The 72,089-nt window shown below is 38.9% G+C and overlaps 1 protein-coding gene across 4 annotated transcripts; it reads right to left on the bottom strand.

The window, feature by feature from the left end:
* Window positions 1–18,195: 18,195 nt before the first annotated feature.
* On the bottom strand, window positions 18,196–59,917 carry POPDC3 (popeye domain containing 3). Of its 4 annotated transcripts, none has more exons than XM_036767036.1 (5): window positions 59,719–59,917; window positions 29,199–29,293; window positions 26,917–27,627; window positions 20,937–21,045; window positions 18,196–19,178 (listed from the first exon to the last, which is right to left on the bottom strand). In XM_036767036.1, the coding sequence occupies exons 3-5, from the start codon at window positions 27,399–27,401 to the stop codon at window positions 18,903–18,905; spliced, it is 870 nt and encodes a 289-aa protein (XP_036622931.1). In that variant the 5' UTR covers window positions 27,402–27,627; window positions 29,199–29,293; window positions 59,719–59,917; the 3' UTR covers window positions 18,196–18,902. The 4 variants fall into 4 exon arrangements, with proteins under 4 accessions (XP_036622931.1, XP_036622933.1, XP_036622934.1 ...); XM_036767038.1 differs by having other exon boundaries at window positions 26,917–27,622; XM_036767039.1 differs by having other exon boundaries at window positions 26,917–27,622; window positions 29,206–29,293.
* Between the last annotated feature and the right edge of the window lie 12,172 nt (window positions 59,918–72,089).

Below are 72,089 nucleotides of genomic sequence, written 5' to 3'. Positions count from 1 at the left end.
ATACATGCAATGATCACAACTGAGGAAGTTAAGTACCTTAATTGGTTTTCTTTGAAAATTACATAGATCCAGTTAGAGGTTCTTCAGAAAGGTAGTTCATTTTATTAAAAAAAGTTAACTTCATTCATTTATTTATTTTTAGAGTGTAATTGATGCTATTTACTTTTTACATCATGGTAATTCCTTGATCTACTATGAACACCATCACCCTCCCTCTCCCACTTTGGCTCCACCTGGTACTTAAGAAAACAGGTAAGCAAAACAGGCAGACGTAACAACTGTGTCTGACAGGATATTCAACATTCTGTTCCCATACATAGTATCTCGTCTATGAAGAATGAGGAAGCATGTTTCATCGCCTGATCTCTGGGACTAAGGTTTTTCCTTGCAATTAGTCTGATTCCAGTTGGTATTTGTTGTTATTTTTCTGTACATTGTTTTAATAATTGTGTACACGTGGTGTTCTCCAGTTTCTGTGTACTTTACATTAGTTTGCAATAGTCTTCTCATGTTTTGTTTTTAATTCCTCACATTTATTTTGTTTTACTAGTGTAGTAGTATTGCATTATATTCATATACCAAAGGTATTAAGTAATTTCCTAAGTGATGGGCATCCATTTTCCCCCTATCTTTTTCTATCACAAAAAGTACTGCTTACGAATTTCTCTCTCTCTCTGTCTCTCTCCCTGTCTCTCTTCTCTCTCTCTCTCTCTCTCTCTCTCTCTCTCTCTCTGTCTCTGTCTCTGTCTCTCTCTGTCTCTCTGTCTCTGTCTCTCTCTGTCTCTCTCGTCTCTCTCTCTCTCTCTCTCTCTCTCTCGTCTCTCTCTCTCTCTCTCTCTCTCTCTCTCTCTCTCTCTCTCTCGATACACACACATACATACCTTTTTTCTGTCTTTGACTTTCTTGGGATAGGTATGTATCCAGTAATCTCCCTGGATAAAAGAGTACCACTAGTCACTTCTCTTTTTTATAATACTTTATTGATACTTTTAAAAAAGATCCTGACATTTCCCACTAATACCACCTCCCACAGGAGCCTCATATAACAAAAAAGTATAATCAAGCAAAACAGACACCTCGATTCCGTCCGATGGTATATGCTTCACTTTGTACCTATAATCAACCAACGCTGTGCTGAGAGTAGGGAGCTATGGTTCATCATATCAGCAGACCTCAAGATTTAAGAGCGATTAGTGCCTTGATCTGAGTTGTGATGTATTTTAGTGTTGTTTTTTTACATTACAGTGTTCACTACTTATAGTATTTTCTTGGTCCTGCTTACTTAATTCTACATTAGTGTTGTTGTTGTTGTGGTGTGATTTCAGTCATGTCCAACTTTCTGTGACCCCATTTGGGGTTTTCTTGGCAAAGACATTGGAATGGTTTGCCATTTCCTTTTCTAGCTTATTTTACAAATGAGAAACCGGGATAAATAGAGTTAAGTGACTTGCCCAGGGTCACCTAACTAGGAGATATCTGAGGCTGGATTTGAACTCAGGTCCTCCTGACCCCAGGGCCAGCACTCTATCCACTGCTCTATTTACATTACTATGTACAAGTTATCCCAAGTTTGACTGAGTATTGTATTTGTCCTTTAGGTATGACGTCAAAATGACCATAATATTCTTTACATTCTTGTATCATTATTTTGACCATCCTCAACTGATAAACAGTTACTTTATTTCTAATTTTTACCATACCATAGAAAGTGGTCTTAAAAATAGTTTGGCATCCATTGTACCTTTCCCTCTGTCTTTCACTTTCTTGGGATATATAAACATTAGTGTTCAAAAGGGCAACTAGATGGCACAATGGATAGAGTGCAGGAAGACTCATCTTCCTGAGTTCAAATGTGACCTTAGATACTTACTAGCTGTGTGACCTTGGGCAAGTTACTTAACCCCATTTGCCTCAGTTTCCTCATGTGTAAAATGAACTGGAGAAGGAAATAGCAAACCACTCCATTATCTTTGCCAAGAAAACCCCAAATGGGATCAAGAAGACTCAGACATGACTGAAATGACTAAACAACAACGAGGCAGCTTCTTATATCTGTATTCTATATCTATTATCTTAGCAGAATTCCATTTTTCCCCAGAGTGTTTGGCCAATTCACAACTCCACCAATAATATATTAGAGTAAAGCAGTTCATTTTTCTAAGAGTAACAACTTAGAGAGTCAAAACCAGAACCTTGGTCCCTGAGTGATTTATTCTTAGACCCACAAAATCATGAAGAACATCAACTCATACGGGGAACACTATCAGTAGAAGAGGTACCCAGACAAATAAAATAAAATATTTTTGAAGTGAAAAAACAGATAGCATGAATTTGCTAAGATTATGAAGACTGTTTAAATGGTGGAGTAGGAACAAACTAAATGAGAAACATAAGAGGTAATAGAACAGGGATGTGTTCAGTAGCCCTGAGAGTCATAATTATTCACTCAAGAAGCTTGGTTAGATTCTGAAATGCCCACATCACTGGTGAGCAGCTGCTTCAGAGTTTAAAATTTAAAGGCCACAATAAGTTACTTAAATACCTACTGTTTGGAAACTCAGTTCTCTGTCCCAAAATGCTAAAAAATGGCCAAAGCAATTCTGATTGTAAGTGGTTGGTATAACAGATGCCCAATGGTCTATTACTAATGTGAAACAAGCCCGTGGGAGAGACTTCAAAGGATTCACAGACTGATCAAAGATTCATAGACTGATACTTCTGGAAAGTTCCTTTAGATAGTACAGGTGTGCTAGAGTCAGCTCAAACCATTTTTCAGTTTGAGCATTTCACCTTGGAATTTAGCAACTGCTGTAAATCAAGGGTTTGGCTTATTGTTTTGTTGATTGTCTAGAGTAAGTAATGGAGAAAATTTCAACAATGGTGATTCAACTTAAAAGTGTGTCATATGCCATACCCGATCTAAAACTATATTATAAAGTGGCAATCATCAAAACTATTTGGTACTGGCTAAGAAACAGAGTGGTGGATCAGTGGAACAGATTAGGCATGCAAGACACAGTAGTAAATACTGTTTGATAAACCTAAGGACTCTTGCCTCTGGGATAAGAAGTCACTATTTGACAAAAACTGCTGGGAAAACTGGAAAACGGTATGGCAGAAACTAGTCATAGATGAAAATCCCACACTATACACCAAGATAAGGTCAAAATGTGTATATGATTTAGACATAAAGAGTGCTACCAAAAGCAAATTAGGAGAGCAAGGGATAGTTTACTTGTCAGATCTAGGAGAAGGGAAAAATTTTTGATCAACAAGAGATAGAGAACATTATACAATGCAAAATGGATAATTTTAATCACAAATTAAAAAGATTTTGCACAAGCAAAACTAATGCAACCAAGATTAGAAGGAAAGCAGAAAACTGGGAAACAATTTTTCCTGCCATTATCTCTGATAAAAACCTCATCTCTCAAATATATAGAGAACTGAGTCAAATTTATAAGAATACAAGGCATTGCCATTGATAAATGGTCAAAGGACATGAACGGGCAGTTTTCAGAAGAAATTAGAGCTATCTATAGTCACATAAAAAACTTCTAAATTACTATTGATTAGAGAAATGAAAACTAAAACAATTCTGAGGTACCACCTTACACCTATCAAATTGGTTAATATGACAGAAAAAGAAAACGATAAATATTGGAGAAGATGTAGGAAAATTGGGACGCTGATACATTGTTAGTGGAGTTGTGAACTGATCCAGCCATTCTTGGAACTATGCCCAAAGGGCAATCAATCTGTGCATACCCTTTGACCTAACAATACCACTATTAGGTCTGTATACCAAAGAAATCATAAAAAAGGGGAAAAGACCTACATGTGCAAAAGTCTTTATAGCAGCTCTTTTTGTGATGTCCAAGATTAGAAATTGAAGGAATGCCTATCAATTGGGGAATGGCTGAACAGGTAGTGGTATATGAATGTAATGGAATACTATTGTTCTATAAGAAATGATGAGCAGGTAGATTTCAGAAAAACCTGGAAACTCTTACACAAACTGATGCTGAGTGAAGTGAGCAGAACCAGGAGAATATTGTACCCAGCAAAATCAACATTGTGTGATCAGCTATGATAGACTTAGACCTTCTCAGCAATACAAAGATCCAAGACAATTCCAAAAGACTCATAATGGAAAATGTTATCTACATCCAGAGAAAGAACTATGGAGTCTGAATGCAGATTGAAACATACTATTTCACTTTTTTGGTTTTTTTTCTGTATTTTTTCACTTCTGTTTCTTCTTTCACAATATGACTAATGTGGAAATATGTTTAAAATTATTCCACATGTGTAACCTATATCAAATTGCTTGCCATCTTGGGGAAGGGAGAGGGCAGGAAGGGAGGGAGAAAAATTTGGAATTCAAAATCTTATTAAAAAATGAATGTTGAAAACTATGTATGCAACTGAAAAAAAATAAAATACTATTTACAAAAAAACCAAAAGAAGTTCAATCTTAAAAAGATGTGTCATGTATACTTCCCCCCACCCTCCAAAACCCAGTTGTTAAATATTTATCATCAAGAGGCAGAGCCAAGATGGCAGAGTAAAGGCAGGGACTCACCTGAGCTGTCTCCTAAATCCATCCAAATACCTTTAAAAATTACTCTAAATAAATTCTAGAGCATCAGAACCCACAAAAAAGATGGAATGAAACAAGTTTCCAGCCTGAGGCAACTTGAAAGGTTGGCAGGAAAGGTCTGTTGTGCCAGGGTGAGAGAGGAGCACAGCCCAGGATAGGCTGTGCCAGCATAGCACTGGTCATAGCAAACTAGGAGCAGGCCTTGGGAGTGATTGAATCAGCAGTGTCAGCAACTGCTTCTGGAGTTTTCAGCCCACAGACAGTAAGGGTGTCAAACAACTGTTCAGAAGGAGATTGCAGGGGTCTTTTTGCTAGCACTGAGGCAGGACTCTGTTGTTTTGTCCATGCTTGGATATGGGTTGTAGTACTTAGTAGCAGTCCCAGGGCAAAGAGGAGCATTACCACAGCAGACCTTGCAGCCACAGTGGAGGGGGAACCATCCTCACAGTTCTAGGGCAGAAAAGATTGCTTGCAGTTTCTCACAGACCAGAGCACAGGCCAGGAGAGTAGTAAACACCTCTCCTTAGATCATACCACCTTGGAAGACCTTACAGGTTCCTAGAAGTATCTCTGAAAACAAGTGCACAAAACCCCTGAAGCTTGGGACAATGTGCTTTCTACCTTGGAAGCAGAGCCCTACTTTTAAAAAGAGCTAAAAGTCAAGTAATAAACTGGCAAAATGAGCAAACAATGGAAAAAACCTGACTATTGAAAGTTATTATGGTGACAAAGGTGATCAAAACACACACTCAGAAGAAAACAACACAGTCAAAACTCCTACATCCAAAGCCTCCAAGAAAAATATGAATTGGTTTCAGGCCATGGAAGAGCTCAAAAAGGATTTTGAAAATCAAGTAAAGAGAAGTAGAGAAAAAATTGGGAAGAGAAATGAGAGTGATACAAGAAAATCATGAAAAACTAATCAACAGCTTGCTAAAGGAGATGCAAAAATCACTGAAAAGAATGACAAATTAAAAAATAGATTAGACCAAATGGCAAAAGAGGTCCAAAAAGCCAATGAGGAGAAGAATGCCTTAAAAAGCAGAATTGGCCAAATAGAAAAGGAGGTCCAAAAGCTCACTGAAGAAAATAATTCCTTAAAAATTAGAATGGAGCAAATAGAGGCTAATGACTTTATGAGAAATCAAGAAACAATACAACAAAACCAAAAGAATAAAAAAAGAAGACAATGTGAAATACCTCATTGGAAAAACAACTGATCTGGAAAATAGATCCAGGAGAGATTATTTTAAAATTATTGGACTTCCTGAAAGCCATGATCCAAAAAAGAACATGGACATCATCTTTCAAGAAATTATCAAGGAGAACTACCTTGATATTCTAGAACCAGAGGGTAAAACAGAAATTGAAAGAATCCACTGATCACCTCCTGAAAGGGATCCCAAAATGAAAACTGCCAGGAATAAAGCCAAATTCCAGAGTTCCCAGGTCAGGGAGAAAATATTACAAGCAGCCAGAAAGAAACAATTCAAATATGGTGGAACCACAGTCAGAATAAGACAAGATTTAGCAGCTTCTACATTAAAGGACTGGAGAACTTGGAATATAATATTCCAGAGGGCAAAACAGCTAGGATTACAACCAAGAATCACCTACCCAGCAAACCTGAGTATAGTCCTTCAGGGGAAAAATGGATATTCAGTGAGATACAAGCATTCTTGATAAAAAGACCAGAGCTGAATAGAAAATTTGACTTTCAAATACAAGCCTCAATAGAAGCACAAAAAAGAAAACAGGAAAAGGAAATCACAATGGATTTAATTAGGCCAAACTGTTTACATTCCTACATTGGGAGATGAGATTTGTAACTCATAAGACCTTTTTCATTATTAGGGTAGTTAGAAGGAGTATATATAGACAGAGGTCCCAGGTGTGAGTTGAATATGAAGGGATGATATCTAAAAAATAAAATTAAGGGTTGAGAGAGGAATGTACTGGGAGAAAGAGAAAGGGAGAGGTAGAATGGGGTAAATTATCTTACATAAAAGAGGCAAGAAAAAGCTTTAACAAGTGAAGGGGAAGAGGGGGGAGGTGAGGGGGAGTGAGTGAACCTTACTTACTGGTTCCAACAGAGAATAACATACACACTCAATTGGGTATAGAAATCTTTCTTACCCTACAGGAAAGTAGGAGGGGAATAAGAGAAAAGGAGGGATGATAGAAGGGAGGGGAGAATGGGGGAGGCAGTAGTCAGAAGCAAAACACTTTTGAGGAGGGACAGGATGAAAGGAGAGAGAATAGAATAAATGGGGAGGGAATAGAATGGAGGGAAATATAGTTAACAATAGTACCTATGAAAAAAATTTGAAGCAAGTTTCTCTGATAAAGGCCTTATTTCTCAAACATTTAGACAATTGAGTCAAATTTATGAAAATAAGAGCCATTCTCCAATTGATAAATGATCAAAAGAAAAAGGTGTAGTCAGGTTTTCAGATGAAGTAATCAAAGCTATCTATAGCCATATGAAAAAAATATTCTAACTCACTCTTGATTGAAGAAATGCAAATTAAAACAGTTCTCATACCTATTAGATTAGCTAGTAGGACAGAAGAGGTAAATAACAAATATTGGAGGGGATGTGGGAAAAATCAGACATTAATGCGTTAATGTGGAATTGTGAACTGACTCAATCATTCTGTAGAGCAATTTGGAACTATGCCCAAAGGTCTCTAAAACCATGCATGCCCTTTGACATAGCAACAGCAGTACTAAGTCAGTATCTCAAAAGAGATAAAAAACAAAAAGGAAAAGGACCTATATGTACAAAAATACTTATAGCATCTCTTTTCTGGGGGCACAGAATTAGAAATTGAGGGGATGCCCAAGAACTGGGGAATGACTGAACAAGTTGTGGCATGTGATTATGATGGAATACTATTGTACTATAAGAAATGATGATCAGGATGCTCTCAGAAAAACCTGGAAAGACTTTCATGGGCTGATGCAAATGTACCATGTACAAAGTAGCAATAATATTGTAAGATGATAGATTGTGAATGACTTAGCTATTCTCAGCAATAGAACGATCCAAGACAAATCTGAAGGACTTATGATGAAAAATGCTATCCATTCCCAGAGAAAGAACTCATGGTGTCTGAATACAGACTGAGGCATACTTTTTTCAAACTTTTTTTTTCTTGAGGTTTTTTTGTCTATGTTTTCTTTCACAACATGACTATTATGGATATGTTTTGCATGACTACACATGTATAACCTATTTGTAATTGCTTGCCTTCTCAGTGAGGGGGTGAGTGGAGAGGGAGGAAGGGAGAGAATTTGGAACTCAAAGTTTTAAAAACAAATGTTGAAAATTGTTTTACATGTAACTGGGGAAAAATAAAATACTAAATAAATAAAATTAAATTAATTTTAAAAATATTTATCATCACACCACCACCTTTAGAGATTCTCTAAGTCCAAACTCCTCATGTCATAGATGAGTCCCAGAAGGGCACAGTCCATCAATTAGTCATTTATCAATCAACAATTATTTGATTAAGTGCTTATTATTCATTAAGTACTTACTCATGCACCAGGCACCATCTTAGATGCTAAGGATGTAAAGAAAAAATGAAACAGTCTCTTCCCTCAAGGTTCTTACTTTCTATTGGGGAAAATGTTACATATAGAAGTAAACAGATGTAGTCCTCTTTGAGAGCTCTGCCAAAAAGGCTTGAGATGGAACAATGGAAGATGCATGTGGCTGTCTGCAGGCAGGTCCCCTTCCCAACGCTATGATGGAAGGAGATTTCAGACTCCCTGAGGGCGCGATACCCATAAGTCTCCTTTAAGCTCAAAGTTCCCTCTGTCATAGAAGCACCATCTACCCCATGCAGGTCTGGCTAGTTTTCCTTAAAAGATTTAAAAATCATTCTCAAGACTTACTTGCTTTGGGGGCTAAGGCTTAAACCAATGACATAGCTTCCTGTAAACTTAGATTCAAAAGTCATCCCTCCAAGAAACCTGGGATTCCTCCTTTGGGCTTGACAGGTGCTCCAATATGGCCACCAGAGAGCCTGGGAATCTGTGCTCAACTGAATCTCTTCTGTATCCTTACTGAACAAATATCCTTTCTATAACATGGTTAAATAAACCTCCTTTTGTTAACTACTAGATGACCTACAATTTTATTTCATCTGGAATCTGATCCATCAAATCAGCTTGAGTTAGGCCTAGCCTGCAGCCCCCTCCAAAAGGCAGCATCACAGGCCCTCAGGTAATTATAAAGTCTCCTTGGATCTTAGAGAACATGAGCAGAAGAGGATGCTGGCGCCCTCAGTAGAAAATGGGAAATTAGGAAGAGGGACGGGTTTGGCGGAAAGATAGTGAGTCCTGTTTTGAACATGTAGAGGATGAAATGTTTATGAGATATCCAATTGGAAATGTCTAATTGGTAATTGGTGATGCATTATTAGAGCTCAGAGTATACATATATAAAACATTTATACATATGTATATACATATATGCATATACTATGCATATATAGGAATACATACACATATGGGCAGCTAGATGGTGCAGTGAATAGAGCACCAGGCCTGGAAGACATCTTTGTGAATTCAAATCTGGCCTCAAGACCCTTAGCAGCCATGTGATCCTGGGCAAATCACTTAACTCCATTTGTCTCAGTTTCCTCATATATAAAATGAGCTAGAGAAAGAAATGGCAAATCACTGCAGTATCTTTGCCAAAAAAAAACCCCAATGGAGTCACAAAGAGTTGGACACAACTGAAAAAACTGAACAACAACACGTACATATGTAAACACACACACATACGTGTATACATACAGGTATCAGCATAGAGAGGATAATAGAATCCATGGAACCAATGAGCTTATAGAGAGAGGGCTTAGACAAAGAGGGCTAGGACAGAGCAAAGTCACATACACAAAGGCCTTCTATGTGTACATGAGACAGTGAATGACATGATGAGAACTGGAATCCAGAGCTTCTGACTCCTAGTCCAATGGTCTTTCCAGCATACCTTGCTAATACTACTTATTTCACTATGATGACCTGAACATGCCTATTTTCTTTTCTCATTTCCTTTCATTATTATCCCCAACTCCTTACTCTTCCCCGCCACCCCTCATAATTTTTGCAGGATGCTTTCTTCTTAACTTTAAAAGGTTCATCGTGTGGCACTGATGTAAGCCTTTAGGAAGAAGGATGTAGTAGAAACCAATAAAGAAAATGAATACAAGAACATGGCTTTTGCATAGAACAGCAAAAAACAAAAAAAGATTTCTAAAAAGCCTGAGAAGTCCTTTAAGGTAAGATGAGAGGCATTTCAGAAAATATATGTAACTTGATATAAGTAACTCAGGGAAAGCAAACACATGAAAAAATGTACCAGTGCACATTTTCAGAGAAAAAAGGAAAAAAATGACAAGAATTATTTACAGAGGGCACAAAGATTCATTCAGTGTTTCCATTTAACCTTCAGTAGCTCTTCCAAGCCCAAGAAAATAATTTAGATCATTGAAGCTAATAACTTTCCATTCTTAACATGAACTGATGAAACTCACTTCAACACCTCCATTAGGAAAAAAAAATGTTTCTGAAAAACCTCTTTTAGTAATATTTTAGTAACATTAAATATCAGTATAGTTGAGACTGTACCAAGCTTAGGATTTTATTTCTTAAAAAAGATATCTTTTCTTTTGGTGTGTTGCATGCCTAAGATCAATATGGAGGCAGAAATAAGAAAACCATGCTGATTCAGATAAAGAGAGAGGAAAAGGGGGAAGGGGAAAGTTTTCTAGACATTTACCTTATAAAGAAAGAAAAAGGAGGAACTGGATTTCTCGGAAAAATAAGTGCTTATCCATGGACTAAACCGTCATCTTTAGATGAACCTATTTATATCCAACAATAATACCCTGTTTCCAAAGCCTGCCCTAAAGGCACACAAACTAATTTAGCAGAAATGTAGTTTTTCAACTAACAAAGGACCCAAAGGACAAGAGGTACAAACTAAATTGCATCCGGGTCTCTCCGAGATCTCCGTTTACAAAGTTTCATTGTATACACAGTACCCTCCTTCCCTCCTCACCCCCAAATTTTGAGGATAAACAGCACCTTAAGGGGCAGTGAACTAATTCTCCCACAGTGCAGGGCCCTCTCAGAGGATATTAAACTTGATGGATTCAGATGAAGACTTCTCTTTGGAAACTCCCAGAGAGGTCACAAATAAACCTTGTAAGTGCCTGAAAGTGGACTTGGAAAGACCCAAACCTTGAAGGGTTTATGTAAACTGACTGCATCAAAGGAGCTCACCCTTGGCCTCATCTTTTAACATTTTACGGCAATTTTGATAAAGTATTGACTGAATTCCTTGTGAAATGTAAACTAGTTTTCAGTTCAAGCTGGTTTTTGGGTCTTCACTGATTATAAAGACTCATGTTTGAATCTTGTTCCTGGAACTGTTATTAATGGATCTGAGTAGAAATGCCTCCAGTATTTCGTGCTTGAATTCTCCTTCTATTTAACTTGGACAAATTCCCTTTTCAGGTTTATGATACGTTACTCTCCTTTACTCACTCTGTGGTTCAGACAAACTGGCCTTTTTGTTGTTCATCACATGTAATGACATAATTGCTCTGGGTCATCTCCAGTCGTCCTGATCTATAGCTTGCCACTGGACCCAGATGACTCCAGAGAGGAAGTGAGGCTGGTGACTTTGCACAGCCCTCCCTCCCTTACATTCAATTCACTTGCAAGTCACAGCATCACCTTCCTGATGCCATGGGCCTCTTACCAAAGTTCAGGTTGTTGTTGTTGTGTTCATCCTTCGTTTTCGAAGAGGACCATGATGTCAGGGAAATGATGACATGACTTGCAGTTGACTTTGATTTGAGAGAGGGAAGGCTGTGCAGGGTCACCAGCCTCATGTTCTCCTTCAGAGTCATCTAGGTCCAGCGGCCTGATATTTATCAGGATGACTGGAGATGGCCCAGGATGCAATGGGAGACCCTGGCCCTTTCAGAGGTAGCTAGGTAGTAAAGTGGTATAATGCTAGGTTTGAAGTCAGGAAAACTTGAATTCAAAACCTCCTTCAGACACTTAGTTGTGTGGCTCTGGGCAAATTACTTAACCTCTCCCAGCCTCAGTTTACTCATCTGTATAGGGAGAAAGGATAGATTCAGTGGCCTCTAAGATTTTTTTTAGCTCTAAGTTTATGACATTGGCTGTTTCTCTGTGGTTTGGCAGAGGCTCCCCCTACCTTCCCCACCTCACCCCCACCCCCATGCCTGATATGTACTCCTTCCTCACTTCCACTTTAGACTTCCTAGCTTCCTTTAAAGCTCAGATCAAACACCTTGAGACCTTTCCTGATCCTGCCATATGATCTTCCCAGCTACTAACACCTCCCTCAGTTATCTTGCATTACTTTGTAAATACTTATATATTTATGTCTCCCCCAATAGAAAGTACACTGCTTAAAAGCAGTTTAAGTATTTAATTTTTGTCTTTGTACCCCCTGTACTTAGCACAGTTGCCTGGCACCTGGTTGGCACCAAATAAATACTTGTCAATTGATAGAATTCAAGTATCCTTTGGGATATTATATTTCAGATACTCCCAACATAAACTGGGAGATATTTTGCATTGCCTTTGCCCTTAATAACACTTGAAGAACTTGGTCCTTTGATCTCCCCTGTTTCTTCATCTATATGACTGGAATCATGTGCCAGTTTGGTGCACCACGTTTTAGGAAGAACAGGGACAAATTAGGGCATGTCCAAAGGAAAAGGCAATGAGGATAATGAGAGGCCTCCAAACTACAAAATACAAATATAGTTAAAAGGGCCTAGGGATGCTTAGCCTGCTTTTGGGACAATACAATCCTTGCCCTTAAATACTGAAAGGGTTATCATTTGATAGCTGGGTTACACTTATTTTGCTTGGCCCCAAAGGACCACTAGGTGGAAGTTGCAAAGAAGTTGGTTGACATCTCATGTTGAGATTTCAGCTCATTTTTACCTGATAATTAGAATTGTCCCAAAATGGAATGGGCAGCTTGGGGGAATAGTGAAATCCTTGTTATTGGGGATTTTATAGAGAAGCTGGGTGATCCTTTGGCTCAAATGCTATAGAAGAGATCTGTGTTTCTGATTATAAGATTCTAAGATTGAGGAGATGGGACAAGATTGTCTCTGAGATTGTCTTTGGGATTCAACGATTTTTAAGTGTGCTCAGGAAAGATGACTCAAAACATCAAATTTTTTATGAACCAGGGATGAATTCATACTGCAAAGTGATTCGATAAAACAGTTTTTGGATACCATTAGTATAACTATCAGCATAATTTGTTAAAAATCACCAAATTTTAGGTTGTAATAAGAAAGTAGAGAGATAAGTTATACAACTTTTTTTCACACACAATTAGAGTCAAAAGGAGATTACAACATTCATTTTCTTTCGACAAACCTTCATTAAGCACCTACTGTGTGTCAGGCCTTGGAGATGTCAAGACAAAAACAAAACAGACCTTACCATTGATGAACTTATGTCTTATTGAACATATATTCCAATTCATACCCAAAAAGGAATCCCCCCATATCATACCTGACAAGTAGCCACCTCTCTCCAAGAAAGGGGTACCTATCAGCTCCAAAAGCTTCCCTTTCCACTTATGGACAGCTTGAATCATTAGGAAGTTTTCCCTAACATCAAGCCTAAATGTGCTTTTTTCCCCCAAAATCACTACCAATGAAAGTGTCTTATAATTCTGACTGCCTTTAATTGCCAGCAGATTGTAAATATATTTAGATTTAGCATAATGATGAAATTCAAAATTATATTCCAGTGCCATGCTATTTTATACAAATGTAAAATTCATTGATTCTTGACTGGTTTGCTATGGTAGATTTGCAATAGGACAGGGACAAGAAGCCATGGAGAGGTCACAGTCTGCACTGATGGAGGCAGGAACCACATCAATGAGATCACAGATCTGGTATAATGGAAAAAAACACAGGCCTTGGGACCAGAGAACTTGGGTCCAGATTGGAGGAATGTACCTTATATCCTGTGTGACCTTGGTCAATTCAGCCTTTCCAGACTTTGTAAGTGCCTCATCTCTTAGATGAGGCAGTTGGATTGGATGACATCTAAGGTCTTGTCCAGCAAAAAATCTATGACCCATCCAAGTAGAATTCAATAATACCTGTGGCCAGGTGGGTAAGATCTGACATTTTCTTCCTTGGCTTCTTTTCACTACTGGAGTAAGTTTTATCTGCTTTAGAAATAGAACTGCCAGGTTCGTTCTGCATTTAGTCATGGGGTGAATGGGGTGTTTAGGGAGGGCTAGCATTTCTGATGTGAGGGCTGCTTATCCACTTTGGTGTCTACCTGGCACTCAATTCTCACCTGTGGCTCCAAGAAATTGTACCATGTGTAGCAGCCACACTCCAGTAAAATTGTGTTGGCAGATGGGAAACCAGTTGGTGAGTTAGGGCGGTGTCTACACCAAACACATGAAGACTTCCCCTGGGAGAATGGGCAGATGAGAACAATTTGTACCAACGGCCATGAAGGAGGCTGAAACAGGTGCTGTGGAGCTTTTAGAGTTTGGTCAGACATCAAAGACGCCAACGTCATCCACTACATATTGAGCCATTGCTAGTCATCCTGACTTTTGTCTTGCCACTAGACTTTGATTACTCTGGAAGAAAGGGGCTGATGACTGTGCAACTCTGCCTCACTTAAACCGAGTCAAGGTATCACCCTCATAACAATATTGGTCCTCTTAGAAAACAAAGGATGAAAGACAATAACTGCATTTAATCATAAAATATACGAGTGATTCCAGCATCCCATGCTACTTTTATTTCTTTCCTATTAACTTTGTTTATCAGAATTAAATAGAATAAAGAAAGCATGATGGAATTCATCAGCCTAGTTTGTTTTCTTATAATAAAGACATAAAAATAAACTTTTTACTGAGAAATATTTTCTTATCTGAAGTATTTTTGACCTTTTACAATTATATCTTTTACAGTTGTATGAGTCTCCCAATTATAGCTATATGGGGCAGCATGGGGTGGTACTTTGAGTGCCAGACTTGGAGTCTAGAAGCCTTGGGTTTGAGGCTCACCTCTGGTATAAGCTATGTGATCCTGGCCATATCACTTGGGTCTTATTTTCCACATTTGTAAAAAAAAATGAGTTGTACTAAATTGCTTTGAACATCGCTTCTAGCTTTAAATCTTTGTTTCTGTGATCCTACTTAACTGGACTCTGAGATAATAGACTAATTCTTCCCTTTCTCTGTTCTTTAGGATATTATGATATAAACACATAGAGAGCTTATTAAGGGGGAGGGAACTTTGGGGGAAGAATATAGAATATACAGGGAAGCTGGCTCTTCAATGACTATTGTGAAAAGAGGTGCTATCACCCTGCATATTTTTCTTATGGTTACAGAATCACAGAATCTTAGTTCCACTACCCTCAGAGGGAGTCATAGCTTAGATTTTAGACCTCTATGAGTTTGTAATTGCAATCTGAAATTCTCTTCCTTGATCATAATATCTAATTCTTTTAATTTTTTCTGCTTTCCTCCTCCTAAGTCTATTAGTAAAATTAAAAGGTTTATTGATTTTTTTATGTCACAATCCTTTCTAGATATTCCTATCTACCCCTACTTCCACCCTGCCCACATGGAATTAAAGTCTTCCTTTTAAAAGAGAAAATTTTTAACTCATATATGAAGAACCCTCTCTATGTTTATTTATGATGAGCCTCAAGTAAGACATATGGTACCTGAGAAAAGTCTCATTGTGCCCACCCACCCCCATCATCACCACTTCCCAAAGCTTTTGCGCAGGTGAATTTCAAGAGAAGTACTAAAAGGAAAAGGAAATCACAAAATATGGAGCCTAAGGGAAATGTACGAAGGGAGCGGGAGTAATGCAATTCAGATTGCCTTGGTGACCCGGGTTGTAGAGCATGTATAGGCTTATTATATAGAACCTCAAGGATCCAGAAACACCATGAGCCCCAGACACCAGGAGCTGTGTGCATGCTTCATGTGTGGAGTAGCTTCTGGGTTTAGCTCATCCCTCTGCTATCTTAGGATGAGACTACAGAGATGGAACCAACTATGAGCTCAGTCACAGTCTGGCAATGTGATGACTAGATATTTACTGACCCAGATTTCAGGCCAGAAATCTCTGCCCACCACTCCTTGGGGTTTGGAAGTAGCTGATGACACTGTCTCCACAATGACACCATGTTCAATTATCAAAGGACTCTAGAATGTGGGACCCTGATCAACTGGTTTTACCCCAATCCAATATCTGGAAAAAGCCCATCTCCTGTTCCTTTATCCCTGTGATTTAGGGTTGCCATCTTTGAGGGCAGAAATCCCTCGCCCTTTTTCCTTTTATTGCCATCCTTATTCAGCTCAGTCCTTCTCCTCCATAGTCTTTGATCTTCCTTGGCTCCCTATTCCATTTTATCTATTTTATTTCAATATGAGTTGGGGGGAAGAGGGAAAGATGTGTTCTCTTTTGTAACTACATCTTCCAAAAGCCTGAAGCATAGCAGGTTATGACTACTACATGGACTCTAGTTGGAGGAAATGCTTTCAATGTGCCTAACGGGAAGCCGAGTGCGAACTGTTCTGAGAAAGATGAGACATGGGAAGATTTGAATGAAGTACCGGAAAAGAGAAAACTCGAAAATGGATGTGGAGTCAGGAAGCTGCTCTGCATCTGCCTGCAGGTAGGTGGCACAGAAGATAGAACACTAGATCCTGAGCCAGGAAGATGTGAGTTCAAATCCAGCCACCATAAAACCCTGCATGTGTCTCACTTAATCTGCCTCATTTCTCCAACCGTAAAATGGAGATAAAAAGTACACCTACCTTCCAGAATTTTGAGGATTAAATGAGATAATATTTGTAAAGTGCTTAGCACAACATCTGGTAAGCTTCTACCCTCCTAGTTTCCCATGTCTCTGCCAAAAGAAGGGAGGCAGAAGAAATGTCCAAGGAAATGATGTTGAATTTGACTCAGAGAATGATGGAAAAGTGCATGGAAGACACAAACAATTTGTAATATGTTACATATGATGAATTATTCAAGAGAAATACCATAAAGAATAATACCAATGACATGTATGACCAGAAAATATGAAGTCACGTGGCAAGACTGAGGGACAATCCATAGAAAGCTCATGTACTTCACTGGTATCCATGCTACAAGAAGAGACCATGAGGAAGACCTCCAGAATGTTGGGCAGTCATGGATGATTAATGACTGTGGGATGGACAGGAATGAATCTGCCTGCAGTGGCCTGAATCCTATTGGCAGGAGTATCAACATGAATGAGATCGTCAATCCACTAATGTATTGGAAGCAAACAAATAATAATAATAATGATAATGATAATAGTAACATTTAATAAAATACTTGAAGGTTTGAAAGGCAATATACATTTATTATCTCATTTGATTCTCATAAGAACCCTATGAAGAATGTGTTTTTGAGGCTGATAGAGAATAAGGGACTTGTAAAGAGCCACACAGTTTTGTGATAAACTAGAAGACGACCCCACAGTTGACTCCAAATAGGCATTCCAAGATGGAGCTTGACTGCCATCTATAGCAGCTGCCAAGACATAGAGTCAGAGGACATGGGGCTGAATACTGGCTCTTTTGCTTCTCATCTATGTAACCCTGGGTGGGTCACCTTATCTCTCTGGGCTTCAGTTTCCATGGTCATAATACAAAAGCATTAGATTCAATGGCCACTAAGGTCCCTTTCTAGGGACATGCTTTGAGGCTTGTGAGAGCTAGATTATTACATTTTCACTGTGAGCACTTACACCTCGGAAATGAGCGAACTCTTCAAATTGGGCCTTCCTTTATTGTTTTGTTGATTTTCTAGATTTTGAGAAAGTAATGGAGAAAATGTTAGTAATACAGATTGAACTTAAAAGTGTATTGTGGTCCTGGAGTCAGAAGGACCTGAGTTCAAATCTGGCATCAGACAGTTACTAGCTGTGTGACCCTGGACAAGTCACTTAGCCTTGATTGCTTAAAAAAAGTGTGTTGTGGGTACGTTGTTTTTGTTTGTTGTTGTTTTTTCCCTGGTGAGGCAGTTGTTAAATACTTATCAGCAGGACCCAGAACATTTTAAAATTAGCTCTCTGATGCTAAGAAATAGCAAGACAGTACTTCTGTGACTTGTCTGCCCCAGTGCAACAAAACCCAGCTTATGGGCAATCTTTTGAAAAAAGGAATAAAAAGTATTGAGAGCTGTTCAGTGCCTAGGGGCTTTTGCCTTTTGTCTCTTCCTGACAAAGCTGATGGAAAGAATTGTTTTAAAACAGACTTCCATGTTTGTGTTGTTGCTTTATAATGGTTATTGTACAGCTGGTGCCATTGCTTTTTCAATAAAACATTAACAATAGAAGGAAGTAGTATGTAACTTCTTTCTAATTAGATGACTCTTAGCAATGACATCGATGACATCATTTTTATAATATGACCCATTTGCATGTAATGTCTTTTTCTTTGCATTATTTATAGTTAAAAATAGTCTTTTAAGAAGGCATTTTACATTATCTAGAATTTATTTTATTTGCAAAGTAACAACAACTAGTATTATGTTGAAAATAAACAACCTCTACTCACTGCAAAGCAAGAAGTTGTTTCTATCAAAGCAGCTTTTTCAAATACCAACTGTGAAAGCCACAGCTGATGTAGCATTTGCTTTGAACTAAATTGGTGGTAGAAGCGGTGGGGGTGGGGGGAGGGGGGAGAGAGAGAGAGAGAGAGAGAGAGAGAGAGAGAGAGAGAGAGAGAGAGAGAGAGAGAGAGAGAGAGAGAGAAGCTGACCAGTATAGCTCCTCTAAAGAAATCACTGGGCATAGGCTTGAATAAACTGGATAAAGGATTTGAGCATATAAAATTTTGCTTTTCCAGTTCTGATGCAAGGGGCACCAAATAGATACCATGATTATTGATCTCCCCCTGCCACAAGAATAACAATCAGACACACCAGAGAAATCAATACCAACTGCTTAACTGTGCCAAAGCATTTGAGATGCATAAGAGTGGTCCAGTTGCAAAAAATACATTGAGATGGTGCATGAAAATAGTCGTTCTTAACCAGAGGCATTGGCCTTGTGACTTCCCAGTATAATTTATAAAAATATTGGTGAACTCAAGTTTTGCCATTTCATTTTTCTATTTAATTCTGGGAATGATAAAGAGAGAATTTTTTATACTTAAAAAAGTTGCCATTTGGAAATGGTTAGCTTAGTATCTTCTGGTGTTTATTCGAAAATGTTCTGTAAGGGGTGATCTGGCTATTTCTGGGGTGGCAGCTTGATAGAAGTTAGGTAACCGGATGTCATAGCGATGGCCTTTCCCCATATGTACCCTGTCATTCAAGGCATAGAGTTTGTCAGCGATATCACTGCCAATTAAAACAGAAAACAGGCGGGAGATGAAACGATGCTGAGCAAAGAGCAAATACAGTTTCTTTCTCCTCCAAGCCACATACCGACAGTCAGTCTCTGCTGTGAGGGTTACCTGCAAAATACAAGACCATGAACAAACAGATTAAAGGAACCAAATATAAACACAGGCAGCCTCTCTCCTTGTGGATAGCATTTGAATTGGTTTTGTTGACATCAGAAAAGAAAACCATGCTGCCATTTTATTTCCTCTATTCTTCATTTAATTCCCTTTTAAATTAAAGGATAGAATTTGGTAATCTACAACATATTCCAAAAATGTGTGTGTGTGTGTGTGTGTGTGTGTGTGTGTGTGTGTGCATGTGCACGTGCGCACAGGGGGAAAGTGCTGTTATGAATTGTTAAGTATCCAAAATGACCACAGCTACTGAGAATTTAATAAGATGTTCTGTGTTTTAGAGGCTTCCGGCCCTGCTGTGATTTAAAACCATGGATCCCAACTCCTGGGCTACAGAATTATCGAACCTATGAATCCATATGAGAATCCATAAATAAGCAAACACACCTTCCCTACACTGAGTACAAGATGTCTTGTACATTTTTCAAATATATTTAGATGCTATTATGACTAATAAAACATAAGTTCATTTAAAGATGTAACTGATTCCGTCTCATATCTCTGTCATTATATACACACACACGTGTGTGTATACATATATATATATTTCTAATAAGCAGATGTTAATAGTAAAATTATCATATTGAGGGGGAGGAAGCAGTTTGTGAAGTTTAGAATTAAAGGATCCTTGTCAAATAAATTGTATTATGTTACTAAAATACACACTATAATGTAATTAAGACTGAAAATAGTGAGAAATGTAAATATAGAAAGACTTTTATGAAATAAGATGAAGTAAAAAATGGAAACAGAATACACTAACTATAATCATGTGAGAGGAGTGAATAGAAATAAATGGATAAACAGAGTTCTGATGGAGAGTTAAAAGAAGTGACTAATAAGATCTGATACTATTTTATGCATTAAAATTAATTTTTAAAAACACATAAATTATTACAAAGCAAGTTTAAAATAAAATAAAACCATCTCAGGGCAGCTAGGTGGATCAGTGGATGGTGTGCTGAACCTGTAGTCAGGAGGACCTGAGTTCAAATCTAGTCTCAGATACTTACTAGCTGTGTGACCCTGGGAAAGTCACTTAACCCCGATTGCCTCCCAAAACAACCAACCAACCAAAACAAAAGCAATAAAATAAAACTATCTCAAGACCTATACTTTTGGATGCCCACATTCTATATATAAATAGGTTATACAAAAGGGTATGTTTCAGATATGAATGGGGCCTACTTTGCCCTTAACTTTCAAAATAACTAGATGCAACAGAGCCAAACAGATGTTATAACTTCTCATGATACCCAAGAGAATGGCATTGCCTAGAAAATACAAAATGACCTCCTGTCTAGCAATAAAAATATCTTTGAATTTTAGTTTATTTCTAAATTGTCCCATGGATGAATTTCAAAGTCTGATAGTTGTCCTCCAATGGTTTTAAAAATACAGTCTGAATTAAACACAGTTTGATTATCTAAAACAATTTTTCCAAATTTGTCATTAGTTTCTTCCTATCATATAAAATTGTGTTCCATAGCTATAGTCAGTTTTATACGTGTTCGTATAATATATTATAAGCTTGAACTGAGCATATTAGGAAAGCAAATCTCATTTTTTAAAAAAGCTTACACAGTATAACACTAATTAAAACAAGTGATTTTTGTACTATTTTTCTCTTTTACATTTTCTTATTTGTGCATAATCAGGTTAATTTGTCCGTAATGCAGTTCATTCATGCTTTACCTGAAAAATGCCCTCTTCTGTGGGTCTAAGGGAATCCCATTCAGGAGAATCCAGGAATTGAAGGGGGAAAATGTAATGCAGAAATTCTCCATCCACCGTCACTCTGATCCTACACCAAGTACAATGGGCATGAATTGTACAATTATAAGAAAGAGGCATTCTAATACTAGGGGCACTTTGGATCATCTCCCCATTTTCTTACCAACCCAAAACTCTCTCCATTCACACAAAAGGTGGAGTGCATACATTAATGGTCAGCAATTGACAAGCATTTATTAAGTGCCTACTACATGCCAGGCATTATTCATCCAAAGACAAAGAATAAAACATTCCCTTCTCTCAAAGAATCAACATGAATAACTATACATTCAAGCAGACTTCAAATTAATGGTCACATTCCAAAGTTCATGTATAAATTGGTTGTGTGGAACAAGCAACACATTTTTTTCCTGTAGCAATCCAGTGATAAATTATAATTAAGTCCTCAGGTCAACACACAAGGACTTAAATGTGCCTTAAGTTCAGGAACATACCAATAGTATGGTAGGGGGTAAGCATTATGTGGGAAAATGTTTCTATAGGGGGAAAATATTCACAGAGTCATCTTGGGAGGCCAGGAACACAGGCTACAACTGGCATGGGACAGGCAGGACTCTGCCTCAGATGCTGTCATCCTAAGTGATACAATTGCTCCCCTCTGGAGTGGAGCATGGTTTCCTCCTCTGCTGGTGCTGTGGCAATTAGGACTTTAGATAGTTAAGTGCTGACTATTCACACCTGGAAGATTAGAAGGGGGCAGCTAGGTGGTGCAGTGGATAGAGTACTAGGCCTGCAGGCAGGAAGACTCATCTTCCTGAGTTCAAATCCAGGCTCAGACATTTACTAGCTGTGTGACCTCGGGAAAGTCACTTAACCCTGTTTGCCTCAGTTTCCTCATCTATAAAATGAGCTGGATTAGAAAATGGCAAACCACTCTAGTATCTTTGCCAGCAAAACTTCAAAGGGGTTTACAGTGAGTCAGGCATAACTGAATAAAAAAGGATGAAGAGGGGAAAGTACAGAAGAAGTGGGGAAGCTTAAGGTCCTCAAAAAAGGAATGAGAGACAATTTTTAAGTCATCTGGGGCAAGCAATTTTTTTTGTTGTTATAAGCCAGGAAAATCACAAATAATGATTTCTAACTTATACAGATAAAGATTTGCGAAGCATTTTGTGTTATCTTATTTGATCCCTACAACAACCTTGTGTGGTAAAGGACTATAGGTTTTGTTAACCTGCTTTCTAGATGAGGAAATTGAGACTGAGAAAAGTTAAGAGGCTTGACTATGGTCACATAGCAAGTAAGTGCGAGGGGCTGGATTTGAACTCTCTTGACTCTAAAGTTCAGCACAATTTCCATTATACCACATTGCTTTCTCAAGTAAGAGAGAATTTCAGTTTTTGGAAGTATTAAGGACAAAGAAATTATTGTTGTGACCTGCAGAGACCATCTGTGTCAAGTTTGTGTTTCTTTCACACACCATCAAATTCTTCACTAGTTTCAGTTGTGTCTGATTCTTCATGACCCAATTTGGGGTTTTCTTGGCAAAGATACTGGAGTTGTATGCCATTTCCTTCTTCAGCTCATTTTACAGATGAACAAACTGAGGAAAATAGGGTTAAGTGACTTGCCTAGAGTCATAGAGATAGTAAGTGTCTGAGGCCAGATTTGAACTCATGAAGATGACTCTTCCTGACTCTTGGCCTAGGATTCTACCCACTGTGTCACCATGCTGCCATCAATAAATATATGGACATTAAGTACAAACTAGTCTTGGTGATAGGGTAAAAGGGCTGAAGGAATACCCCTCGGCTCCCTAGCATTCCAGGAAAAGTAGAGTGAGCCCCTAATGGGGGCATCTGTTATTGGCTCCAGAGAAAAAGAGTTGTGCCAGGTAATTCTCTGAAAAGGGGTATACAAGTATTTTTATGATGACCTGCTATGGCCCATTAGGACTTATGCTATCTTTCTGGTCATGCATTCTGAACGTTATGGAGATCCTCTTGAGATTGGCCAAATCTGAAGGTTGGGAACAGATGATACTGTCAGAAAGAACCCAGGCAGGAAACAGAAGAAGTCAGAGGCACATGCACTACTTCCATCAGTTCTTCCAACCAAAGGAAAGGTTTTTAGAAGATAAAGTAGGATAGAGGAAATGAGTAGTTGATTTTAAAGATAGCATTAGAGAACGGGATGTGATTTTCTGGACCATAGCATAAAAAGGATACTGAAATAATCTGTAGATGTGATTGCTCAATGACTGTCAGCCATCTTTAAGGAATTATGGTGAATTGGAGAGACAAAAGATGGGCAACCATCTCATTTGCCTCACCTTTCCTTATCTTGCCTTGCTAAGATTGAGTATCCCTACCCCTCTTGGCCTGGAAGTACATGCTTACTGGAATGGTCCTACTCTGATCAGTATAAGAGCTGTAACCTGTTATTTCTGACATGGGCCGGCTCACCCCCTCCTTAGGCAACCCTGTAGATTTCTGTTCCTGAGACTCACCATATTCATGCTAAACTTAATGTGGACACCTAATGAGCTTATCCCACTGCAGCTCAGAACTCCCAAGTCACTGGATTACAGGTGTGAACCACCACTCCTGGCTACATCTCAATTTTCTAAAAGGGGATGGAGGTGAGTATTTCAGACTCAAGAACTTGATACTGATTCCTAGTAAAATCAAAAATGTAAAAAGGTACTGTTGTGAGCTTTAAGAAGAGACCATACAAAAGGAATTAAATCCCTGTAGGCCAGCAGGGTTCATCTAAAAACAAATTGTTGGACCAAATTAATTCCTTTTAAGATAGGATTCCTAGGCTTAGTAATTCAGGACAACATAATAGATACCATCTATGCACTGCAGAAAGGCATCCGATAGAATCTTTCATGGTATCTTTGTGCACAAGATGAAGAAAGGTAGACCATTTGATACCATTGACCATCATCCGGATACCTTTTCTTCTTTGGGTTTTCCTGACCTCATCATCCCTTGGTTCTTCCCCTACCTGTGTTGTTGTTGCTTTCTCACTCTCCTTTTCTGGATCATTAGCAGTATTCTGTCCTCTAACTGACACTCCTAGTGCCTGAACTTCACTCTCTCCTCACCTCAATTTCTAGGGCCTGAGGGCACTGGCATTCCAAGAATTGGTGCTAGAGATAGAAGCCAGAAGCTGAAGTTGAAAGTTAGGGGACATGGACTCTGGGATTAAGAGAGGAGCTAGAGCTATAGAGACCTCTGTAGAAGGTCTATCAGAGATAAAAAGGCATAATCAGCCTAGCATATAGAAGTCAGGGGACTACCTCTATAATACTTTCTAAACTTCATGTTATTATATGCTACAGGTTTATGCCTGAAAATCTGAGTGTAAAATCAAGTCCCAATTTTAACTGGACTACTATGCTATGAATTGTTTTAAAGAGTAAACATACAACTAAGCAATCATATATTTCTCCCTTACCCCATCTTTCCTTCTAATGTGACGATTTCTTCCAAGAGAACTAAATGAGAGCTAGCATTTATATAGTACTTTAAGGTTTGCAAAGAACTTTACAATTTTTATTTCATTTGATCCTCACATCAACCCTGGAAGGGAGATACTATTACTATCCCTATTTTACAGACAAGGAAACTGAGGCAGACAAGGATTTAGTGACTTGCCCAGGGTCACACAGATGGTAAATGTCTGAAGCTGAATTAAAAGCGCATACTACTACTCCAAACCATATCTTAATTTTCTAAAAGGGGAAGGAGGTGAATATTTCAGACCCAAGAACTTGATATTGATTCATAGAAAGATTATAGAATGTGTTGTGAGCTTTATTAAGGGAAGAGACTGTCCAAATGGAAACTAAATCCCTACAGGCCAGCAGGAATTCATCTAAATACAAAACTTGCCCAACCAAACTCAATCCTTTTTCTGAGGGCATCCTAGGCTTAGTAAATCAAAAGAATGTTTCTGACTCCAGATCTATCCCCTGCCCCATCTAACTACCATTCTGACAGTCACCATAGTGTACAGCCTAGGAGTCACTCTTGACCCTTACCCTAACCTTATCTCTCATATCCAATCAGTTCCTAATTCTTGACAATTCTACCATGATAATATTTTTCATCTTCATCCCCCTCTTTCCACTCCAACTACAATCCCTCTAGTTCAGGTCCCCATTATCTCTGGCCTGTACTATTGAAACAGCTTCCTAATTGGTCTGTGTGCATTCAGTCTCTTCCTTCTTCCAATTTATCTTCCACAGAGCTGCCAAATTGATATTCCCAAACCATAGATCTGACCCTGGTGCTCCTTTGCTTTGCTCCGATAGCCCTATGGCTCTCTCTTATCTCTAGTATAAAATATTAACTCCTAGTCACAGTCTTACTCCAAAATGTCTTTGCTGGCTGACAACACATCAGTTAGTCCCCCTTACACACAAGATTCCAGCACAATCAGCTTCCTTGCTATTTCTTGTGTACTACATTTCAGATTCTGCCCCTTCGCTGACAGGCTGGTCCTGGGGTACTTCCCTCTTCAACTGCCCATCTTGGAGCTCTCTTTAAGGTTCTCTGACACTTACTTGAAGAGGACTTTTCCTGATTCTTCTCTATTATCAATGCCCTGATAACATAAAGTGACTCCTGTTTCTCTTGCATACATGTCATATCCCCTGAGCAGAACGTAAGCTTTTTTGAGGGAAGAAATTGTCTTAGCTTATCTCTTTGTAACCTCAGCACCTAACGCAATGTCTGGAACAGAGTAGGTACGTCATAAGTCCTTGTTGAATGGTTGAGGAGACACAATGCGGCGTAGTAGATAGAGGGTCAATTTTGGAGTTAAGAAGACCTCGATTCATGTATTGATTCTGTCATTTAATGACCGTGTGACCATGGGCAAATCAGTGCCCCAGGCATGCCTGTAAAATTATGTTATATGTTGGCTGCTGATTTGAACCACTGGAAGGAAGGAAGGAGGAAGGAAGGTAAGAAGGAAGAAAGGAAAAAAAGAAGGAGGGAAGAAAAGAAGGAAGAAAGGAAAAAAAGAAGGAGGGAAGAAAAGAAGGAGGGAAGAAAAGAAGGAAGGAAGCAAGAAAAGAAGGAAGGAAGGAAAACCTGCTTTTTCTCCATCGCCACCACCAATTTCTGTTCTCTAAGTTTGGATTTTTTAAACTAAATTTTCGAGGAAGGCATCTGGCATGTTGAATGGATCCCCCAAGGGAGGATATGGGCAAAAGTTACACAAGATAGGTAGGCATGGGTAGGTTTCAACTTTTATCATTGGAGGAAATTGCTTAATTCACAAGATCTAATATTTATTTGAGTATTTTAGGATTTTCTACAATAAAGCATACTGTGCATTATTTCATAATTGCTAACAATTGTTGTAATTGGGAGTGAATAATAAAATTCATGTTTTCCCTAATTAGAAGGATAATATACATATATGCATATAAATTATCAATAAGGTAACTTAAGAGATTTCAGATTTCTTGATCTCTCTTTGGCTAGGAATGCCTTAGATTGGTAATAAGCAAAGCATGATAGTAAATAGACACACACTTTTATCTGAATTGCCACTTCTATGGTATTGTGAGAAGAAATGTTTGACCTGTTTGTTTACCTGAAATGTTTACGTGCTTCAGCTACATAATTCTTTGTCTTGCCTCTCCTTACTGATAGCTCTCATAGCCAAGATGCCTCTATCTGGAATTCCCTATTACATTAAAACTGATGTGAAGGAATGCCTCTGTAGCCACAGGTATGGGATGATTCAGTTGACCATTAAGGCAAAAACAGGGAAGGTCTGGTGGTAGCAGTTAAAGAGTAAATTTTTTCTTGCTAAACTCTATTTTGGGCCACTGCATACTAAGATGGGAAACAGATTAACAGAGAGGGAATACATACTAACATACACACAGAGAAAACGTGAAGAGGTGGGTACAGACCTTCCAGACACAAGTAAAGCAAGTTTATCTATTGGTGTTTTGCCCTGCATGGCATAACAATGCTCCTTTTCCAACGAGACCACTTGGCAGCACAAAACAATCTTCCTGAAGACAGGCAACGTAATCCCCAGGGGCTGGAACAGATTGCTGTAGAGCTCGTGGAATTCTTTGTCATAGGTGACACTGCGAACCTGGTAGGCCACATGAACAAACTGCATGAAGCAGATGACGAACAGGATAAAGTTCCAGGAGAATATATCAGCAGCACAGACGTCTACCCATGCCCAGACTGAAGAACAGAGGAAGCCCAATCCCAGCAAACTGAATACGTAGAGGAGCCCGAAGAATCCACTCCCTCCCATGAAGCCAATTATGAATAAGATACTAGCAAGGTGATAAATGGACCCTTCTGCTTCTTGCTTCCAGGCTGTGCAGAGAGGATGTTCACCTAGCAAGTTCCACCATATGCTTGCATTTTCTCCCATGGCTGGCTGGGACTGGCTCTGAGTCTTAAGCAGATAAATGAGTCTTTCACTGCGCCATCTTCAGATCTTAGGTTAACTGGTCACTAGGCCAGGAACATCTCACACTTTAGGCTCACATGGATGACTTCAGTCTTTATGGCAGCGAAAGAATTCAGGAAACCATCCTAATTTCTGTAGGTTCAGTTGACCTCCGATTTGGATCCAGTCTTTACTGGTATGATCTGCTCTGTCCAAGGGAAAAAAATGTCCATTTAACCAAGGTAAAAAAAAATCAAGAGATATGCTGAAAGAATCATTAGAATAACTTAGACAAGTAAACACTTAGTTGCAAATATTTGCTTGGTTCAAGTAGGACACTTAAACACAAATGTCTGGGGAGTACTCAGATAACAAGTCTGTTAAAGTGATTTCTATAGTCAGAGTAACATGGTTCAAAAATGGACTTTGCCACTTCCTTTGTGTGTGACCTCAGTAAAGTAATATCATTCCTCTGGGTCTCAATCTCCTCCTAAGGGAATTAGACTAGGTCAGTCAATCAACAAGCATTTCTTAGGTACCTGTTATATCCCAGTCACTATTCTGGGCAGAGGTGGTTAAGGAAAAAAAAAAACCTTATCTCCTACTGGTGGAGACAATGTGTACACTTAAATATGTGGATAGCAGAAAATAAAAACAAAGCTAACTTGGGGGGGCAAAGCACTAGCAGCTGGCTGGTTGGTTGTTGTCCTTCATTCTTGAAGAAGACCAAAATGACATTCCTATGTTGGGGTCCAGGTACAGTGTGTCTGACTGGCTGACTGGACCAATGCAAACTTGGAAGGCTCTACCACAGTTCGGGCGCAAATAGTTCATAGGAACTAGTCATAAGAACTAGCTGCTAGGAAGATCAGGAAAAGCTTCATGTAGGAGGTGGGGTTTGAACCAAGCTTTGAAAGAAGCTGAGGATTCTAAGGGGAAGAGGTTATGAATTGGTTCATTCCACCCTGTGCAAAAGGAGGGATGATGGAAGATGGAATGTCTCATGTGAAAATTAACAAGAATAATTTGGCTGGAACATGGAGTGCATGAAGGGGACTAATATGCGATAAACCTCTCAAGGCAGACTGAAGCCTGGATATGAAGGGCTTTAAATTCAAAGGAAATTCGTGCATGATCTCAGAGATAATAGGGACCCACTAGAGTTTGTTGAGCAAGGAAGGTCAAACCTTTGCTTTAAGAACAACACTGCTCCAAAAGACTTATGATGGAAAAAGCTATCTACATCCAGAGAAGGAATTACAGAGTCTGAATGCAGATTGAAGCAAACTATTTGCTCTCTCTCTCTCTCTCTCTCTCTCTCTCTCTCTCTCTCTCTCTTTTTGTTTTGTTTCTTCTTTCTCATGATTCATTCCATTGGTTATAATTCTTCTTTACAACTTGACTATTGTGAAAACACGTTTAATGTGAAGGTATATGTAGAACCTATATGAGATTACATGCCATTTTAGGAGGTGGGGGAGGAGAGGGAAGGGGAGAAAATTTGGAACTCAAAAACTTGTGGAACTGAATGTTGTAAACTAAAAATAAATAAATTTAAAAGGAAAAAACGAACGAACAAGACAAAACTAAACAAAAGAACAACACGGGCAGCTGTGTAGAGTCTGGATTATAGAAGGGAGAAACCATTTAGTAGGGAGACCAATTGGTTCACAGGAGAGATGATGAGGTCCTGAGCCTGAACTAAGGTAGAGGCTATGTTAGTAGAGAGAAGGGGACAGATGGGAGCACTGTTGTGGAAGCTGAATGGACAAGACTTACTTAGCACCTGATTGGATGCGCAGAGAAACGCAGATTGAGGAATCCAGGAAAACTCCAAAGTTGTGGACCTGGGTCACTGGAAGGATGATCATACCCTTGACAGAAATAAAGAAGTTCAGAATAAGGGTAGGTTTAGATGGAAATAATGACCTCCAATATTCATTCCAGCTCTAAATCTCTGATCGTTCCAATCTAAGATATTCAAGAGAAATTTAAATAATTTTTTGATTTACTAATAACATACTATGATATAAATATTTGGCTTTTGAAAATATTTGTATATTTACACATTTCTCAAAAAACAAAAGAAAAATGAAAAGTACAGGATACACTGAAATAATAGATAAAAAATTATAATTTTGGAAACAGTGACAATATAACTCTATTAAGATATAGGGTAATGAGATAATTTTTCAATTATGTATTTTAAGGTTTCTTAATAAATCACTGAAACCCACTGTGGACTACCCTCACTAGTGACTAGATGGTGAGCCATAGAGTCAGGAAGACCTGGCTTCAGGTTCTGCCTCTGACACATACTAGTTGTGTGACCCCAAGCAAGTAATTTAACCTCTTTGTGCTCCTGGGTCGCTCTATTAATCACAAACTGGCTGCCGGACTGCATAATTAGACTCTCTCACTGTCCTCCAACCCCACTCCCATTAATAAATGAATGAACAGAAAAATAATTTGAACATGGGCCAAATTTCAAGAAATTTTGGAAAAACAATCCCATCTTAGCTTAATGTATCAGAGGTTATTTCAGGTTAAAAGCTGAGTTCATATAGCTAAACAAATGCTATGAATACTCCTGGCTACATGCACTGTATACTGATTTACCAGATGGTCAAAAATGTTACTACCAACACTGCTCTGTTACACATACATTCTCTTTCCTTTAGGCCATATGGTAAAAGAACTCTTATTCTATGTGAGTCACACAGAATGAATTCCCAATGCTGTGTGAGCAGGAGGATCCACAGTGGTTATTGGGGGCACTCAAATGCTCTGGACAACGATAGTGTCCACTAGAAAGATGAGCTTGTTTTTCTTCCTATGATAACAAACTAAAGAAGTGAACTTTTGAGCTATTTTTAGTAATTTTATTTTTAAAGCAGTCTATTAGCAGAGCTCCTGTTGATGAGATATCGGATATCATGGCCTTGTTCCATGTAAAAACTACATAGAGAAGTAAAATGACCTGGGCAGAGGGAAAGGGGTACCAGAGGCACCACTGCCACATATGGAGTTCGAAACCCCTGCCCCTAACTCCTCTGCTACTGACTCTTTCCTGGAGAAAAGGGATCATTTCTGAAATAGGTCCCTACAGACTCCATGGTCATTTGGGACAGAGGTATGACATTCAAGATATGGAGACAACGAATATGTAAGAGTAATCCCCAAAGGAAAAGTGGTCCCTTGGATTTGTCCATATGAACAAACTCTTCTCCAGTGAAGAATTGTTTTTTTTAATTCTATTTTTAAAATTTAATTTATTTAATATTTTTAGTTTTCAGCATTGGTTTTCACAAGAGTTTGAATTACAAATTTTCTCCCCATTTCTACACTCCCCCCAACTCCAAGATGGCATATATTCTGGTTGCCCCAGTCAGCCCTCCCTTCTATCACCCCATTCCCCCCCCCCATCTCCTTTTCCCTTACTTTCTTGTAGCGCAAGATAAATTTCTATGCCCCATTACCTGTATATCTTATTTCCTAGCTGCATGCAAAAAACTTTTTTTTGAACATCTGCTTTTAAAACTTTGAGTTCCAAATTCTCTCTCCCCTTCCCTCCCCACCCACTCTCCCTAAAAAGGCAAACAATTCAACATAAGCCACATGTGTATCATTATGTAAAACCCTTCCACAATACTCATGTTGTGAAAGACTCACTATATTTTACTCCTTCCTACCCTATTCCCCTTTATTCAGTTTTCTCCCTTGACCCTGTCCCTTTTCAAAAGTGTTTGTTTTTGATTACCTCCTCCCCCTATCTGCCCTCCCTTCCATCATCCCCCCTTTTTTATCTCCTTCCTCCTTCTTTCCTGTGGGGTAAGATACCCAATTGAGTGTGCATGGTATTCCCTCCTCAGGGAATTCCCTCAAATCTGATGAGAGCAAGATTCACTCATTCCCACTCACCTGCCCGCTCTTCCCTTCCCACAGAACTGCATTTTCTTGCCACTTTTATGCGAGATAATTTACCCCATTCTATCTCTCCCTTTCTCCCTCTCTCAATATATTCCTCTCTTATCCCTTAATTTGATTTTATTTTTTTAGGTATCATCCCTTCATATTCAACTCACCCATGCCCTCTGTCTACATATATATATATATATATATATATATATATATATATATATATATATATATATATATATATATATATATATATATATATATATATATATATATATGTATATATATGTGTGTGTGTGTGATATATATATATATTTATGTGTGAATGTGTGCATGTGTGTGTGCACGTGTATATGTATATGTATATTCCCTTCAGCTCCGCTAATACTGAGGTCTCATGAATTATACACATCATCTTTCCATGTAGGAATGTAAATAAAACAGTTCCACTTTAGTAAATCCCTTATAATTTCTCTTTCTTGTTTACCTTTCCATGCTTCTCTCGATTCTTGTATTTGAAAGTCAAATTTTCTATTCAGCTCTGGTCTTTTCACTGAGAAAGCTTGAGAGTCCCCTATTTTATTGAAAGTCCTCTATTTTACTGAAAATCTATATTTTGCCTTGGAGCATGACCCTCAGTTTTGCTGGGTAGGTGATTCTTGGTTTTAATTCTCCTGAATAGCTCCATTGACCTCCAGAATATAATATTCCAAGGCCTTCGATCCCTTAATGTAGAAGCTGCTAGATCTTGTGTTATCCTGATTGTGTTTCCACAATACTCAAATTGTTTCATTCTGGCTGCTTGCAGTATTTTCTCCTTGATCTGGAGCTCTGGAATTTGGCTAAAATATTCCTAGGAGTTTTCTTTTTGGGATCTTTTTCAGGAGGTGATCGGTGCATTCTTTCAACTTGTATTTTACCCTCTGGCTCTAGAATATCAGAGCAGTTCTCCTTGATAATTTCCTGAAAGATGGTATCTAGGCTCTTTTTTTGATCATGGCTTTCAGGGAGTCCAATAATTTTTAAATTATCTCTCCTGGATCTATTTTCCAAGTCAGCTGTTTTTCCAATGAGAAATTTCAAATTGTCTTCCATTTTTTCATTCCTTTGGTTCTGTTTTTATAATATCTTGATTTCTCATAAAGTCACTATCTTGCTCCAATCTAATTTTTAAGGTAGTATTTTGTACAGTGGTCTTTTGGACCTTCTTTTCCATTTGGCTAATTCTGCCTTTCAAGACATTCTTCTCCTCATTGGCTTTTTGGAGCTCTTTTGCCATTTGAGTTAGTCTATTTTTTAAGGTGGTATTTTCTTCAGTATTTTTTAGGTCTCCTTTAGCAAGTCATTGACTTGTTTTTCATGGTTTTCTCGCATCACTCTCATTTCTCTTCCCAATTTTTCCTCTACTTCTCTAACTTGCTTTTCCAAGTCTTTTTTGAGCTCTTCCATGACCTGGGACCAGTTCATGTTTTTCTTGGAGGCTTTTGATGTAGGCTCTTTGACTTTGTTGACTTCTTCAGGCTGTATGTTTTGGTCTTCTTTGCCACCAAAGAAAGATTCCAAAGTCTGAGTCTGAATCTGAGTGCATTTTCGCACCTGGCCATGTTCCCAGTCAACTTACTTGACCCTTGAGTTTTTTGTTGGGGTATGACTGCTTTTGGAGTATAGAGTACTTTGTCCCAAGCTTGAGGGTCTGTGCTGTTGTTTTCAGAGCTATTTCTACACAGCAAGCTCTGCCACACCAGCGCTACTCCTCCCCCAAGAACCGCCAACCTGGACTGGACTCAGATCTAAGCCAGCTCTGCACTCCTGCTCAGATCCTCCACTTAATTCCTCCCACCAGGTGGGCCTGAGGTCTGAAGCAACTGCAGCTGTTGCTCTGTAAGCAGCCTCAGAGCTGCATCACCTCCACCACCCCCAGGGTGGTGGCCGAATGGCGAACTCCTTTTACTCTGTCCCCCGCAGTTTTTCCCACTAACCTCTGTTATCTTTGGTGATTGTGGGTTGAGAAGTCTGGTAACTGCCACAGCTCACTGATTCAGGGCACTAGGGCCTGTTCCGCCCAGCTCCCAGTCTGGTTGGTCCAGGCGCAGCCCACACTGGGCTCTGCTCCTTTCCACCTCCAGCTCCGTGAGTGATAGACCTTACCCAGCGACCATCCAGGCTGTCCTGGGCTGGAGCCCTGCTTCCCTCTGCTATTTCGTGGGTTCTGCAGTTCTAGAATTTGTTCAGAGCCATTTTTATAGGTGTTTGGAGGGACCTGGGGGGGAACTCATGCAAGTCCCTGCTTTCAAGCTGCCATCTTGGCTTCTCCCCTCCAGTGAAGAATTGTAAACTCCTCACAACCATTTGAAAGATTGCTCCAAACTCAATGATGATAATGAAAATTAAAGTAAATCCAGAGGCTTACCCTATGCCCAGTAAATTGGCGAAGATGACAAAAGATAGAAATAATTCATGTTGGGGAGACTATGGGAAGATAAGTATGCTGCTGCTTCTGTTAGGCACTACTCTTGTGATCTTAGACAACTCACTTAACTTCTTATCATCTCAAATCCTCATCCATAAAATGAGGTGACTGGACAAAGCCAGAGGTTCTTTTTTCTTTTGAGGGGGGAGGCGAAGCAATCAGGGTTAAGTGACTTGCCCAAGGTCACACAGCCAGTAAGTGTCAAGTATCTGAGGCCTGATTTGAATTCAGGTTCTCCTGTGTCCAAGGCCATTGCTCTATTCACTATGTATGCCCCCTCACTGCCCCTGGCCCAGAGGTTCTTAACATTTTATGTGTGACGTAGACCCCTTTGTCGGAATAGTGAAGGCTGTGGACCTCTCAATTGAACGATGTTTTCAAATAATTGAAGACAATGCTAAATTTCAGTTAGAAATTAGTGAAAATAAAAATGTAACTTTTTTCCTATGCAAATTTATGGACTTCCTGAAAACCATATACAGAACCCTTGTAGGTCCATGAGAGCCAGGTGAAAAACTCCTAGAGATGAACTCTAAGGGCACTTAAAATACCATGATCTTATGATACAGAGCTGGTGGAGCTGTGAGTCGGTCCACCAATGCTGGAAGACAATTTGGAACTATATAGGAGAAAAAGTGACTAAAATATCTTTATTCTTTGTCCCAGAGATTCCGTTACTGAGTACATATCTCAGAGATCAGAGATAGAAAGCCAAGGTCCCACATACATCAAAATAATCATAGCAACACTTTGTGTGAAGCAAAGAACTAGAAATAAGGTAGAGGCCTAATGAATTGTGGTACATGAATATAACGGAATATTATTGCACCATAAAAAATAATAAACATGAAGAATTTAGAGAAATGTGGGAAAACATACGAACTAACAATAAAAAGAAATAGCACAACATTATACACAATGAAAACATTTAAAAATTTGAATGTTATATAATTATGATAACCAAGCTTGACCATGAGGAAGAGATGAGAAAGTACATGTCCCTCGTTTGTTGAAGAAGGGGAAGACTATGGATGAGAAATACAATATATATGGTCAGATATGTTTGAAATGTTTGCTTTTCAGGATGGGTATTTTTGTTTTGTTTTGAATATTTTTTACCAGGGAAGTCTTGGATGATTAGAGAAAGGTTTATGGAGGATTTTGGAGTAAAAGCCATGAGGACCTCAGTGATCAGTTCTCTGTCTTGCGGCTGCTATGTATGTGATTGTGAGATGTGGAATATGTAGTACTTTCCTATTAGGAAGCTGGACTAATTTTAAACTTAGAGTGATACACTGTTAGATCTGGAAGGGCCTGTTAGAGATCAAGTCCAAACTGACCATCTCTTCCATATGTCCCCTTCCCTTTGCTCATATAACCCTACTCCAGGTCCTTATCATCTAATACATAGAGAACAATTCTCAAAGAGCAGTTTGGGGACCACCACGAGACCCCTTCAGGTAGTCCCAGAGACCCTTTTAGGTGGTTCATGAGGTCAAAACTATTTTCATAATAATAAGATGCTTTAATATCTAATACAATAAATATCTATAAATATAACTTAGATAAACAAAAGTTTTGGGGGGAGATCCTCAATAATTTTTTAAGAGTATAAAGAGGCCCTAGGATAAAAAAGTTTAAGAACCACTGGCCTAGACTATTGCAATAATTTTTTGCTTAGTCTCCCTCCTTCAAGGGCCTCTCCACTCGAATCTATTCTCTCACACAGCTGCAAATGTGATTTCAGGTCTGACCTGCATATTATGCAGGTATGTCATATACCACCCACACATTCCCCCTTTACTCATTAAGCTTAGTGGCTCCTTACTATCTCTAGAGTCAAATATAAACTCCTCTGTTTGGCATTTAAAGCTCTTTACATCTAGCTTTATTACATATTACACATGCATCCATGAACACTATGGTCCAGCCAAACTATTTTGTTGTTTGTTTGTTGTTCAGTCATGTTAGTCGTATAACTCTTCACGTCCCCATTTGGGGTTTTCTTGGTAAATATACTGGAGTGGTTTGCCATTTCCTTCTCCAGCTCATTTTACAAATGAGAAATTGAGGCAAACTGGGTTTGTGCCCAGGGTTACATAGCTATTAAGTGTCTGAGCTGGGATTTGAACTCAGGAAGATTAGACTTCTTGATTCCATGTCCAGGGTTTGCCACCTAACTGCCAAACTATGTTTCCTCTGTGCCATTTCTGTGTCTTTACACTAGCCTATACCCAGAACATTCTCCTTCCTTCCCTCTGCTTCTTAGAATTTCTGGTTTCCTTTAAGACTCTGCATAAGAGCTACCTTTTGCCTTAGGCTCTTCCTGGTCCCCCAGCTGCTAGTGCCTTCCATGTAACCAAGATTATTTTGTATCTGCTTTGTATATGCCTTTTATGTACATATACATGCATATATGTGTATAGACAATATGCATGTTGTCTCCTTGATTAGACTATAAACCCCTTGATGTCAGGGACCATATTTGTCTTTGTATTTCCAGGCACAGTGCGTGGCTCATCATAGGCATTTAATAATATCTGTGGATTGATTAATTTTATAGAAGAGACTGAAACCCAGAAAGCCGAAATAACATATTCAAGGTCACAGATGATATATAAGCAGGTGAGTTGGGATTTGAACTGTGAATCCAGTGTTCTTTCCCCTACATTAACTTCTTGCCTGGTCAGGTAATGAGCATCATAAAGAGGGATAGAGGGATAATGATTCTCATTATTGCAGTGCTCCAGAGAGATAACAGTATTAAAAGAGGGTCCAACTAGACACCAAGTGCTGTGGGCTTTACTCCTGTGAGGTCCCTTAAAATCATGCCACCTTTCCCACTGCTACTGCCATCACCCAAGTTTAAGTCCTTAGTGCTGGACTAGGACAACAGTCCCACTTCCCCAGCATCCAGCCTCTTCTGCATCCAGTCCATCATATTTGTGAATCACTCTTCCTAATGCTCGGGTCTAATCACATTATTCTACTTCTCAAAAATGAACAAATGGTCCCTAGTGTTTCCTGAATAACATCCAGCTTCCTCTGTCTGCCATTTAAAAATCTTTACAATTAAGCTCCAATTTACCTTTCACGTACCCTGTGCTCCAGCATACTTGCTGTCCCTAAACTGCCCCTTTCACATTCTGGCATCTGGGTCCTTGCCGACTTCATTTGCTCTGCTTGAATACCCTTCCCTACTCTCCTCCATTTCCTCCAGTTGAAATTTTACCCCAATTTCTATGCCCACCTATCCAGGATAGCTTCCTACGGCATTTGTTCTAGACTCCCTGCTGTGAATATTTTTGGAATTTTAATTGTATTGTTTTCAGTTGTACCTGATTCTGTGTGACCCCATTTGGGGTTTTCTTGGCAAAGACACTGGAGTGTTTGCCACCAAGAAAATGGTTTGCAGCTCATTTTACAAATGAGGAAACTAAGGCAAACAGAGTTAACTGATTTGCCTGGGGTAACACAACCAGTAAGTGTCTGAGGCCAGATGTGAATTCGTGAAGATAAATCTTCTTGACTCCAGGCCTGGCGATCTATCCACCACACCATTTTAATTGTATTTCATGCATATTCATATTCTTCATCATATTATAGTTATTGGTTATATAGATCAAATTTTCCACTCCAACTCCCAACAAAATTGCAAGCTCCTTGAATACAGGGACCATCTTAATTTTGAAAAATCTTTTTGTCCCATACACAGAGGCCTAGAACATGATAAGAATGTGATAACAGGGGCAGCTAGGTGGTGCAGTGAGTAGAGCACTGGCCCTGGAGTCACGAAGACCCGAGTTCAAATGTGACCTCAGACACCTGACACACTTACTAGCTGTGTGAACTTGGGCAAGTCACTTAACCCCAATTACCCTGCCTTCACCCTGCAAAAAAAAAAGAAAAAAAAGAATGTGATAAGGAACATTTGGTGAATTGAACAGAATCATTCAACTCCCTGGGAAAGTCATGAACTTTCTGCCTCAGTTTCTTTATTTATAAAATGATGATAATAACACACATTTCACAAGCATGTTTATGAGGCAAGGATCCAATGAAAAATATATGTAAAATGCTTTGCATCCCTCAGAGTGCTACAAAAATGTTAGCAATGATTATTATTACTCGATAAATTGGATAAGCATTTATTTAGCACCACTTGTACTATGCTGAGCATCAGGGGGAGATACAAATCTAGGAGTAGTCTTTGTCCTCGTGGCATTCACAAACTGGTCTTCACAGTTTTTTCAAGTTGAATAGCATGAGATGAGGACATTAGAATTCTGAGAAGACTTTTCTGCAGTCAGCTCCTTAGTTAAAAGTATGTTATTTGTTCTTCAACAAATATTTATTAAAATCCCTACTATGTACAAGGCACTATATTAGGATATGGTGATATACAAAGTAAAAATGGCAGACAGTCAAGGAGCTTGTACTCTAGTTTCAGGAAGCTAGGACATGCTAAATGTCCCAAATCAGTATAAAGATTTCCTGAACCGAGCTTAAGAGAGTGTGGCCTCTGCCTTCCATCACAAGAGTTGGCACCAATGATCGATTTATATAGTACACTAATTTGGCATATCGTAATCTGGCTATTTGAAGCATATCAGCTGAAAGAAATATGGCCCTAGAGATGTAAGTTGAAAAGAAACAAGTGAGACATAAGCATAGTACTGGTCTTCGGTCAGCAAGTTAACAAACACACTCAAATAATACCATGTGTAAGGGCATTGTGTTACTTGCTAGAAATTGTTTTTTCCCTTCATTTTCCCCTTAACAATAATAATAAAGAGGATGATAATTTGCAATTTCACAGCGCTTTCAGGGTCTAAAAATCTCTTGATTTGAAACAGCCCTCCAAGATAGGTAATACTAATACTAGGAGTCTGATTTTCCAGATAGGAAAATTGAGACTTAGAGAAAGTCGGGAGCTTTTCCCAAACATTCCTGGAAGGTGACTTCTGCATGGGGACAACTATAAGAACTGTCAGTCGAAAAAGATTATGACTTCTCTCCCTCTTAGGGAGAACCTAGGTAACAAGGATGTCTTTATTTAATTAATTTGTACCCTTGGGGGGGGGGTGGAGCCAAGATGGCAGCTGGAAAGCAGGGACTAGCATAAGCTCCCTGCCAAGTCCCTCCAAAAACCTATAAAAAATGGCTCTGAACCAATTCTAGAACTGCAGAACCCACAAAATAGCAGAGAGAAGCAGGGCTCCAGCCCAGGACAGCCTGGATGGTCTCTGGGTGAGGTCTATCCCGCACGGAGGTGGGAGCAGAGCCGAGCGAAACAGAGCCCAGTGTGGGCGGCACGGACCAACCAGACCAGGAGCCCGGTGGAGCATGCCCTAGCGCCCTGAATCAGTGAGCTGCAGCAGTTACCAGACTTCTCAACCCACAAACACCAAAGATAACAGAGAAGGTTAGTGGGAAAAGCTGCAGGAGTGGAAGGAGTTCGTGATTCGGCTACTGCCCCGGGGGCAGCAGAGGTGGGGCAGCTACAGAACTACAGCTGCAGTTGCTTCTGGCCCCAGGCCCACCTGGTGGGAGGAATTAAGTGGCTGATTTGAGCAGGGGTGCAGAACCTGCTGAAGATCTAAGTCCAGTCCAGGTTGGGGGTTCTTGGGGAAGGAGGAGTGCTGGTGTGGCAAAGCTGGCGCATCCCCCCAAGCTTGGAACATAGTTCTCTTAACTCTACAAGCAGTCATACTCAGATGAAAAATTCAAGAGTCAAGTTAGTTGGCTGGGAACATGGCCAGGCATTGAAAACACACCCAGATTCAGACTCAGACTTTGGAATCTTTCTTTGGTGACAAAGAAGACCAAAACATACAGCCAGAAGAAGTCAACAAAGTCAAAGAGCCTACACCAAAAGCCTCCAAGAAAAACATGAACTGGTCCCAGGTCATGGAAGAGCTCAAAATGGATTTGGAAGAGCAAGTTAGAGAAGTAGAGGAAAAATTGGGAAGAGAAATGAGAGTGATGCAAGAAAACCATGAAAAACAAGTCAATGACTTGCTAAAGGAGACCCAAAAAAATACTGAAAAATATACTGAAGAAAACAACACCTTAAAAAATAGACTAACTCAAATGGCAAAAGAGCTCCAAAAAGCCAATGAGGAGAAGAATGCCTTGAAAGGCAGAATTACCCAAATGGAAAAGGAGGTCCAAAAGACCACTGAAGAAAATCCTACCTTAAAAATTATATTGGAGCAAGTGGAAGCTAGTGACTTTATGAGAAATCAAGATGTTATAAAACAGAACCAAAGGAATGAAAAAATGGAAGACAATTTGAAATATTTCATTGGAAAAACAGCTGACTTGGAAAATAGATCCAGGAGAGATAATTTAAAAATTATTGGACTCCCTGAAAGCCATGATCAAAAAAAGAGCCTAGATATCATCTTTCAAGAAATTATCAAGGAGAACTGCCCTGATATTCTAGAGCCACAGGGCAAAATAGAAATTGAAAGAATCCATCGATTGCCTCCTCAAACAGATCCCCAAAAGAAATCTCCTAGGAATATTGTCACCAAATTCCAGAGCTCCCAGATCAAGGAGAAAATCCTGCAAGCAGCCAGAAAGAAACAATTTGAGTATTGTGGAAACACAATCAGAATAACCCAAGATCTAGCAGCTTCTACATTAAGAGATCGAAGGGCTTGGAATACGATATTCCAGAGGTCAATGGAGCTAGGATTACCAAGAATCACCTACCCAGCAAAACCGAGTATCATGCTCCAAGGCAAAATATGGATTTTCAATAAAATAGAGGACTTTCAAGCTTTCTCAGTGAAAAGACCAGAGCTGAATAGAAAATTTGGCTTTCAAACACAAGAATCAAGAGAAGCATGAAAAGGTAATCAAGAAAAAGAACAAGAAAAAGAAATTTCAAGGGACTCACTAAAGTGGAACTGTTTTGTTTACATTCCTACATGGAAAGATGATGTGTATGATTCATGAGACCTCAGTATTAGGGTAGCTGAAGTGAATATGCATATATATATGTTTATGTATATATGTGTATACATGAGTGTGTATGTATGTATATATGTATGTGTCTATATATATACATATATATATATGTATATATATATATATGGAGAGAGAGAGAGAGAGAGAGAGTGGATACAGGGTGAGTGGAAGATGAAGGGAAGATATCTAAAAGAAATAAAATCAAATTAACGGATGAGAGAGGAATATATTGAGAGAGGGAAATAGGGAGAGATAGAATGGGGTAAATTATCTCGCATAAAAGTGGCAAGAAAAAGCAGTTCTGTAGGAAGAGAAGAGAAGTCAGGTGAGGGGCAATGAGTGAATCTTGCTGTCATCAGATTTGCACTGAGAAGGGAATACCATACATAATCAATTGGGTATCTTACCTCACAGGAAAAAAGGAGGAAGAAGATAAAAAAGGGGGGATGATAGAAGGGAGGTCAGATGGGGGTGGAGGTAATCAAAAACAAACACTTTTGAAAGGGGACAGGGTCAAAGGAGAAAATTCAATCAAGGGGGACAGGTTAGGAAAGAGCAAAATATAGTGAGTCTTTCATAACATGAGTATTGTGGAAGGGTTATACATAATGATATGCATGTGGCCTATGTTGAATTGCTTGACTTCTTAGGGAGGGTGGGTGGGAAGGGAAGAGGGGAGAGAATATGGAACTCAAAGTTTTAAAAACAGATGTTCAAAAACAAAAAAAAAAAAGTTTTTGCATGCAACTAGAAAATAAGATACACACGCAATGGGGAGTAGAAAATTATCTTGCCCTACAAGAAAGGAAGGGAAAAGGGGATGGGAGGGGAGTGGGATGACAGAAAGGAGGGCTGACTGGGGAACAGGGCAACCAGAATGTATGCCATCTTGGAGTTGGGGGGAGGGTAGAAATGAAGAGAAAATTTGTAATTTAAACTCTTGTGAAAATCAATGCTGAAAACTAAATATATTAAATAAAAAATAGTTGCAAAAAAAAAAAAGAATTGTCAGTCAGTGGCTCTGAGGATCCATCCATCCATCCATCCATCCATTCATCACATTTCAAGGAGGTAGATGAACTAGTAAGATGGATTATTAACAACAATGTATAGACTATTTACATGCTCAGGATAAATTCATAAAAGTAGAAGCTAGTTCAGGGACGTCAATCCAACAAACCTTAATAGGCCTTGAACTTTAAAAAACATCTTGGCTGATCAAACAATTTTACTCTCAAATATTTATTAAGTACCCGCTACAAAGCTCCTCCAAATATGTCACATATGGCACAGATTTCTTCAAAAATCTCATCTCAATTTCATTTTAAAGGGTCATTTCTATTTTTAATGATCAAGGACTGAGGTATTACAGTCCAAATATGGTAGTTCCACTCTTATTTCTATTAACATAGAAACACTGTCAGGTCTATCCCATAGGAAGGGTTAATTTACTGTCTCTCAGTTTCATCTCTAAATGCTCTTGAGATGATCTACCTTAGCGAATTCATTTTCCCCCATTCATGGGATTTTGCTATTCTGTGCGGAAATATTGTTCATAAACTTTCACAATCTTCCCCTGCAAAGTTTTGCATATACATGCTAAATTCAAACCAATGTTTCCCGTGGTTGCCAAGCCTCTCTGTTTGGCATAGAGTTGAAGATTTCACTAGCTAAAATTGATTTTGGGTTCCTTTGGTCTCCTTTTTGTGACTATCACCTAAAATTACTAAAACTTCCATAGGAAATGGTCATAATTGGAGATAATTTTTTAATCTGTTTCAATATCAATAGCTTATTTTGATAGGTCAAGTTCAAACTATTGAAATTGTCCATGGTGTATTCTTGCCTTTATCCTTTGTTTCGTTTGACGTTGATTTTGATCCTTTGATTGCATACTGATAATTGACTTAGAAATGTCTTCCACATTGGTAGCTAGCTATTTCCTGTCTGCTAACATATAGTCAATTTTATAATTGGCAATGTTCCAATGTCTGAAGCCTTCTAACTTTCTTATTGAAGTATGAGGCTTCTGAGTAGTCAAACAAACAAAAACAAAACAAAAAATAAACCTTTGGCATCAATTCAATTAAACAGCCAGGTAACACCTATTATGGACAAGGCTGCAAGGCCAGCACTCTATCTACTTTACCATACTGCTTCCCAGGTCCAGTCCCTATCACTGTCCTATATTAAAAGCACTGCTCCAGGTAATAGGATATAAAGCCAAGATACTCCTTTAGTCATTCAATATTCCAGGTCATTAGTCGCATCTTAGAGCAGGGGAAGCTAGATGGCAAAGTGGATAGAGTGCTGGCTTGGAGTCAGAAAGACCTGAATTCAAATCCAGCCTTGGACCATTACCAGCTGTGCGAAGGGCAAATCACTTAATCTCTGTTTGCCTCAGCTTCTTCAGGATGATAATACCACCTACCTCCCAAGGTCATGTAATGGTAATTAAGGGGGCACTTTTTTTTTTTACTGTTTTCTCTTTTAGAATGCAAAAGTAATTAAGTGCCTTTGATTAAGTCTTGCTAGGTGTGAAGCCCCAAGCCCACACCTTTTTGCTAACTAGATGTGAGGCCCTAGGCCCCACAGCTTTTTGCTAAGTTGTGTCTGAGCCCTCAGGGACCTGAACAGGGTATATGAACTCAGAGGTTAGCGTTTTGTTTGGGGCTCTCACTCACTGGAAGAGTGTCCTGTGATTTGACCAGAGGAGACTGGGTAGCCATTGTTAAGGAGCCTCCAGGCTTTGAAAAAACCCAGATGTTGTTGCTTCTCTGGTAACTATGTATTGCTATGGATAGACTGGTTTGTGTTATTTGATCTGTTGGTATTTTCTGTTTGTAATGACTGTGGGTATTTTCTCTGAAGTTCAGGGTGCTGGCTTTTCTCCCTGAATGAAGTGAATTATATATGTATGTTTGATTAAACTGAACTAAATGAATTATATATGTGTGTGTATATATATATATGTTTGATTGAAGTGAGACTGTTAACCCCTTAAAGTTGCTTTCCTTAGAAAAGCAGATCAAAGAACCTGTGCTAGCAGCCTTTCTGTGTGTTGTTGTTGTTGGTCTTACACAGCCACAGTAGTGGCAAGCCACATTGTTGTTACTTATTTCATCCCTTCCCTCCTTCCCAAGGGTAAGTTTATGTGGAAAAGACTTAACATGTTTTCGGATAGACAGATATGTTCAGATGGGTAGGTATTTACCTTTCTAGTCATGACCTATCTGGAATACAAATACCACATGCTGTAACTGTGACCATTTGCCTTCTCTGAAATTCGAATCATCAAGTCGACTCAACAAGAATTTATTATGTGCCTCACATGTGCCAGGCACCCTCAGGTACAAAGAAAAGCAACAAACATACAAACAAGAAATAGTCCCTGCTCTGGAGAAGCTCATTGTTTAATGGGAAAGAAAACATGCAGACAACTATGTACAAACTACATATAGAAAATCTCAATGGGAAGACAATAAGGTAAAGGCAGGACTGGGGAGAGCTTTATTTTTTTACAGAAAGTGACACTTCAGCTGGGACTTGAAGGAATCCTGAGAAAGATGGAGCTAAGGAAAGAGAGAGTTCCAGGCATGGGAAGGCAGAAAGCCTCTGTAGAAAACTTTTCCCAAAGGCCAATTCCTACCTGAGTATTATTTAAGATAACATCAATTCCATAAAATCAATGGAATAAAGGGCAAAATAGGCCAAGATGGCTACCAGCCATGCTATACTATTAAAATGAAAGGCTCCCCTGGTCCAATAAATGAATAAATGATGGAATGATGACCCATAAAACCAATCCGAAAGAGCCGTTAGGATGCCTTTGCTGTTCCCATGTCACAGGAAGCCAGAGAAGTGTCCAAACATTTCCCTTGGTTGGGGGACGTAGAGAGGTATAGAAGGTATACTCTCCAGCTGATGGGGAAGACAGTGGAAGCCCATACTTCCACTGTAGAGATAGTAACATGGTATTTTGTACAGGATTCAGTCTTCATATACTGTTGCACAAAGACAAGTGGTTAGCAAACCAAAAAGACTTTTTAAAGTTGAATTTCTACACTTTTTGTATTACTAGAAACAAAGTAGTTGTTCATGACTTGGGAGATGACTAAACAAATAGTTTTACATGAATGTAATGTAATATCAGTGTACCATATGAAATGGCAAATGTAACAAACACAGAGAAACAGGGGAAGACTAATATGAACTGATGCAAAAAGAAGTAAGCAGAATCAGAGAAAGAATATCCAAAATGGCTACAGCAATGTAAGTGGAAAGAACAAATGACAACAAAATAATGAAAACTTAATGCAGTGAAATGATAACGACCAAGTTTGGCCCCAAAGAAGGGATGTGGCAAGGCACTTCTCTCTCTTCTATAGCTATCAGACTTCTTAGATGTAGTGCTGAATTTTGCTGAACTCTTTTCTCATCTTTTCTATTCATTGTTATAAGGGATGACTTTCTGAGGTGGGAGGAGAAAGAGAACTAGAATGGGAAATGTGGGTGATGTAAAAACAAAGATATCAATAAAAAATAAAAATATAAAAAAATCAAATGCCCTGAACTAATACTGGATTTATATTGGGACCTTGTGTTCTTATAAGCCAGAACTCCCAAGTTAAAGTATTGATTTTGTTGGAATCAATGACTCTAGACAGCACGTATCATTGAGCTAATTTTTGGTTGCTAGGCAATCCAGAAGAACATAATTATACCGATATTTTACTCATTAAATAGTATCAGTTTCAGTATATACTCCAGACTTCAAATTACCACATCTCTAAATTGGTTTCCTCTTCTTTTCCCAGATTGTAGTTATATTAGAACCTACAAGCTCTCACTACTTCTAGTCCCTTCTATCCTACTTACTTGCATTGTGACCACCGGCAAGTCAATTAAGCTCTCTGAACCTCAGTTTCCAAATTTGTAAATTGTAGGTAATAATTATTTCCCTTCCTACATCACAGGGTTGTTATGAGGATCAAATTTGATAATCTTCATTAAAATGCCTTGAATGGAGTTAAATCACTATATAAATGCAAGGTATCATTACTCTAAGTTAATAATTTTAATATAAACTATAGATGTCCACATGGCAACATGCTCCAAATCACTAATAGCTAAGAGAAATATAAATTAAAATAAATGTGAGGTTTTACTTTATAACCTGAAAATTGGCAAAAATGACAAAAATATAAGTAATCAATGTTAGAGGAGATGTGGGAAAACAGGTACACTATAAAACTGCTACTGGAATTGTGAATTAATCCAAGCTTTGTAAAATTCAATTTAGAATTATGCAAGAAAAATTACTTGATGCAGTGTTCCACTACTGGGGGAAAGAAAGAAAGAAAGAAAGAAAGAAAGAAAGAAAGAAAGAAAGAAAGAAAGAAAGAAAGAAAGAAAGAAAGAAAGAAGAAAGGAAGGAAGGAAGGAAGGAAGGAAGGAAGGAAGGAAGGAAGGAAGGAAGGAAGGAAGGAAGGAAGGACCCAATATATATTGAAACATTCATTGCAGTAGTCTTTGTGGTAGCAAGGAACTGCAAACAAAATGGGTGTCCATCTGTTGGGAAGTGAATGAAAAATCTCATGTAAAGCTAATGAAATCTTATTGTTCAGTAGGGAATTCAGAGAAACATGGGAAGATTTATATGAAACAAGCAGAGTCAAAAAGAATATCATGCACCATGACCGTGACAATGGAAATGAAAAGATTATTAAATGATGTCGAACTCAAAGTCATTGAAAAACTGATAATGGACCCATAGAACGGGTAATGAAGCATACTGTCCAGCTCTTCTAGCAGAGATATTGGAGACAATGTGGTGTGGTTAGAGCATGGCCTCAGGAGTTCTTGAGTTGGAAGTCCTGGGCAAGTCCCTTTACTTTTCTGGGCCTGAGTTTCTTTATCTGCGAAATGACAGGGTTAGATCTGAATCCATGATCTTATGAACTGCTATTGCAGACGGTTTTATGCATTTGTTTGGAACAAGATCACAAAATTAGGTGTTTTTGCCAAATGGTACAATGAATGGTTCACGAAGTAGTAGACTGGGATGATATGATATAGTACTTCCGGCAATAAATATGATGTTAAGACAAAAGGCATTAATAGCATCTTAAAAAAGTTATTGATCACCAATACATGCGTAAATGGACTTAGTCATCTGTATGTAACACTTATTTCAAAAGCATCTTCCTATAGAGGTTATAGGTATTATGGAGAGCCAAAGGGAATATTGTGCAAAAAACAATATTGACACTAGGTTTGTAAAAACTGTTCACCGTGATGCCTTAGGAAAAGCTGAAGATACTGGGGTTTGGGGTATTTTGTTTTTGTTTTGTCAAGGCCAGAAAGAAGGCAGAGAAGAAAGACATAAAGAGGATTAAAAGGCCTTTCTTCTTGATGGAACCATTTTAATCTTTAGGGTGTGAAAAGGATGAAGAAAATTCTGTTTGAAAAAAGTTTCCTCCTTATCCTGACTATGTTCTCAGAGTCAAAGTCACATGCTAGAGGTAGCTAGGTAGCATAGTAGATAGGTTGTGAAGCCATGAAGACCCGAGTTACAATCCAGCCTCAGGCACTTACTAGCTGTGTGATACTGGGCAAGTCATTTAACCTCTGTTTTCTCAACCGTAAAATGGGGATTAATAATAGCATCTACCTCCCAGGGCTTTTAGAAGGATCAGATGAGGTATTATTTGTTAGGCACTTAGCACAGTACGTGGTACATTGTAAGTGCTTATAAAGTTGTTGTAAGTGTAAATGCTTGTTTCCTTCCTTCCTGCTGTTAAATTGAAGGTTTGAAATAATCCTGGTTGTGATTGTTCTCAGAACTAAAATATTGTAAATAATTATTTACAATTTTGTATTACTGATTTCCTTGTTCATAAATTGTATGTTCAGCAGATTTAATATTTATTTATTCTTAGAGATCAAAGGATTTGATGTGTAGAGGAATATAAATAAATACTACTGGGAAAGGAGGTTTCTTTAACCTCTTTAAGTTTGTTAATATCTGATCAACTGGTAGGGGCCCTGAATTCAGTTGACTGAGAGATATTAAAACTTAATTAGTAAGAAAACATCAAACATACTCTTGCATTGTCCTAGAGATTGGCATGATTAAATATTACTGAGAATTAATTAATTGAATTAATTAATAAAATTAAATGTGAGAATGAGTCAACTCATAGTCCTTGTTAAATACAAGACCTAGAAAAGACAATCTTTTGTTACCAGGGAACTTACAATGTACACAAGGTACAAACATAAGTGAACAGTAAGGATCTTTCCTTCTTTTAAGATTCCCACCTGTCTCTTCCCTTTCAACAGATGGAAGTGCCAAGGGAAATCATCAATTTACAGATGGAACTGAAGCCCAGAGAGGAAATAACTCACGGAAGTTCATACAGCTAATAAGCGGCAAGGCCAGAATTTGCATCAAGGTCTTCTGACCCCATATCTTTTCATTTTTTGACATCATCCTGCCTTTCCTTTTCCATTTAGCCAAAGAAAATTGGTTCTGTTTCTGGTGTTTTATTGTGTTGTCTGTTTTATGTTTATAGTTGCAAATGGACTTGAAGTACATGAAGCAGGACCAGAGCCAATAGAAATGTTAAGATAGTTTTACGTCTATGTCATCTCTCAAAGATTTTATCATATACTGAGCTCCTACAAAAAGGAACACCATGTGATTTATGCACTGGGTCTTGTAAAAATCATCAACGTTACCAACTTTTTGTCGTATTTCCCCTTTCACTGAGAAAGGATTTTATCTTGTACTAGGATCACACAGAATGACTGGGACACCATCTTACTAATTCACTGTGGCTTCTAAAATCACCAATAGCTATAACACATACTAAGAACCATGAGAGGAAAATTCCCTTATATATCAAATGGAAACAAAATCATAGACCATAGATCTAAAACAGGAAAGGATTGGAGAGGTCATGTAGCACACCACACTCATTTTATATATGAGGAAACTGAGGCCTACAAAGTTTAAATGACTTTCCCAAGATCCCACAGGCAGTAATGTGCAAGAGACAGAATTCAAACTCAGAACCTATGACTCTAACTTCAGGGCTTTCTCTACCATACCACACTGCCTCTAATAATAATAAAAGTAAATAATTACTCCCATAGCAACTTACTGTCTTATCTTAAAGAACTCTAAAATAATTAATTATCTAGGCATTTAGAAATTATCTCATGTAACACATTTCTGTTGGCTTCGTTTATTTCCAGTTCAAGAATAACAATCATAATATATTAATATGATCTATATAATGTCACTAGCTGATATTTATATGCTATTTCGAAGTTTACAGAGTATTTTACCCAAATTACCTCATTTGAAGTTCACGACAACTCTATAAAGCAGACAGCAGAGTTATTATAATCTCTGTTTTTAAAGATGATGAAACCGAGTCTCAGAGAGGGTAAGTGACGGTCATATGGCTGGTAAGCATCTAAGTGGGGGAAGCAAGGTGACACAGTGGGTAGAATGCCAGGCCTGAAGTCAGGAAAACTCATCAAATCCAATCTCAGACACTTACTAGCTGTGTGACCCTGGGCAAGCCACTTAACTCTGTTTGCTTCAGTTTCCTCATCTGTAAAATAAGCTGTAGAAGAAAATGGCAAGTATCTTTGCCAAGAAAACATCTAAATGGGGTCACAGAGAGTCAGATATGACTGAAACAACTGAGCAATAACAAAGAATCAAGGTTGGTGTTTGAACTCAGGTCTTCTGACTCCTGCTGTATTGAATGAATGCTAAATAGTCATGTTAAATATGCATTTTTTTCCTTTTTAAATTCGTGTCAAAAATAGTGGCAGGAGGAATGATGGAGAGAGAGACCCTTGAAAGAGTTAGATTTCTAAACAAAACATATATAGGTTGTTTTCCTGTACACTTTGTTGCTTCCACCTACTCTCCCTTTTTAAAAATTTTTTTATTTTTTAAAATTTATTTTTTTATTTTTTAATTTTTTTCACCTACTCTCCTTTTGCCCCTTAGCCTTTTGCAATTGGGCTTTCCAAGGGAAACTACTCTCTTCAAAGTTATCAACTGAGAAAAATAATTACTAAATGACAAATTATTGGGGAGATCTTGGACCTTTCCCCCCAATTTTCCCTACTTAGACTATCTTATCTAGGTGGAGTTGTTGGCCCATGCAACTAGAAGGTGAATTCCGGCCCATTGAGTTCCACTCAAGCAGATTTAGGCAGAGGGGTAGATCCTTTGTCTAGATTGCCCAAGGCTGGGGGTGATTTGGAAGTAAATGACCTAATCAAAGTCACATCCCCCAGCTTCTCATTAGAATAGGTCCACCTCTCATGATATTCATTCTCCTCATTAATTGTTAACCAGAGTTGATTGCCACCCTCAGGAACATCCAGTCTTCCAAGGGCATGTCAGCATTGATTGGGTTCCATGAGGGGTCTTTGGCATTCAAGAATGTCACTGACCCCCTTTATTAATTATAATCTAGCATGATTAATAACATGATTAATTACCCAGAAATTATGTCTCTTGAACTTTTTATATGTCACACACAATGACCTCTTAACTGGCAAAGCTGATGGCCTTTTCTCAGTCCTTATCATTCTCAATCTCTTTGATGTATTTGACACTATTAATCGCCTGCTAATCCCAGATATCTTCAGCTAAATTTTCATGACATTGTTCTCTCTTCTTTCTTTTTCTACCTGTCTGACCATTCTTCCTTTGTTTCCTTTTCTGTTCACTAACATTATGATGCTCCTCACTGTGAGTATTCTTCAGTATTTAGTTGTAGGTCCTCTTCTCGTCTTCCTCTATACCAGGCCTGCATAACATACAGCCCAGGGGCTGCTTGCAGCCAGCCAAAGGTTTTCAGGTGGCCCTGCCAGTGCTCACTTTCTCCTGTTTGTCACGTGACCCAAAGCAACTAACCACCATCAGTCTGAATCTAGTTACCTTTAATTGGAAATTGAGCCTTCAAAACCCTATCTGTGCCCTGAAGGAGTTTAGCCTGTTTTAATTTGGGCCCCTACCTACTGCCAAGTTGTGCAGGTCTACTCTACACTGTCTCTTGATAACCTCATCAGCTTCCATGGGTTTAATTTAATTTAATTTAATTAATCATCTTTATGCTGTTGACTCACAGATTTATGCATCTATCTATTTATTTATCTATCTTCTCTTTGTTTAGAGATAGATATAAATGTATGTGTGTATGTGTATATGTTTGTGTGTGATGGCGTATTGTGGGTATGTTTCACTCCAATGTCTCTCTTATGTTGGTGAGAGTACCAGAGAATTTTTTATACCAAAAGCTATCTTTCACTAAACATCTTTTGGAAGTGACTTTTGGGTCTTCGAAGTTACACTAGTGAAGCCAAAGATCCAGAAAATCTGACCAAGTTAGAAAGGCTTAAGATAGAACATGACTTAATGGAAGGAGTAGTGGATTTGAAGTCAGGTATACTGGTTTGAAGTTTTGACTCTTTTGCTTATTAGTTATGTGACTTTGGGCAAAGAATTTAACTTTTGCAAGCTTTGGTTCCTTCATCTGTAAAATGGAGATAAAAACACTTGGATTACCTGCCTCACAGGCTTGTTGCTTTGTAAACCTTAAAATGCTAGAGAAATGTGAATTGCAATGTGAGAATGTCCTGGTGATGGTCTACACCACACAGCTGTCATCCAAAGACCAGCTTAGGTAAACCAGGAGAGAATCATCATCAGAAAGCTGGCCATTTTTTAGGCACAGAAACTCATAAAGACCATTCTGAAGGGAGAGGGTTCCTGATCTGTCTTAGAAGGAATAATCACACCAATTAAATAAGAGAATTTTCAAAGCACTGAAATAAATCGTACACACACATACACGTGCACACACATACACAAACCTGACATGTACATATACTTTGCAGCAATTCTGTAGAGGGAGCAATATAAAACAGAACAATGAAAATGTGTCCAGCTCCAAAAGGGCCACCGTGCCCCAGGTGACTACAAAAACATTATAACAAAACACTTTATACTTTTAATCCTCATAAAAACACAGCAAGGTAAAAATTGTCATTATGATTACCCACACTTTGCAGATAAGGAAACTGGGGCTCAGACAGACTAATGGATTTTCTCAACAATAATAGAGTAATAGTTTGGAAACCACAAAGAATGAAACAGTGGAAGTTCAGTGGATTTATAGTCAGATAACTTGAGTTTGAATTCTGATTTTGCCACTTACTACCAGCTTCAGTCCCTTCCAGCTCTAAATCTATGATCCTACGATCATTTGACTTTAGAAACCATTTGAATGTAACATACATTTTTAAATGTCCACTGAGCCTACCCTTTGCTACAGGTGGCACCAATGTGCCTGAGATTCACTATTTGAATTCCAGGTGGATCATTTCTGGCATTCTTCTTGCAGTCTGGTCTAGTGATACGAGTACTAGGTTTAGATTTAGATGAGTTGAATTCAAGTCCCAGTTCTGACAACAACTATAATAATAGCTAAAATTTATGTGGCTCTTTGAGGTTTTCCAAGGCATTTTACACATATTATCTCATTTAATCATGCTCTTTTTATCGCTTTTTTAAGGGGAAGAAACTGAGGCTGAGAGAGAAGATAAGTGACTTGCCACACAGCTAGTAAGGCCGCACAGCTAGTAAGCATCTAATTCAAACTCAGGTCTCCCTGATTCTGAGTACTGTGCTCTATCTACTCGGAGGTGTCAAACTTGAGGCCTGCAACTTGCCGGCAAAACTCCCCACAGCAACCAATAATTTATAGTTTCATGTGCAATCATCTTTTCTTAAAAAATTCTATTATGCTAAGGAAATGCTTGTTTTAGTTCATAAATTAAAAATAAAATAAAAATAGAACTGGGAAATATTTAACAAAAAAAATAAAAATACAATGTATATAATCTTAATTTTTGTTTTTCTAAGTCAATATGCCTGTAGGACCTGTTTGTATTTGAGTTCAACTCCATTGCAAGACACCATTTAACACCTGAGTAACAAACAGAGTCTTGATTTCATCACATGTTAAAATGCCAATAATAATGCCCACTATAGTGATCTCACAAGGTTGCCAGAAAGAACAGGCTCATTTAGTAAGTCAGAAAGCAATCTGGAAATGTGAGCTATTAGTATAATTCAGTCCAACTCATTTGACTGATTAGGAACCAGGAGCCAAGAGAGATGAGCCATGTGGCTCAAAGTCACATAGCTAATGTATGGCATAGCTCAGGCTCAACTCCAGGACTTCTGATCCTCAATCTAATGCTTTCCTCCCCCAAAACACATAGACTCTCTCATGAATGAATATGCCAACACCTGGAAAGAGGAGAGTCTCTGTTATCATTGTTAAAAATGTTCTAAGCCTATGTTTGAGGCATTTCACCATGAGCATCATCTGACGGATGCCGCTGCAGGCCATTAGCTTCAATATCCTCCTCTGTAAAATGGGGAGGGGAGTGGGGGGTGGAATGAGATGATCAGTACAGTCGCTTTCGCTTCCAGATTTATGATCCCACAAGGGAAAGTTTTCCAGAGAACTGGTCTGCGGGAATTTACAACAGAAAGAATACTAGATTTGGAGTCAAAGTTGGTTCAGTTTCTAGTCCTGGTTCAAATTTCCACCCCACTGTGTGCTATCTTGTGTGTGACCCTGAGAAAGTCACTTCATTATTCAGGGCCTCAGTTTCCTCATCTGTAAAATGAGAGGATTGAATTAGATGGCCTCTACGGTGCCTTCCTGGTATAAATATAATAGCTAGCATTTCTGCTTTAAGATTCACAAAGTGCTTTACGAATCTTCTCTCATTTCTCCCTCATGACAACCGTGGATGCTATTATTTTCATTTTCAGATGAAGAAGCTGAGCTTGACAGAAATTAAGGGACTTGCTTGGGGCCACAGATCTACTAAGTGTCTGAGGCAGGATTTGAACTCAGGTCTTCCTAACTCCAAGTCCCAGGTTCTGCATCACCTATAGCTGATCTATGATCTTGTGAGTTTAGTACCTGACTCACAGTCTGCTTCTCCATCTCAACCCTTTCCATCATATGTGAGGACACCAATATGCATTTTATTGTTCCCTTGAGCACATCCCAGCTCGTCCTCCTACTGACCTATGAATAGAGCTGGGCATGCATTTCATCTCTCCATCACCTTGTGCTACTTCCATGACCCAGAACTCTGAAATTCCTTTCTCTCATAACAACCTATCCTTCCATCTCTTCCTTGGTCTCACTTTTTTTTCTGTTACCATGTTTTATTGTATTGTTTATAATTAAGATTTTTTATTTTTAGTTTACAACACTCAGTTCCACATAATTTTGAATTCTAGATTTTCTTCCCCGCCCCCCCGCCCAAGATGGCATGGAATCCGATATATCTTCTACATATGACTTCACATTGAACTTATTTACACAATTGTCAACTTGTAAAGAAGAATCATGACCAATGGAATGAATCATGAGAAAGAAGAAACAAAACCAAAAACAAACAAAAGAGAAAAAAAAGGAGAAAAAAAGAGCAGTGTGCCTCAATCTGCATTCAGACTCCATAGTTCTTTCCCTGGATGTAGATAGCTCTCTCCATCATGAGTCCCTTGGAGTTGTCTTTGAACTTTGTATTGCTGAGAAGAGTGAAGTCTATCAGGGTTAGTCATCACAAAATCAATGTAACTGTGGTTGTGGATAATGTTCTCCTGGTTCTGCTCCACTCACTCGGCATTATATTGTGTAGGTTTTTCCAGGTTATTATGAAGTCCATATCCTCCCCATTTCTTATAGCACAATAGTATTCCATTACCTTCATATACCACAACTTGTTCAGCCATTCCCCAATTGATGGGTATCCCCTTGATTTCCAATTCTTTGATGCTACAAAAAGAGCCTCTATAAATATTAAATATAAATATATATGGGTGCTTTTCCCACTTGTGTGATCTCTTTGGTATACAACCCTAGAAGTGGTATTGCTGGATCAAAGGGTACGAACATTTTTATAGCCCTTTGGGCATAGTTCCAAATTGCTCTCCAGAATGGCTGGATCAGTTCACAACTCCACCAGCAATATAATAATGTTCCAATTTTCCCACATCTTCTCCAGCATTTATCATTTCCTGTTTTGTCATTTTAGGCAATCTGACAAAAGAGATGTGGTACCTAAGAGTTGTTTTGATTTGCATTTCTCTAATCAGTAGTGATTTTGAGCATTTTTTATATGTCTACAGATATCTTTAATTTCTTCCTCTGAAAATTGCCTGTTCATATCCTTCGACCATTTCTCAATTGGGGAATGACTTGTATTCCTATAAATTTGGTTCAGTTCCCTGTATATTTTAGAGATGGGCCTCACTTTTCCTGAGACTATTATTCATCCTGACCATGACCTCTAAACCCACAGCTTGTTCACCCAGTCTAACACCCTTGCTTTGTCCTCACTTTCTTCTCTTCATAGTCTGGACTATATTGAGGTGTTTTTTGGAGGTGGGAAGGCAGAGCAATTGGGGTTAAGTGACTTGCCCAAGGTCACACAGCTAGTAAGTGTGTCAAGTGTCTGAGGCTGGATTTGATCTCAGGTCCTCCTGACTCCAGGGCCGGTGCTGTACTCACTGCGCCACCTAGTTGCCCCTCTTGACTATACTGTTGACCAATTCAACTATGCACTATCAAATACTCTTGAATTGCTTGCCCCCTTGTCCTATTACACATGCCTAGCCAAACTCCAGCCCTGAGCTAACCCCACCATCCAAATTATCTGCTTCTACTCACAACTAATCAACAATAATTCATTAAGTACTTAACTGTGTTCCAGCGATTGTGTTAATCATAGGGTTACAAAAAAGCAGCAAAAACCATTTCTGTTTATAGTCTACGGAAACTTATATTCTAATCCGGAAATAAAATACAAAATCAGCACATACAAAATAAATGCTGAGTAAATGGAAGATAATTTTCGAGGGTATGACACTAACAGCTACATAAACATGCTATTTTGGTACCCAACAGATTTATTTGATCTCATCTCAATGGCATCTTCATTATTATATGGCTATCCTCTTATTAATCCTCTTAGACATTCTCTATCCACTCCAGAAAGCAGCTTCTTCCAAATCTTCTCTTACCCTAGAACTCCTCCCGCTTTTGAAGTCAAACTCCTAGAAAAAGACAGATACACTTTGATTTTCCCTTACTTCTCAAATTCTTGTATTCTGGCTTCTGATCTCATCACTCAATGAATTTGCTATCAGTAACTGTCTCAACTGATGGAATCTGGTTTCCTTCTTTGTCCTCATTTCACTTTCCCTCTCTCCAGCCCATAACACTGTTGACCATACCCTTCTCCTGGATACTCTTATTCCTTGGCTTCTGAGCTGTTGCTCTCATTTGGTTCCCCTTTTGCTTTGTTATGGTGGTTGTGAGGTTCAAATGAAAATATGTGCAAAGTGCTTTGCAAACCTTTAAATGTTATATATTATTTTGTGGTGGTGGTAGTTATTAGTATTGTAAGCTAGTTGGCACAGTGTGATAAGGTGCTGGGCCTAATGTCAGGAAAACCAGAGTTCAAAAATGGTCTCAGATACTTGCTACTTGTGTGACCCTAAGGAAGTCACTTAACCTCTCCCAGGATAGTTGTGAAGATCAAATGAGATAACAATTAGAAAATGCATAGCATCATACCTAGTACACACAGTAAGCACTATATAAATATTAGGTATTATTATTAATCATATCCTCTTATCTCTACCTAACTACTCCTTAATCTCCGTTTTTTCTTTTCCCTGAAAAATCTTCAGTAGCTCTGTATTGCTTCTAAAATACAAACTCTTTGGGCTAGTATGTGTACCCTTCCATAATCTGGCTCCTACCTCCCTTTCCAGACTAATTATATCTTTTTGCCCTCATACACACTATATTTTGGCCAAACTGGTACTTTAGCTATTCTCTTAACTTGACATTTAAAAGTTTTTCATTTTTATAAGTAATAGGCAGGTGTTTTAAGAGGATAAAACAAGAAGCTTTTAAATTCAGGAGTCTCTCAGTTTACCAAAAAGAGTGCATTTCGATTAACAAAAGAATAATTGCTTCCATCTATTTGGAATAAATCTATTATTGTAAATCCAAAGTACAACTTCAAGCATCAATCCAAGTCTAAGGTGTATGAATAAAAATGTAATTCTTTCTTTGACTGTTTTTACTTATTCTCCACAAATTGGGTAAATTAGATTTTATAAGCACCTAGTTTGCATTCTAATATAATACTTCTCTCCCCCATACAGAAGACTGCATTTGTGCTATTCCTCGCCTGTATAAAAACGTTGTGCTATATACTCAGCTAGATAATATACTGGGAAAATTAATGGTCATATCTCCTTTAAGGCACATTGCCTACATTTTGAATGGTTGACAAACTCAAAGTCAAAAAGACTGAGGATTCTTCAGGTTTCAAACAGTATATGTTTTATCCTGTTCCCACACTCACTCAGAAGGCAGACATATAGCCTTCTGTCCTCATCAAGTCACATCTGTTAACTCTATGAATAATTTAGTTGCAAAACTTTATCTATTCTCTGTGTTTTTCACACTAGCAATGGATTTTATGCAATATAAATGCTCAGCACGTAAGGGTATAACTGTGAACCATTAGGCCTAAATCACCAGCAGATTTGTCTAATAATAATGAAGTCAAAGTTTTTTATAAAACACCTCTGTGACTTTTGCTTTTAAACATTTTCCTGTTCATTTCTTGTAAAGAAATGAGGAAGGGAAGGTGAGTGAGGAGAAATCTTAATTTTTTTCTTTACAAAGGTAACCAAAAATATATAGCATGATCTCCTCTTTTGGAGGCTTGTTTGTTGCTGTATATGCCCATGACCCTTACTGACAGCAACAAACTCTAAACTCTGAAGCTTTCCTCTACTTTTTAAAGGATCAGTCTCAGAAATTTTGCAAAGACTACCTTAAAATGGAATATCACTCCATCATCACGGGTAGTGTTCCTATATATATATATATATATATATATATATATGTATATATATATATATATATATATATATATATATATATATATATAAAGAGGTCTTGCCTTCATCTGCAGTTTTCTGAGGCCTTCTTTTTGACCAAGTAGCAGTAAAAAGATGTGCCAACCTTATTAGTCAGTTCTGTGGTACAAAGTCTGGATTCCAGTTTCTGGTGACACATTTTTAAATTTAACAACAGAGAATGTCACCATTTAGAAGTTTAGTTTGTTCTATGATTCAGATATTACAAGAGATTTGTATAATTAAAGAAATCCAACTGCTTACCAAATGTCTGAGGGCTTAAATATGCACAGTTTTAGAGAGCAGGTAATGCCTTATATTAAATTGGATTTTGGAAAATATTGTCTTGAAGTCACCCTAATGTTATGGAATGCTAAAACTGGAAGGAATCTTAGGGATCATTCAGTCCAATGCTTTCATTTTATAGGTCAGGAAACTGAAGCCCATAAACGTGATTTGATCAGTCTTACTTATGTTCTCAACCGAGCATTCTTGTTTAGTTCTTCATTTATTATCAAAAAGAACAATTTCCAACTATAATACTATAATCCTTTATGCAAATGTCCTTGGGAATTAAAAATACAAAGAAATAAATATAATTTTTGCTTGCCCTGAAATTTTAAAATACTTAAAATATAATGGTTAACATTTTTAAAAAATCACCTAATGTGCTTGTTTGGTGGAAAGGTTTTGAATTTGTTTCCAAAGTTGGTGAGTTCCTCTTTGCTGAAAATAATTCTTACCATCTGTATATTATTAATTTTCTATTTGTGTTTTCAATCAATACAGGGACCAAGAATCACCAGAGCTGGATGGAGCCTTAAAAGTCACTTAGTTCAGTCCTGTTATGTTTTACAAATGAGGAAACAAAAATAGAGAAGAGAAACTACTTGACCATGGTCCCATCAAGGACTCCTCTCTTGAATATTAGAGAGCCTTTGACCTGCTTACAAGAGAGAAGGAAGGAAGGAAAGAAGGGAGGAGAAGGGAGAGAAAGGGAGGGAGAGAGGAAGGAAAGAAGGAAGGAAGGAAGAAAAAAGGAAAGGAAGGAAGAAAAGAAGATAAAAGGAAGGAAAAAGGAAAGAAGAAAAGAAGGAAGGATAGGAGGGAAGGAGGAAGGAAAGAAACTCCTGATAGAGTGATAGTAACCTCCCTTCTTCAAATGCCTTCCAAGCCTGCCTTTACATTTCAAAGTCCTTACATAGAACATGAATGGGAAACATTAAGAATCACGTTTCTTTTTTTTTTTTCTTCCACAACCAGACTTGTCCATAGGACCAGTGAGAGAGGATGGAGACTCAGAGCTAGATGTGGCATTTCTCCCAAGTCTGTGTGCAACTGAAGACAAGGTGAACCAATCCTGTTCCCTCTAGGGTCCAGTGAAGGAGACTGACAGCAGCTAAAAACACAGACGCCTATGAGAATCTAAGAGGGCTCCTTTCCCTCTACTAGATTCCTTCCCCAACTCTCTTAAGGGGGCCCTGAGGACATGGAATAGTCAGGATTGACAGACAGAATGAGGATCAAGGCAACAGAGAAAGTAGTGATGGAGGACTGGGGTAGGAAAAAGGGCAAAACGTGGGAAGGGGCTGAGGAAGTGGATGGGAATTTGGGGAGCAGCCAAAGAAGATGACTACGAGCAACCGACCTGGGGCCAGAAAGGAGGCAGATGAATAGCTGCGGAGCACAGAGGGGAAGAGGCCGAGATGGGGGTTGTAGAGCTCCGGGAAAGTTGCTTCAGAGCCCGGGGTGCCTCCAACTTTCGCTTCCATTTTTAGCCCCGCGAGGTGCCAGGCTGTAAGTCGACACCCGAGCAGGAGGCGGTTGCAGAGCCAGCAGCTCCTCTCTCAACTCCTTCTTACCTTTTTCTTTCGCTCGGCACAAGCTCCAGGGTTGCATGACAAAAGTTTCAGGACCTAGCCGGACTCTGGCTGGGAGGCTGAGAGCCTGGGAGGCTGGGGCTGACCCGACTGCTCCGGCTCCCTCTTCTTATTCAGCTTGGGTGCCGGCAGCCCCGGCCCCGAGGGTCAGCTCCGCGCCCCTAAGCTCAGCCCCCGGCTCCAGGCGGGCCCCGCGCCCGGCCGCGGCAGCTTGGACTAAAATAGGCAGGGCAGCGGGGAGAAGGCGGCGGTGCCCGGGCATCGGCTGCCACGGCGCACGCGCCCCCCAGATGCGGCTGCAGCTGTAGCTGCAGCAGCGCTTGGCAGGCGGAGACACTGAGACCAGCTGCGGTGGGGTGCAAGCAGCTGGAGCCACATCTGGGAGGAACCCTCCGTGCTAGAGCCAAGAAAGTGCGGAGGAATAGCCGACTCGTTAACAGCAGGCGCTCAGAAAAAGAACTAGACGACTGTTCGAAAACTTTGATAAACTCCAGTTACTCTTTATAAAACACATTAAGGCTTGGGTACCTTGTACCCACGACTAATAACATCTTATACTATGGAATATATGTCGAAATTCACATTCTAATCTGCCCCATTTGTCATTAAACATTTGTTTGAAGAGAGAAACTCTAGGGGTTGTGAGTTTCTCACCTCGTAGGATCATGGACTTAGAGCTAAAAGGAATTGACCTTATTCAATACTCAGATTTTGCACATCAGGAAACAGATTCTAGAGTGAGAACTAATGTGATTGCTGCCATCATCACCACCACTACCCCTTCCTCTCCTGACTGAACCATTTCTTCACAATTCCTACGGAACTAAAAAGGGCAATTCACAATTTTTCTAGAGTGGCCCATGTAATTAGGAATCCATATAGATGTAGACATGATTTTTTTTATTGATAGCAACAGTGAAATATAGCCTGCAAGCTGCTAAAAATATTAATTTCTTAGCAGTAATACCGGAGATGTTCCCAAATTCCCAGTCTAATCAAACTTCAAGACTCAGCTGAAATCCTACCTTCTGTGGGAGGCTAGCAGTGCCTTTCCCTTTCAGAACTGCTTCCATTTACTCAGTATATATCTTGGGCATACCTTATTTATTTTCATGTTTTTCTTGCCCATTAGCATGTGAACACTTTGATGGCAGGGACTGTTTTTTGCCTTTCTTTATATCCCTAGCACTTAGGGATAGGAAGGATGAAAAATACCTGGCACAACAGTAGGGGCTTAATGAATCCTTCTCAACTGACCAATGACTCTAGAACTGTGGGATATATTGTCAGGATCATTTTAATTCTTTTTTTCCAAACTTACGACAGTGATGGTGATTCCCAGCTTCAATTTAAAGTTTCTGTGAAAGAAAATGTACTGTGGGGCTTAGTCTGTAGGATCTGACAACCCATAACTAGGGGGTCATTTTCCATTATGATTTTTCTCATGACTACATCCAAATAGATTATTCAAAACTCAGGAAGGTAAAAACAATATATTCACAGATGACTTTCCCATAATGATGCATGGCTACATGGAAAAATGAGCTTATTTTCTGGGAATGCTCAAATTAAAGAGTAATCATTTACCCTTCAAAAAACTTTTTTCTCTTTCTTCTCAAATCCCATCTGCTAAATAGAACTTTTCCTAAGCCTCAGATACTAGTGTCTCAGCTCTGAAACTACCTAGTATGGATTTATATATACACTTCTAGATGTATATGCTATCTCAGGGAATGTTTCATTTTTGTCTTTGTATCCATAGGGCTAGAACAGCTCTTGGTATATTGTAGGAATTTAATAAATGTTTATTGATTGATGAATCAGGGAGGCTGTGTGGTACAGTAGGAAAGGCACTGTCTCTGGAGTAAGAAGACCTGGGTTTGAATCCTGCTTCTGACATACCTGTGTGACCTTAGAAAAATCACTTTAGTATTTTGGACATCAGTTTCCTTATTTGAAAAATGAAGGGTTTGGACTAGAGAGCCTCTAAGGTCCCTTCCAGATCTTGACCTATGGTTGTTATGATTCTTATACTTCTACCAAGACTTAGCTCCAATCCTTTTCACCAGAAACATATAAAAAAAAAACACTAGAAAGACAAAGTATAAGGAACAGTGGGGTACATTGGGGAAAATGTAGGATAAGGCATTAGAGAATCTGGGTTCAATCTCAGCTCTGCTGTATACTATCTGTATGACCTTAAATAAATTATTTCCCTTTCGTGGATCTCAGTTTCCTTATCTGTAAAATGTAAATAAGGATTAAATGACTCTAAGGTTCCTTTTAGCTCTAAGTGTATGATCCTATGAAAAGTGAAAGACTGTGATGTAATAAGCACCTTGAGACACGAGACTGCCCAAAAGGGTGCCTTATTGCCATTTCTTTGATTAACTTTCTGACACCAACATGTTTTTTTAATAACTGTTGCCACTGGGAAAATTGGGAGAAAGATTTCTACTCAAAAGACCAGGGCCACAGGACTTACTGGGATTCTTCTATATCCCTCCCTCAATCTATTTACTGGTATTTTAATGGTATTTATTTTGACCATTAAGTACATGTGCACATTAAGTACATGTGATCACTTCATATGGCACTTTGTTTTGTAACAATCGCACTTACCATGTAAAAGTTCATATTACATATGTTAGGTTCTTATCACTATGAGGTTATGAACTTTTTGAGGGTGGGGACTTGATCCTTTCTAAACTTTGAATTTTCCTAGAAACATGCAATATTCTGGCAAACAACAGGCACTTAATAAATGTTTGTTTTATAAAAAAATTAGCTTGGCACTCAGAGTTAGTTAGTTTTCTCTCTGGAGGTGCAGAATGAAACATACTTTTTCACTTTATTTTTCTTGCTTTTCTTCATAACATGGCTAATATGGAAATGTTTTGCATGACTTCCCATGTATAATTGATATTGCTTGCCTTCTCAGTGGGCAGGGGAGGGGAAGGACAATTTAAAAATCAAATTTTTTTAAAAATGAATGTTAAAATAAAGTATAATTATTTTTAAAAATCAGCTTGGCACAAGATTAAATCATTGTACCTTCCTCCCTTCATTGAGGAGATGAGGACCTGTAGGTATGGAATACAGTAGATACTGTTGGATGATGTATTTGTTGGCAGCTAATGTATTAGTTAAGTTGCCTGAATTGTTTTTCTTTTTGAAAATTTTTGGTGCAAGGAAAGGCTCACTTGGTAGAGGGGGAGGGAGGGATACATTCATAAATGAATGTGACATAAAAACTAAAGTGTTATTGCTGTGTTCTAGGCTCCTCCCATTTCATTTCTCTTTCTATAGGCTAGGGTTTCCTCTCACCCCAATCCTTGGGTCCCTGTTCTTTATTGGTATTTCCCTTGAGGACTGAAAGTTTAATTCAATTAAACAGCAATAAACATTCATTAAATGCCTGGGAAGTGCTAAATTTGCTGAACACAAAAGACAAAAAACCAGTGCTTGAATTCTAGAAACTTATAGTCTATTTGGAAAGATAATGTGTATACTGCAGTCTATACAGAAGAACAATGTGTACAATGCAGCTCACGTATGAAAAAGAAATACAAAATAAATACATTTTAAGTATTGAAGTTGAAAGATTCCAAAGAGGCTTAATACAGAAGGTAACACTTGAGCTGAGTCTTGAAAGAAATAAGGCATTCTATCAGGCAGAGGTGAGGAGGGATGTATTTTAGGCATGGTGGACAGCCAGGGCAAAGTCACAGAGATGGGTGGTGGAATATTCTGTGTGAGAAACAGCAAGAAGACCAATTTATTTGGAACATAGAGTGCAGGAAAGGGAGTGATGTTTAATGGGACTAGAAAGGTAAGTTGGGGCTAGGTTGTGAAGAGATTTATTTAAAAGTCAAAAAGAGAGTTTATGCATTTATGCTAATGGAAAAAGGCAGCCACTGGAATTTACTGAGTAAGGGAGTGATATGGTCAGACCATCACTTCAGGAAAATAACTTTGTCAGCTATGTGGAAGATTGAAATGTGTAAAGACTTGAAGCAGGAAGTTCAATTAGAAGGCCATTTTGATAATCCACATCAGAGGTGATGAGGGCATAATCACACACATTTGCCTGTGTGAATATTGAGAAGAGGTTGAATATAAGAGATATTTTAGAGGCAGAAATTGAAAGATTTGGCAACCATTTGGATTTGTTTGATAAAGGACAGTGAAAAGTAAAGAATAAAGGTAAAATATGAAGTTGGGAGACTAAAATAAGGGTAGTTACCTAGACCAAAATAGGGATGTTTGGGAGGGAAGGGGACTTTTGAGGAAAGATAATGAGTTCTGTTTGGGATCTGTTGATTTTGATATGTTTATAGGATATCCAATTTGAAATGTCCTATAGGAAATGGTGATGTGGGGTTGGAACTAAATAAAGAGATTGGTGCTGGAGTCATCCACGTGGAATGATCATTAAACCCATGTGAGCTGATGAGGTCTCATGGGATCACAGACCTAGAGCTGAAAGACATCTCAGAAATCACTCAGTCCGACACCTTCATTTTACAGATGAGGAATCTAAAACCAGGAGAAATTAAGTGAATGGCCTAAAGTCCCATAGGCAGTAGGTATCAGAGGTGAGATTGGTACCCAGGGCTTTTGATTGAACACCTCCCTGCCCAGAAACACACACTTTATCATATTAACTCCATGAAAGAGTGGAAAGAAAGATGGAGAAGAGGGACCAGGACAGAGTCTTGGGACACACCCACAGCCAGGGAGCATGATAGAGATGATTAGCCGATAAAGGAGATTAAGAAGCATCAGTGAGACAGGTAGGAGAACCATGAAAATGCAGTATCATAAACACCCATAGAAGAGAAGGTATCCATCAGGAAAGAGTTGTCAACAATGTCAGATGTTGCAAAGAGATTAAAATAAAAGAGAGACAGAGAGAGGGAGAGGGAGAGGGAGAGGGAGAGGGGGAGAGAGAGAGAGAGAGAGAGAGAGAGAGAGAGAGAGAGAGAGAGAGAGAGAGAGAGGAGAAAGACTATTAGATTTGACAATAAAGAGATCATTTATAATTTCAGATATAGTTTCAGTTGAAGAGATTGCAAAGGGGTGAGAAACCAGTTAGAGGAGAGGAATACAGGCAATCAGTATAGCTGATGGCTTTTTTTGGAGTTTTCTTGAGAAAGTAAGGAGAAGTATTGAAAGATAGCTTGAGGGGATGGTACAAAAGGCTTTGGTTAGGATTGGGGGACTTGGGTATATTTGAAGGAAATAGGTTAGGGAGGTTAAAGGTTAGATGAAAAGAGGGAAATAATTGAGGGAGTAATCTGCTGGAGAAGCTGGAGATCAAGGGCACAGAAGAGGAACTTACAAGGCAAAGGGCCATTTGATTATTAGAGACTGGTGGAAAGGACAAGAGAGTTGGAGATGATGCCAGAAAGCTTGAGATGAAGAAAATGGAGAAAATAGAGACCTCCCTTAAAAATCCTCAATTTTCTCAATAAAGTAAAGAAAGAGGATTTACTTTGAGAGTGTAGGGGGAGTGGGAGGTGTGGAAAGTTTGAGGAAAGAAGAGAAGGCTTGGGAAAATGGGATAGGGAATCAATTAGGGAGGAATAAAAAACTGCCTTTATTTTTTAAAAAATATTTTTTATTAACTTATTTGATATTTTTATTTTCAGCATTGATTTTCACAAGAGTTTGAATTACAAATTTTCTCCCCATTTCTACCCTCCCCACCACTCCAAGATGGCATATATTCTGATTGCCCTATTCCCCAGTCAGCCCTCCCTTTTGTCACCCCACTCCCCCCATCCCTTTTTCCCTTACTTTCTTGTAGGGCAAGATAGATTTCTATGCCCCATTACCTGTATATCTTATTTCCTAGTTGCATGCAAAAAACTTTTTTTTAACATGTGCTTTTAAAACTTTGAGTTCCAAATTCTCTCCCCTCTTCCCTTCCCACCTACCCTCCCTAAGAAGGCAAGCAATTCAACATAAGCCACATGTGTATCACTATGTAAAACCCTTCCACTATACTCATGTTGTGGAAGACTAACTATATTTTGCTCCTTCCTATCCTATCCCCCTTTATTCAATTTTCTTCCTTGACCCTCTCCCTTTTTGAAAGTGTTTGCTTTTGATTACCTCCTCCCCCATCTGCCCTCCCTTCTATCGTCCCCCCTTTATCTCCATCCTTCTTTCCTGTGAGGTAAGATATCCAATTGAGTGTGCATGGTATTCCCTCCTCAGGTCAGATCTGATAAGATCAAGATTCACTTATTCCCCCTCACCTGCCCCCTCTTCCCTTCTCACAGAACTGCTTTTTCTTGCCACTTTTATGAGAGATAATTTACCCCATTCTATCTCTCCCTTTCTCCCTCTCTCAATATATTCCTCTCTCATCCCTTAATTTGTTTTTTTTTTGGGTATCATCTCTTCATATTTAACCCACCCTGTGCCCTCTCTTCTCTCTCTCTCTCTCTATCTCTATATATATATATATATATATATATATATATATATGTATGTATGTATGTATGTATATACATATATAATACACACACATATATATATGTACATATATACATATACATATATATATACATATATATATATATACACACATACACACACACACACACACACATCATCTTTCCATGTAGGAATGTAAACAAAACAGTTCCACTTCAGTAAGTCCCTTATGATTTCTCTTTCTTGTTTACCTTTTCATGCTTCTCTTGATTCTCGTGTTTGAAAGTCAAATTTTCTAGTCAGCTCTTATCTTTTCTCTGAGAAAGCTTGAAAGTCCTCTATTTTATTGAAAATCCGTATTTTGCCTTGGAGTATGATACTCAGTTTTGCTGGGTAGGTGATTCTTGGTTTTAATCCTAGCTCCATTGACCTCTGGAATATCATACTCCAAGCCCTTCGATCCCTTAATGTAGAAGCTGCTAAATCTTAGCTTATCCTGATTATGTTTCCACAATACTTAAATCGTTTCTTTCTGGCTGCTTGCAGTATTTTCTCCTTGATCTGGGAGCTCTGGAATTTGGCTAAAATATTCCTAGGAGTTTTCTTTTTGGGACCTTTTTCTGGAGGCAATCAGTGGATTCTTTTGATTTCTATTTTACCCTCTGGCTCTAGAATATCAGGGCAGTTCTCCTTGATAATTTCTTGAAAAATGATATCTAGGCTCTTTTTTTGATCATGGCTTTCGGGTAGTCCAATAATTTTTAAATTATCTCTCCTGGATCTATTTTCCAAGTCAGTGGTTTTTCCAATGAGATATTTCACATTGTCTTCCATTTTTTCATTCCTTTGGTTCTGTTTTAAAATATCTTGATTTCTTATAAAGTCACTAGCTTCCACTTGCTCCAATATAATTTTTAAGGTGGTATTTTCATCAGTGGTCTTTTGAACCTCCTTTTCCATTTGGCTAATTCTGTCTTTCCAGGCATTCTTCTCCTCATTGGCTTTTTGGAGCTCTTTTGCCATTTGAGTTAGTCTATTTTTAAGGTGCATTTTTTAGTATTTTTTTGGGTCTCTCCTGGCTAGTCATTGACTTGTTTTTCATGATTTTCTTGCATCACTCTCATTTCTCCTCCCAATTTTTCCTCTACTTCTCTTACTTGCTTTTCCAAATCTTTTTTGAGCTCTTCCATGGCCTGAGACCAGTTCATGTTTTTCTCAGAGGCTTTTGATGTAGGCTCTTTGACTTTGTTGACTTCTTCTGGCTGTATGTTTTGGTCTTCTCTGTCACCAAAGAAAGATTCCAAAGTCTGAGTCTGAATCTGAGTCCATTTTTGCTGCCTGGCCATGTTCCCAGCCAACTACTTGACCCTTGAGTTTTTCAGTGGGGTATGACTGCTGGTAGAGTAGAAAGTACTTTGTCCCAAGCTTGAGGGAATGTGCTGTTGTTTTCAGAGCTATTTCTATTCAGCAAGCTCTGCCATAGGAGCACTCCTCCTCCCCCAAGAACCACCAACCTGGACTGGACTCAGATCTAAGCAGGTTCTGCACTGCTGCTCAGATCCACCACTTAATTCCTTCCACCAGGTGGGCCTGGGGCCAGAAGCAACTGCAGCTGTAATTTTGTAGCTGCACCTCCTCTGCTGCCCCCGGAGTGGTGGCCGAACTGCGACCTCCTTTCACTCTCTTCCCGCAGTTTTTCCCACTAACCTTCTCTGTTGTCTTTGGTGTTTGTGGGTTGAGAAGTCTGGTAACTGCCACAGCCCACTGATTCAGGGCTCTAGGGCCTGTTCTGCCCAACTCCCATTCTGGTTGGTCCAGGCACAGCCCATGCTGGGCTCTGCTCCTTTCCACTCCCAGCTCCGTGCAATAGACCTTACCCAGTGACCATCCAGGCTGTCCTAGGCTGGAGCCCTGCTTCCCTCTGCTATTTCTTGGGTTCTGCAGTTCTAGAATTTATTCAGAGCCATTTTTATTGGTGTTTGGAGGGTCCTGGGGGAGAGCCCTAGGCAAGTCCCTGCTTTCCAGCCTCCATCTTGGCTCTGCCCCCCGCCAAAACTCCCTTTCTAAAGTAAAATCCAAGTAGATGTTAGATAACATAAATTTGTAGTGGAGTCAGCTCCTTTGGAACTTTTCTATCTTTACACCGAAGCACATGAGTAGGGATAGAGGGGGGAGATGATTGGAGTAATTCAGTGCTTAGCTTTGATTAGGTATTAGTAGCAGTAGGACAAAGGAATAAGGGAGATTCAATACTGTGTAGAGCTGAACTACTTAAGTATGGGGTTGAGATTAGAAAGGGAAGAAAATTAACTCAGAGCATGGCCAAAAAATGAACTCAGAGCATGGCCTAAAAAGTACTGAGAGGTAGAAGAATTGGAGGATAAAAATAGGTTTGGGAGGGTTAAGGTACATGTAGAGATAGAGTAATAGGAAGCTATGATCAGATAGAATAGTATCAGGGTTTTTGATCAGGGCACTTGTGAGTGATGGTCATATCTAGGGTGTGACCATCTCTGACGGGCGAGTGATGGTAGAATGGAGGTAGAATGCAGTAGATCATAGGATTTGAGGAGATCAAGAAACTAGGAGGTTAGGGTGTTTGAAGGAGCACCAATAGGTATGTTGAGGTCCATGAGTATAAGGTCAGGAGTTGGGTACGTGAAGAAGACAATAAATCAAGTCCTGGACTCCTTGAGAAAAGAGGGAAAATGCCCAGGGGCCAGTAGGTAGTAGCCACTCAGATCTGGTTTTAGTGATACATTTTGAAAGAGTGAACTTCAAAAAATAAAAGAGGTTGCCAAGCCATGGTGCCAAAGGGGAGGCCAGAAGTAACCAGGGGTATTCTGATTCTCCATCTAAGACCAGAGAGACAGAACTGTAATGAGGGGTGTAGAGCAGCACTCCCACCCTTGCTCTGACTAGAGCATATCCAAGCTGAGCCAGTACCCACACCACTTTCAGGAAACATGTGGCTCAATGCTGAACGAATTTGCTGTTTTGGTATGATACAGCAAACTCTATTAGGTGTAGGGAACCTGCGGCCTCGAAGCCACATATGGCCCTCTAGGTCCTCAAGTATGGCCTCTTGAAAACTTGAAGTTTGGATTCAGTCAAAGGGCTGTGTTTGACGACCTTGAGAGCCACATGTGGCCTCAAGGCTGCAGGTTCCTCATCCCTACTCTAGGTGGTCTCTCCAATAGCTTTGCAAGTGAGAGGGGCCAGGGCACTGCATCAATTGAAAGGAGTGATAACTTCCTTCCTGTCTGTGGAATGTGTGCCAAGTGGCTCTCTCTCTCTGGAATTCTTGTGAAGTTCCCGTGAAATGTGGGGGAGGGACAGTGACCTTCTACCCACTCCAGTTTCATGACATCTTCAAATACATGGCAGCTAAGTTGGGCAATCTTAGTTCAGTCTTTGGTTCCCTGGCCACCTTTTCTGCTCTCTGCTTTCTTTCTCAACATAAGTAACTGAATAGTGGTGCTGAGGTACGTGTGCCTTGCTTTGAAGGCAGCCTTGTAAGAGCGGTTGGAGGTCCTGGGTCCCTTAGCCAGGATTAACGGGCAGCAGGAAGTTTCCAGTTCAGAGAGAGGGGCCACAAGCAGAGTGAATAGACCGGAGCACATGGGCTTGCGGAGAACTGTTTAGACAATGCAGAGCTAAGGTGAAATATGAAATCTCTACTCAGCAGTCTCAAAAACAACTTCATTTTCTAAGGTTTAAGTCTCAACCTCCCTGGAGACTATAACAATAGTTATGCTACTACTGCTGCTTGTTTTTCTGTCAGTGAATACTTGGGAGTCTCATGTGTGTTTACCATTTCATTTACATAGAGGAAATTAATAGCTACCTTATACCTGATTTATATTATACAATTAGTATATTTCTATTTGAGGAGAGACCCTAGAAATAAGTTAAACCATAATTTTAAATGATTCTCCTTGTTTCTGGAAACAGGAAGAACAGAGTTCAAATCTGGCTTTAGACTCTCAACAGTTGTGTCACTCTGGGCATGTCACTTAACTTCTGCCTCAGTTTCCTCAACTCTACGATTGGAATGATAATAGCCTTTACCCTGCAGGGTTGTTGTGAGGATTAAATAAAATAATATTTGAAAAGTGCTTAGCAGTGTCTGGCACATAGTATGCCCTTAATAAATGCTTGCTTCCTTCATTCCTCTCTTTAGGGACTAGGTTCCCTCAGGACTGAATCAAGGCAATGAGTTCTTCAGTCCATAGAAGAGGGGCCCCCTAGAAGAGGAGTAGAGGGCAATTATTCTTGTCTGCCCAGCCCAGCAGTAAGAAGGTTCTGCTAGTGCTTGAGGGGAGGACCAGAAATTCAGTGTCATATAGGGGAAGCCAGATCTCTGTAAGTGACAGAAGTTGGAAAGTGCATGAAAGTAAAAGATTCCAAATGAAGGGAGGTTTGTTAGTTATGGAATGGAATTACAGAGATGCATGTATATGCATACACACACATATACATACACAAATACATATACATATATATACATGCACATGTATATATGTATATGTGTGCATGTGTGTATATATATGTGTGTGTGTGTGTATGGTATAATGCAGGGGAGAGACAGAGTTGTGGTGAAATAAAAAGAAGGGGTAGAATTGAAATGGTGAAAAATGTAAGGGTGAGGTCAGAAAGTAGAGTATGCTTTGCTAATAAGTATTAAAGACACTGAGAAAGTAACAGGTGGTTGGAATTTCTTAGCCAACGCAGTGAGTAGAAATAGTAGCAGTAGGAAGAAGAAGGTGGCCAAGACTAGAAACCTCACTCAGAAAAGATGTTTTATCAAACAGGCCAGAGCTGAAGCAGATCACAATTGTAGGCAGAACTTGGGCATCTTTGCAGAATTATAATCAGGCTGACTGAGGTCTGGAGGTTGACCAGATGAGGAAGCTTCAAGACCATATAAAATAGAAAAGGAAATTAGAACAAATTAGACAGAGTTAGAACTGTGTAATAACTAAAACAGTCCAAAAAAGTGTAAGCTGCCTCTTGATGTAGTGAGTTCTTTGTCTCTGGATTGGTTCAAGCAGAGACTGGATGACAACTTGTCAGGCATTTTATAGAGGGTATTCATCCTTTGACCAAGTTGTTGGACTATTGCCAATCATGCTTTACCAATCCTAACCTTGGATTACCTCTACCACCTGCCTCGTTCATTCCTATTCACATACTGCTGAATGGAGCTGGAGGAAATCACAACACAGTGTTAACTGAGACAGCAACAAATCTGTGTTAGTTAATCTCAACTGTGCCCTAACATCACAAGGCATTCCTTCTACTCTTCCCAAATAGATTCACTATCCTACTCCCCACAGCAGCTGTTGCAAATATTTTTCTCTCTCCTTAAGCCTTCTATAGCACTCTCCCACCCTCTCAACTGGGCACCTTGCTCCATAAATCACTGAAAAATCTGAAGCCATTCCCTGAGAGCTCTTTCTGTTCCCTTCATGCTTATCTGACATCATCATCTTCTTCACTCCTCTTTTGAATGACAAGGTAGCTCTTTTCCTTGCCAAGGCTTACCCTGCTACATGCAATCTTCATTCTATCCTCTGCCTTTTTTTAATTAAAAAAATTTAATTTAAAAAATTTTTTACTTTGAACTTAAGATATAAAACAAGCATTTCCATAACAAAATGGAATAGAAAAAAAGAGGATTGCATTTGAAACTGCAGATCTATTATGTACAACTTGCTACTCCTTTTAAATATCCAACACACTTATCGTGTAACTTTTTTCTTCCCCTCTCCCTCCTAGAGATGGCTACAACTAGATACAAATATCTATCTATCATCTATCTATCTATCTATCTATCTATCTATCTATCTATCTATCTATCTCTCTATCTCTCTATCTCTCTATCTCTATCTATCTATCTATCA

This window comes from Trichosurus vulpecula, chromosome 7 (assembly GCF_011100635.1).
Source record: "Trichosurus vulpecula isolate mTriVul1 chromosome 7, mTriVul1.pri, whole genome shotgun sequence".
Taxonomy (NCBI): Eukaryota; Metazoa; Chordata; class Mammalia; order Diprotodontia; family Phalangeridae; genus Trichosurus; species Trichosurus vulpecula.
Note: the sequence above shows the minus strand (reverse complement) of the source record. Positions and strands in the feature narration are given on the sequence as shown.

What these genes read in the sequence shown, in the direction of transcription:
- POPDC3 (XM_036767036.1), bottom strand. Translation starts at nt 27,401, where the DNA reads ATGGGAGAAAATGCAAGCATATGGTGGAACTTGCTAGGTGAACATCCT. An exon ending in GCTTTACTTGTGTCTGGAAG is followed by an intron (nt 21,046 to 26,916) that starts GTCTGTACCCAC and finishes TACTTGGTGTAG; the next exon opens with GATCAGAGTGACGGTGGATG. An exon ending in CAGAAGAGGGCATTTTTCAG is followed by an intron (nt 19,179 to 20,936) that starts GTAAAGCATGAA and finishes TGTATTTTGCAG; the next exon opens with GTAACCCTCACAGCAGAGAC.